The following is a 72,089-nucleotide window of genomic DNA, read 5'->3' on the forward strand; positions in this document are numbered from 1 at the left end:
TTGTAAATGATTAAAATACAAAAACAAAGGTTAAAATAATAAAAGCGCTGGCAGATTTTTAACCCATTTTGGGAAAAAACAAAACAAAACTGGTGAGCTGTTTTCAGACTGAATCATTCTCTGAGTCCAGAAAATGAAACGTCTTCAGTGTCTTTGCATCCATGTGGTTTTATGAACGGGAACTGCCCATTGGTCCGACATCCCATTGTTCCGACCATATTAAACCCATTGTTCCGAAGTCCCGTTGTTCCAAAATCATCATGATGCCCTGTGGTTAAGGTCTGGTTAGGTTTAGGCACAAAAACCACTTGGTTAGGGTCAGGAAAAGATCATGGTGTGGGTTAAAATGAAAAAGACAGTGACAAACACATAAGCTGTGAGCCTGCTTCGCCTCAAGCCTTTCCCAGCTGACCCAGAGCCGGTCGCGGCACACCATCAAGGCAGAAATACGCCCGCCGGGAGCTGTTCAGCACCGCGGGCAGTCGGACTAATGGGATGTCGGACCAATGGGCTGTTGGACCAATGACATGGACCCTTTATGAACTTGCTTTCTTTCAGGAACACTACATTTTTAGGTGGCTAAGTTTCGCCGTTTGGCTTTGAAACAACTGTAATTTAGATAAATTAAATGAGAATGACAATTGAATGTCACCATACAAGTTTGGGGGAGAATACATGTAGCTTTTGATGTTCCTGTATTATCAGTTTTTATGATGTCTTTTTTTATTCACTGCCTGATAACAAACATACACTGTAAAAATGAAGGACGTCTAGTTTGGTTTGTGGACTCATATTCTGCATTTCGGGCGAGAGATTGGAGCAGTGGAAGAGCAATTGGTGGATCTGACTGAGAAGCTGAGGACACTACCGACAGACAGCCTGTCACCTAAAGCAGCCCACTCTTAATTATGCATAACTTTAAGCCATGATCAAATGTGAACAGGTAAATTATATAAAAATGTATGTATGTATGTACAAGGACTACAATAAAAACAGCCTTTTGCATGACTCTGGTACATTTATAACAATGTTTATTAATGTTTGTTGCCCTTGTTAGACAGACCAATAAAGAAAGAAAGAAAGCTAGTGTCCTGTTCCCAGATAAGGCGGTACAGGGGTTTAAAAGGGCCAGGTAACAAAATGAAAAATGTACAAGATTTGTAACCCTAGCTCTGTCCCTCTGTGTTGCCAAGCAAGCCCAGAGCTGCTCTTTCCTGGCGGCTAATAAACAAAACAATTCGCAAATTATGTAAAAATGGGCATGTTGCCTAAATGGCACGGCTCATATTCAGATATTGTTAGGGTGCCCAAAAGGCCAGCGACAACTCTGGGCCCTCCAAGCAAAGCAGAGAGCAGCTCTGTGCTCTGTGTTTATATTGACCACAGTTACAACCCTGCTGCTGCTGCCAGCCTGCTGCTCCATATCTTAGCTTGTCAGGGGGCTCATGAAAAGTTTTGAGAAGCAGACTTTGCACCAAAAGCTCTCTTCTTCTTTCCTGGAAGACCTTTTGAATATTTCAAAACTTTCTTCTGTGGAACTCATCTGCATATTGTATCCAAAACAGGAATGACAAACTAATTGAAATGCAGTGTTCTATTATGTTCGAGTGAAGGCAGACATCTCTACAGCCAATACCTCCAACACTCTGGTGAACTGTCCCTTTAAAACGTGCGTGAGCAAAGATTTGATCTCATTAAAATTTAGGTGATAGTCAACATTTGGTCAAATAATATATTAAATATAGCCTTCCTAAAAGTACTTGCAGATTGAAGTTAATAATTGAAATAGATCAAAATTTATTAGAATTGTCTTTACTGTATTAAACGCTTTTGAGACCTGACAATATTTAAATGAGCTGGTCATTCCTTTGAGGTCATCCATCATAGTCTCAATAGTAGTATTGTTCCTCGTCTGGTCTGAACTGACTTGAGGGATGTGTGTGAACCTGGCCGGGCTCTGAAGATGAAAACATCACTCAGAGAGACATCAATACAGCTGTTTTCATCCAGTGCTGTGAAGCCAGACTTTAATCAACGCTGTTGTCACTCTGATACCAACCATCACAGCATGTCCCAGAGCACTGTCTTTAATAAAGCTTCAGAGAAACTGTCAACACCTGCACGCTTGGAGAGATTGATACAAATAGCAAACAAATATGTTGGGAAAAATCACCAAAAAATGTCAATAATTTTCAGTGTGTGGGGCATGCTGGATACAAAAAGTGACATCACACCATGATGAATCATGTGGGATGTTAGCTGGCTGACAGCCTGGTTTCACAGATTCCAATAATCATTGTAATCACTCGAATAAGTCTTTAAATAGATGCTCAGTGCTGGAACGTGAGAGAATTGTATTTCCTTGCCATGAGATAATTAATGCATGCAAGAAAGATAATGAGACGCAGTGATTTAATGCTACAGAGGGACATGGAGTGTTAGGAAGCCTGGCAGATAAACATGTACAATATCTAAGTCTCACAGAGATCGTCTTCACAGCTACTAGTCCATAACCACTGAGTGCACAGTTGCCCACATACAGTTTCACATGGTGTGTGTTTGGGATACAGGTCATAGGAAATTGCAGATTAAATGTGAACTGAACCCATTAAGAAGAGCAATGTATTCAGACAGAGTTTTTGTGAATTTGATAGTACGATTGCTTTATTGAAAGTACAGTAGTACCATTGCCAATAGTGGGATAGTTAGTGGGCTAAAACTGTACATTAGTAGTTGAGGTAGCACGTTGAAAGGCAGATAGTTAAAGTGTTTATATGTTGTATTGACTTAAAAGTGGGGCACATTGGTAGTTCACATGGGAAAGGTGCGGCTAGCTCTTGTTGCAGCAGCATACCATACCATGACTTAGTCATACCAAAAATTAGAAAAAAACAACAACATTGGTCCACAGGGGGAGCCACAGCGATCGGTCGCATTTTAGCCATTTTTCTCCAGTCACCCTGAGGCGTCCTGTTCTACATATCTACCAAGTTTAGTAAAAATCCATATGGCGGTTAGGCCTAGATAAGAAATTAGCTCTCTAGCGCCCCCATTTTGTTTGATGGGGTCAATAATGGAGGGGTCCCCTGAGGGGAGGGGTGGAGGGGTGATGAGCCACACCCTCCACAATATTCATTGCCTTATAGAAGCTCAGTTTTAGTAAGTTTTCCAACTTTTGCCAAGAGGGAGCTTTAGATATTGGTCCCTAGATTATGTTCACCGAGTTCCATGCAGATCGCTCAAACTTCCTAGGAAGAGATCGATTTTAAGTGTTTTTCAAAAAATTCAAAATGGCGGAAAATCTGTATAACCAGAAGTTATGGGTTCTGAGGCAAATTTGTTCCTCATGAGGAGAGGCATCTCTGTGCAAAGTTTCATGTCTCTACGACATACGGGGCATGAGATATGCCCATTCAAAGTTTGCAATTTCAATCGGTTGCTATAGCGCCCCCCTTTGGCCAGCTGATGTAATATTGCTTCATTCGCATCCTCCCATGACCCTCTACCACTGTGCCAAATTTCACATGGATTGACCAAGTCAGTGAGGAGAAAAACGTGGAACAGACACACCCACACACACACATGTTCTTATGCTCTCTATCTGCGATTGGTGACCTTAAACATAAATAATGTCACTATGTAGGATAACAAACTGAAGACTTCTTTGTCTGTGAATTACTTTGGAAAAAAGTAATAAAAATTTGGTAATGCATTGTCTATATAAAACATTTAAAACATAAAATATATCCTTATTTGATGGAAAACCAATGTTATATGTGCACTTCCTGTCACAGTCCAGTTCTCTGCACTCAGAGACTTTTTGTTAACTATTTGCCATCATCTTTTAGTTGCTTATATTAGTTTATCTCAGCCGGATCTGGAAAAACTTGTTCATGCATTTACCTTCAGTAGACTTGACTATATGGGATCTTTACAGGTCTCCTTAAACAATCGATCAGACAGCTGCAGCAGATTGAGAATGCTGCTGTTGAGTCCTCACTAAGACCAAGAAAGTGGATCACATCACTCCAGTTCTGATCTTTTGATCAGGTCTTTACACTGGCTTCCTGTCTGTCAGAGAATTGACTTCAAAATACTGCTGTTGGTTTACAAAACACTGAATTGTTTGGGGCCCATATACATTTCTGACCTTCTGCCACACTGTGAACCATCAAGACTAAACATGGAGAAGCAGCGTTTAGTTTTTATGCACCACATAAGACGTGTCTGTTTGCCCCTGCTATTTGTTAAATCAATAATTTATTAATTTCTTGCACTGTACTGTTATTTATTTAATTATGCAAATATTTGTATTGCTTTTAACCACACTGCAACTTTATTAAACTCAATTTTAAATCATTTTAAATAATATTTTTGTCTTTGCACTTCTTGTCTGCACCTTGGCTATTTTTAATAATTTTTTTGGGTCAATCATTTAGAATTAATTTGACCTTTTATATCTTTTTTCTCTTTATTCTTTTATTGTAAATCTGTATCCTTTATTATGTTGTATGTTTGCTCTGTGAAGCACCATCAGTTTCACCTATCCCTCTTCCAAGTTTCACCTGTCCCTCATTATCCTTCCCTCCCTAAGGGTTCCAGCCTGTTTACCTGTGTTTTCCTCACATTTGGCATTTCTATTTTTTGGGATTTTATCTGTTATCTGACCACGTTTTTGTCATCTCCCTATTGAATTAGTTTGCTTTGTCTTTGCTTGACCTCCAGTGTGCTGAACCCCTTCTGGCAAGTAAAGACTGTGACTTTTATCTAGTTTTAGTGTCTGTTTTGTGCATTTGAGTCCAGTTTCTACATTTTGGTTGTTTCTAACCCTGCCTTCCAAAATTTGTCACCTGCATTAAATGTGCATGTCAAGATTTTTCTATGTACTGGGGCTTTAATAAGATCAGAAGACAAGAAAAAAAAATAGGAAATTGCTTTTGCATGTATTCTTATTCTTATTCTTATCTACACATAAAGCAGTGGGGCATGTGCAGCCTTGTCTCTTATTATTTCTATATAAACATAATTTTGGGAGCCTGAATATATCATTGCATACAGTGACTGACAACAGAACACATGACTGCCTTAGATCAGACACAGGAAGCGCCTGACATAGTCACCTCTCTTGTTCATAATAATTGCTCCCTTTCTAGCTGGCTGTCTTGGGTGAACTCACTTGGCAACTTTACCTCCGCTGATTTCATGCACCAGCTCATTTTCCATCATGCAAGTTCCATCAAAGTGGGACATCGAGCTCGCGGCTGAGATAAGATGGGAGTTACAAACAATACAGTGAGAGATTCCAACAATGGACCCTGAAGCATCTGCTCAATACATCCATATTTCTCCTCAAAGAAACCACGTCTGCAGCTGTTGGAATTCAGAACAATATAAAAGGAAAGCTATAGGCAGTGTCAGCTCAGCTGTCATTCTGTTTCATGCTAGACGAGATGTTTTACAAAGTAAAAAATCAGTCTAAAAATACCTGAATTGCTCAACGCACGCTCGGTGCAGGGTTTATCCTCAGGGCTCACAAGTTTTGATCAAGCCTTTAAAATGGCTTCAATCTGCACACAGCTGACACTATAATGAAATTGATATAATGTACAAAGATGATTGCTTAACTCACATTTCAAGTCCATTTTCACAATGCACTGAAATGAAAGGAGGCCAGCTGCTGCCTGAAAGATGGGGAGGTCTTTAAAAATATATTACAACTGTAAGATGCTTTGTAGAAAATGGCACTTATGTGGAATGTTTTACAAAACTGAAATTAGTGATTAAAGGGATAACAACTGTGCTGACGCTGTAAAGTGTCACGTAACTTAAAATCTCCGTCAGAGCAGATTCATTTAAATCAGATTTACTTGTCTGCTGTCTCCCTCTTTTCCCCTCTTCCTCCCTCCCTCCTTTTCTTTGTTGCGTTGGTCCGGATGCTCAATGTTGTGCCATCGATGCTGTGCATCTCCTGACACCACTCTGCCTCAGCAGAGGGAGGCTAATTTATCTCCCATTACCAGGTCCGGCACATGTTCCCCCCTCTCTCATCAGCTTTGTGTCTGCTTCATCCGCTCTGCTGTAGTCTCTCTGCATGAGTATTTGATGCCACAAAAGCTGAGAGAGCAGTGTGTGTGTGCGTTTGCCTGTGTGTCTCCCTCTGTTGTTCCCCTTGTTTTTCTTACTCAACAAGTAATGTTTATATTACCATAACTGTGCTGACCTTTATCTTTTGGGCAGTTTTCCATGCATGCATACTGAAGGGGAAATCTGGCAGAGATGTAATTCAGTCAGATGCAGTGTGCCTCCAAAACCCCCTACAAAAGGCCTTTCTCGTGGAGGACATGTTAACTCAGGTGTGACTAACAACATTAATAATGGCTGCATTCCATTTGGCTGTACCACTTCCAGGCCTTACTCACAGAGGACATGGTTTTTGTTATAGGAGGAAAAACACAGGTGTAAATATTGAAATTAACGATGCCTGAGTTCTATGTCACTGTTGCAATTTCAGGTTGCTCGTAATGTCATGCTGGCTCACTGTCATGCTGTCAAGTCTAACTGGGACACTTACAACAGAGGCATCGTTAATGTTATTAGTAACACCTGTGCTTTTGTGCATGCTGGACACTTCCTTGGACACTCCCATGAAACAGGACCTTCATTAATGTCATTAATTACACCTGTGGAGCAACAGGACACATATACACATTCTACTTTTGTGTAAGTGAGCTGGGGCCATCATTCAATATCATTTTATTCCCCTCTACCCAGCAGCCACTTGTGTCACCTCCACCTTTTCTGTTATTAGAAGAGAAGTGGAGGAAGGTCTCTGTGACCCTCCTGCTCTCGTGGTACTTTGGCTCTCTGTTGTGACTGTTGCCCTTCTTTGTCTACACAGCATTTGATCAGTCTAGTTTACAGGTAGCTAGCAGACTGATCATGTACACTCAAGTTAAAGTTGTCCACTGAGCGGTGTAGAGTCCCTCTCATTCAAGATTCTTCATCAGCAGAGGTGATGAAGAATCTTGGATGAGAGGTAAAGTGTCTTCAGTTCGACAGAGCTACTGCCCAGTGCCTTCAGTTAAACAATGTACCCAGAAGCATGTTTAGCCCACCATTTAATATCAAGTAGCCCATATTTAGTGAGGTTTAAGAGGTCAGGTCTGGGCTGGTTGCTGGAGTCACTTTTGTGTGTTTCGTGTTGTTTTTGCGAGCAGTTAGTCTGACTCTGGCTCAGTTAATGTGACAAGTTGGACTCCACACAGAATATTTAGTTAAAACAAGCATCATTTATTTACCTAAGATTACTTTTGTCACCAATGGGGTGTGTAGGTCAGCATAGTCAATAATGAAAGCCATGCATGGATGTGTGTTGTGGAGGTGTTGAAGGTGCGAAACCAAAAGGCAATGATGCAGAGTGGACGTCTGCTGTAGTAAGGGAGAGAACAAGTGATAACATGAGGCAGCTTTAAGGCCCAGGTGAGCTTAATCAAGGCATCGACCCTCCCCTGGTGGCCAGCTGCCTGATGAGGTTGGCTGGAACATCTTCCAAGACAGTGTAACTGTCTGTCAGATAAATATCTCTCACAGTCTGACACTTCAGGGTAATTAAATCAAAACAAATAAATGTTAGTTTCAAATTTCCATAATTTTGTTGTTTAGAAACATAACAATCGTAACATTTTTTTCAGTCTCCCAGTACTAATTGAACACAGTGCTGTCAGCATGAGCTGTCAGCTAATAAACAACCCACCAGATGAAATTTCACAAGATAATTGGTGGTGTGTATTGATGACCTTGACGTCAGAACCAGATCTAACAATGCATTTAGCTGTGCTCATGATATATGAAAAAACTTTGGATGATTAATATTGTTCTAGTTGTTGTATTTAGAGGCATTGCTGCTGAATATAGCCAAGTCCTGTGCTTAAGTAGGTATCATTTTGTAAACAGGTGTAGGTTTGACAAATTACCTTAGTCTGAAAGGTCATTAACATTAAAGGAATAGTTTAACATTCTGGGAAATACACTTATTTGCTGTCTTTCCTGAGAGTTAGACAAGAAGATTGACACCACTCTCATGTCTGTATTCTAAATACGAAGCTAGCCAGTTAGCTTAGCTTAGTTTAGCTTAGCATAAATACCAGGATCATGGGGACACAGCTACCCTGGCTATCCAAGATAAATTAGTGAGCTTTAGAGTTGCTGATACAAAGTTTTTTTTTTTTGTTTTTTTTTTTTAACCTTTTGACAGAACCAGGTGAGCTGTTTCCTTATGTTTTATGTCTTTGTGCTAAGCTAAGCTAAGCTAACTGTCTCCTGACTCAAGGTTTAAGTATTTCCATGTGGTATGAAGCTTCTCATCTAACTTTTGAAAACAAAGCAAGAAAGCGTATGTCCTAAAAAGCTTAAACTTATAAATCAAATTAGTGTCACAGCTGGCAAGGGCCCACACAGTAGAAATTGGACTGCTGGCTTGTATCCAACAAATAGCTAATGTTATGACATTGGAATAACATTTAAGAGTTGCTGCGTGTTAAATAAACAACAGTGACAGTAAAGCCAACAGCTTTGGCACCATGAGGCCATATTCAAACTTACAGTGTGACCACAGAATGGCTTATAGACAGACTCTTTCACAGAAATGTCACAAGCACAGCTGCAGCCAATACGAATTAATGTGATTCAGGTGTGCCAATACAAATAGTCAATTTTATTGTCAAGCAAATATTGTTAATTGCCTCAATTAAATCAAGCGTACCCATTATTAATTTTATTGGTTACAGCTGCCCATTATACAATTTTTGTGGATTTTAGGTTACGTTGTTATTAATGTTATGCAGCCGACCGTAATTGAATTCACTGACCTCATTACTGCCACTGAAAACCACGACCTGTGTATTCATTATTTCCCTCCACCTCTTTTCCCATTTCACCTGCTTATATCCACCAATTCTTTGTCTCCCCGCCTTCTCATAATCGCCTGGTTCAAAATCAATAGCAGCCACTTCTCTCCCACCTGATTAGAAAGTCACAGGGAGTGAAAACACACCCAAGGGCATAGAAGCAATAATGCTACTCTCTGATAGGCAGTTGCTTAGTGAGCCACACATTTAAGGCAGGGAGATATTAAGAGAGGGATAAATAAAATACGGGGATAATAACACAGGCTATCGGACACTCCTTCCTCAAAAAGTATCCATAGTGCATGACTTGTTTGTGCATATTGAAAGTGACAGAAATGTGTGAAGAATAAAAACAGAGTTTAATCGATATACCTACTTTCTCATCCTGCCACACCTGCCATTTGCGGCTCGGGACAGTCTAGAGGCATCCCGTCTTCATCTTACGTAATATTTAATACTGTCATCAGTCATGTCCTTGGCTGCCTTTTTGACCCAAACTGAGTGAATAAATGTGTAGCCAAGCATGAAGACAAAGAGCAGTCTTTATGAAGAGCGCACTGAAAGTGGCTTAAAAAACTGCCTTGTATAAGCCAAGGGAGTATTTCTGTTCATATGAGCTGATGGGAGTAAAGAGAGGTCAAAAGAAGTGTGCGAAGGAGGGAAAGATGCAACAGAAATTTGTATTGGAGTGTCTTTTTTTGTGTAATTGTTAGATAAATTCATTTCATCCCTTCAATATTATGAGGTGCCACTAATAAAAAATGCAGGACATAATTTTATTATTAGCACTCTTGTATATCCATTCATCCATCCATTTTCATCCGCTTATCTGGGGCTGGTTTGCAGGGGCAGCAGCCAAGCAAAGCACCCCAGACATGCCTCTCCCCAGCAACGCTTTCCAGCTCCTCCTGGGGGACCCCAAGGTGTTCCCAGGCCAGATGAGATATGTAATCCCTCCAGCATGTTCTGGGTCTGCCCCAGGGCCTCCTACCAGTGGGATGTGCCCAGGACACCTCCAGCAGGAGGCGCCCAAGAGGCATCCTAATCAGATGCCCGAACCACCTCAACTGACTACTTTCGACGCAAAGGATGTAGCAGCTCTGCTCCGAGCTCCCTTCAGATGTCGGAGCTCCTTACCCTATGTCTAAGGCTGAGCCCAGCCACCCCACAGAGGAAACTCATTTCGTCCGCTTGTATCTGCAATCTCATTCTATCGGTCACTACCCAGAGCTAATGACCATAGGTGAGGGTTGGGATGTACAGTAAATGGACCAGTAAATCGAAAAGCTTTGCCTTCCGGCTCAACTCCCTCTTCACCATGACAGGCCGGCGCAGCGCCCACATCACTGCAGATGTTCTAACGTTCTATTCTACCCTCACGCGTGAACAAGACCCCAATATATTTGAGCTCCCTCGCTTGAGGCAGTAACCCTCTCCCAGTCCTTAGTGGGCAGTCCACCGGTTTCCGGCAGAGAACCATATATAGCCTCAGATTTGGAGGTGCTGACTCTCATCCCGACCACTTCATACTGCAAACTGCCCCAGTGCATGCTGGAGGTCACGGTGTGATGAAGCCAACACAACCACATTATCTGCAAAAAGCAGAGATGCATTTCTGAGGTCCCCAAATCGGACACCTTCCTCCCCCTGACTGTGCCTTGTCAAATTGCTTTTAGTTTTTCTTGCTACGTACGAGTATATGTAGCAAGAAAAGTTAAAGGCATTTTCTTCCTGTTCTATTTGTATTACTTCTCCTCCTAAACTGAAAGCTATCAAGCTCTTCTTGAAGGAGACAGCCTCCTCCCCTCAAAGTTTAACTCATTTTGACAAATCCCGACTGTGTGAGAGGTGCTGTGCAAGATATGCACGAGCAGCAGGACTTCAAAATCAAAAAGGAAAAGGGAAATAGACATTTAAGACGTTTCAGTGATTATACTGTAAAGCCCTGGGCATAAATGTGAACTCAGACAGATGAAAATGTCCCTCTGACAGTGTAAAATCACAGTCACACCATAAAAAATAACTTCTCATGACAGCACTGTGTACTGTAGATATCTTGCTGGGAGATGACTCACACAGATGTAGGCCTACGCATATATATTCCACAGGAATTGCACTAGTGAGATTCAATGGAAATGCCACAATTCCTCCCTCTCTTTTTCTTCTTGGTTTTTGTTGAAGGGATTTCAGCTTTGTTGTCCCACAACACAGGAAATGGATGTAAAAAGAAACTGCAGCGGAAGCAAGGCTGGGGGTGGCAAGAAGAGGACAAGTCACTATTCATTGGATACTGGGTAGATGAGGGCAAAACGCTGCTTTTCAGAACTCAGCCCGTCTCTATTTTCGGCTTGGAACCATCTTACGGCCACTGGCTGAAATGGGCCCTACTCAGAGCTCTCAGTGGGGTAGAAACTACTTCCAGGAAACTGCTGATTGTTGAAGAAAGAAAAAAAGAATCACTTTCAAGGATTATTTGCTGTGACATGTATAATTTGCCACGTAATGTACAATTTCAATCCATCACACAGCAGTCAAACCCAGGACGCACCTTGTAATGCACCATCACTGATCATTTTCCTCATCTTTTATATCATCTCTCTCTTTCTCTGTCTAGAGACGTTTTCCAGAGATGGGCTGCATGAGCCCAGCTTGCCATCAAAACAGTCCCTCGGGATTTAATAAAATATTGAATATAATATTGCTGCTATGTTTGTGAAAGGAGTTTATAAAATGTCAAAAAACAGACAGTTCAGTGAAAGGTAAAACTGTCTGTTCTGTTTCTGGGTCTGCCACTGATGAGTGCTGTTAGCTGTCAGTCCACAACATCTCATTTATTTATTTAGAAGAGAAATATAGCTTTGTTGCATTGTTTCCCTTCTAACTTCTTCCCTTTGCTCCTTTGAGCCCCCTCAGTTTTTTCTCTCTCCTCTATCCTTAAGTGCTCTCCCACCATGTGTTGATGATAAGCGGCGGAGAACCAGCTGGTTCCCGATTCGTCTGTGTGATTATCAAAAACGCCAAGTAAACCAATTCCATTAGCCATTTAGACAGGGAGGGTGACCGCAGGCATGTGGGATTAGGCTTTCACACTCAAACACATAAACATAATAACACACACATACACATATACCTCGAGTGGTCCAACACAACACACAAGGTCATGACATTTTCATGTTGGGACAGGATGAAAATAGAAATAGGGCCATGAGCTGGACAGACTGAGGCACAATGAGTCAGTGGGCTGATAACACAGACAGACTGAATCAGTGGGCTGAAAGCAGAAGGCGGTTTGTGGGAGCGTGTGTATGTGTGTGTGTGTGTGTGTGTTTGTGTGTGTGCGTGTGTGTTCTTTCAAGGGGGAGAGAACAGAGAGGAAGTCGGAGAGATGATGTTCTCAGGTTTTTAGGGGGTTAGCTGCAGGTCGTGAACACCAGTCCTGCAGGTCCCTGTGGACATCCGCAAACTGTTCTTCATACCCTAAACACAGGCCCAAAATAACTCACGTCCCTTTATACCAATTAGATTTCGTCTCTCCCCTCCTTTCTCACATGCACATACACGCACAGTCTCAGCTGGTTTGCAAGTTTTACGTTCGTACCATCTGTTTTTTATTCTGTTTTTTTGCTCAGGCACTGTGATGTGGGAAAAAAAACGCAGGACAATTTGTTTAAAAACAGAGATGATTCCTTCTCTTTGTGAATTTTAAAGTTTAAAGAAAATTAACACCACTTTGCAATGTACAATTTCTACATTTGGGGCTTGCTATTTATTGGAATTTACAATATAATTTTTTGAAATATACAGAAATAAACAGATCTCTTCTGCATGTGAATGGTCTCTTATAACTGACATACTGCAATGGCCAACAGCATTACTAGCATCGTCACAGCACTCCCCTTTTATTGCTGGTAGTGCCTAGCAAAATAAGAAGAGGAGAGGAGAGGAGAGAAAGACTATCTGTGGGATTTGGCAGCAATGGCTTTTCCACAGGGAAACACTGTCCTCTTGTGGTAAATGTTCTGATGAGAGATTGTTGGGAACATAAACAGAGGTCTACCTGAATGAGAACATGCACAGGTTGGAGTTGGTTAAAATCAGTTCTGGATTATGAACATGCATGCTGCATGTATATGCCAGCTATAAAGTACATAAACAGACCACTATCAGTTTACTATGTTGCATTAAAAACTATAAATACAATGATGGTGATTCACAAACAGTGTAGGTTGTAAGACAGGGCAAAAGTGTTTTGTAGGATAATCCTTTTTTTAAAAATCAAACCAAAGGCACGCACATCTCACCGTGGGAGGGCAGGTGCTGAGTCGATAGTCGTAGATGAAATAATTGATTGCACCATAACGGTGCAATATATTATATTTTTTTTCTGCAAAGAGTCCTGCAGTGTTGCAAGTCATTCACCCTTCTTTAATCCTTTTTAACACAGTGATGTCTTGTTTCATCATAACGTACATGGGCACTACAGTTTATTTTGAATTTATCCCATATACCACACCCTGAAAATACTCATTAGAGCTTCAACTGTATATTAATCCTCTGCTAAAAATAGTCCCCGACAAAATGCACTCCTGTTTCAGTACCATCTGCTAAAACTATATGTTTGATAGGGGTGTAAATCACCAGCTTCATCACGATACAATATTATATCGATTTGTTTGTATGCTGATATCACAAAGTCTGTCACAACACGATTTTGATTCGATTCGATTCAGGAGCCTTTGATCGATATGACGTGATATCATATGCCCATCCAACACTATCATTTACATCAACTCACAAAAACAACTAGAACGTGATTTGACCATTTTATTTCTGAGCTCTATTTGTTGTTTGAGCGGAGGCGCGCTTGCCCAGAAATGGTGACACAGACATGCTATGTGAATTTCAAAATAAATGTGTATCTTTAAGATGATGATATGGATTGATGTTTTCATTTTGCATCGATATAATCGGATCGTTAATCAATGAATCGATGTATCGATGTGGATCGATGTATCGTTACACCCCTAATGTTTGAGACTATTTTAAAAAAAAAAAATTACATTTGCATCATTAAAAGGACCCAGCAGGATTGACAGTGAGTGCCACAGCGTATGGAAGTCATAAAGAATTGAGAGCTGGACTAATGCATTGTGGCTTTTGTTCTTTTATAGGATTTGCTGACAACAAAGACCAATATATATTTAAAAAATAAATAAATAAAAAATGATAATAATAATAATAATAATAATAACAATTAAAGCTGAAAATATATTTGAAATGTCAATTTGAGGATGAAAAACGGGATATGATCAGGATATGATAGACTTTTAGGGACAGCATACAAGTCTTACAAGGATATGGGGCAGAAAATGGTCCAAAAAGGCTTCAAATATAGGTAATATTATTACATATCTGAGTATGTATAGATTTGTAACAAAAAACAAGAAGAGTGAAAGAGACAGTAACATTCGTCTTCTATACTTCTAAATTACTAGATAAGTCTCATCAATTCATTAGAAATAACTCACTAGATGGAGTTTGCCAGTCAACACAGAAGAGAACTGAGCTGACCCCTGGTCATAGAAATAGAATGAATAGATAAAGCTCTTGTAGCTGTATATCGGCAATTCAGTCCTTTAGTGTAGTTAAAATTACTCTTTATGCTTATGAGTTAATCGTGTAAATCAACATGTATTTCATTTAACGACAATGCAAAGACACGGTGACATAAAGCAGCATATTAGAGTGTGAATTACCGCTCTATATGTTTGTATTCTATATCACGCTCCCACTCCCGGAAGTCAGAAGTCGGCGCTTTTTACGTCACATTCCCCACAGCGCGAAAACTGTACTTTCACGTCTGGACCATAACAAAACTCAAAGGTGGGTTTTATTCAGAGCATTCACGCGACTAGAGAGTACTGCAAGTAGCGGGAAGCAGCCTTGTTTTATCGCACTCTGTTTGACGCTGACGCTCACTGTCAAACTGCACAACTGACGTTGCTAGCTAACGTTAGCCTGCTGAGTTGGTAGCCATGTGTAATGTTAGCTTCCCAGGCATCCCAGCTACACGGATGTTGTCACCAAACTCCTTGAAAAGACCAAAACCAACAGTGAATGCATCATAAACAAGCACTGCCTGTGTATCCAGAGCCTGGTAAAGCTCATTGCTCTGTGCTATACCCCTAAATGGTGTCCAAAACTATTAAAACCACTTACAAAGCCACACTGTTGCAGTTATCATGATTTATGTGTATGTATGTATCAATTCAGGATGAGTTTAAGTTAACTGTTGACTGTATGTGTTTACATTGTGGAGCTCTTGCGCAAATGCAATGTTTTTGCATAGTTTGACTAAGTAATCTAATTTGAGGCAAAAAAAAGTACCAAATTGTTTGATAATCAGTTGGTGTCCCCCTATTGAATATTCTATGATTGTAAATGCACCACAGCTGGAGGTTTTGATCACTTTTCTTTGTCAGTACATTAATATATTGTGTGATTTACTCTCATGCCCATTTTTGCAACAATATTCAGGCTATTTAATTGATCCCACAGTCAAATGCTTTGTGGCTTGGTCTAGCTTGTTGGTTTATGTCATGTGTTCTCTTTCTCCTTATTTTTCAGAAAGTAAAAATGTCAAAGATAGACAAGATGAGCATCCTCGGGGTGAGGAGTTTTGGGATTGAGGATAAAGACAAACAAGTCATCTCTTTCTTCACTCCACTGACTGTACTGGTTGGACCCAACGGAGCAGGGAAAACGGTATGAGAACATGTCTGGAGGAGAGTAAAGGTTGACTATAAAGCATGACCTGTTGAGAATGAACAAAGAAGTTGACAGTGTACGCAGGGGTTATGCTCTGGTCTGGTGATTTGTGCCTTTTTTTTTTCATATTTTTCAAGTAGCAAATATTTACAAATGATAACTGCAACTCTTGTGTATTCATATGACCCTCTTCTTTTCTGTTTCCAGACTATTATTGAGTGCCTTAGGTATGCAACATCAGGAGAACTTCCCCCTGGATCTAAAGGAGGTGCATTTGTTCACGATCCAAGGGTGAGCTTTCTCTCTTGTACTTTATTGCACTTACTTACTACAGTGTACACCAGTCCACAGTGGTCTGTTTGCAAATTCCTCACATGATTGTGTTGTCTCGTGAGTTAAAGGGTGCTTACACACCTGCCCTGTTTAGTTCAGTTCAATCTAAGTTAATTTTTCGTGTGAACACAGCAACCGCACTTAGTGTGCACCAAAACAACCGGACCGAGGCCTTCTTGAAGAGTTGGTCTCGGTCCAGTTACAAATTAACACTGGTGCGGTTCGTTTGTGGTGAGAACGTGTTCCGACCTTGATCCGAACCAACTGCAGTCACATGACACATTGTTTGGGTTAAACATGAGCATGTTACAGTCCTGGAGGATTATTAATGTGCGCCTCCTCCTGTACTGCCTTAATATGCACATTCAGCACATCCAATGCATCAAAACATTGTTTTCTAGTTGGAGCCGCGCCTCGTTTTCAAACTGTATGGTTTGACTAAAATGAACAATGACAGCAATATAGTCCACGATGAGCAGCGCTAAAATCAACCTGCGTAGTTGTCCCTCCATTGTGACATTAGAAAGTGTCAAATTTATCTTGCAAGTGTACTCCTCTTCAACATTTGCTTTACTTCCTGGATTTTTCCCAAATGGAAATTCTGACCAATCAAGAGCAGCTTTCTCACACAAGGCATTTGATCTGGTCCGCTTGAAGGTGCTGTGGTGAGAATAACCAGCCAAGCAGTTATGCGATTTTGTAACAAAATATTTTAGCTGATTAGTTGTGATTATTTCAGTGATCAGCCGCATACCAGAGACAGAATACTCACTTAAAATGAAGCAGTGAATGACTTCTTAGATTTTTATGACTTACTGGATGGTTCGGGCCAATTTGTGATGGTTTTATTATTACAGCAAGCTAATTTATTTGGGTTTATCTTGTCCCTACTATTTTAATCCTAACCTCATAACAGTCCCTGTTTCTAGTCCCTGTCAGAGATTGATTACTGCGGCTATCTTTGTTAATGTCAATTCATGCTGTGTGAATTCCAGGATGCCCATGAGACAGATGTGAGAGCACAGATTCGACTCTTATTCAGTGACGTCAATGGAGAGAAAGTGACTATCCATCGCTCCATGTCCTGCACTCAGAAGGCAAAGAACTACTCCTTCAAAAGCTTGGAGCAGGTCATCACTAGAATGAAGTAAGCCACAGTCACAAGTTTCTTAACTCATTTTTTGTTGACTATTGAGAGGATTTATTTATTCTTTTTTTTTTTAAGTGATGTTAATGTTACGTGACCCCTTTCTTTACATGTGACCTCCATCATCATTCATCCAGAGACGGTGAGAAGGTGAGCTTGTCATCGAAATGCGGCGAACTGGATCGGGAGATGATTTCTTCACTGGGTGTGTCGAAGCCTGTGCTGAACCATGTCATCTTTTGTCACCAAGAAGAGTCTAACTGGCCCCTCAGTGAGGGCAAAGCACTCAAAGATAAATTTGACTCCATCTTCGCTGCGACTAAGTAAAGACCACTCATTCTTACATTCTTATTCATTTCTTTTAACGTAAAGCATCACATTACGTAAAATGATTCAGACGCAAACATACTGACCCGCATATTATAAGAGAAATTCTGTATCCCTATGCTTTGTGTTTCTCCAGGTATATCAAAGCTTTAGAGACGATGCGTCAGTTGCGTCTCAAACAGAGTCATACAGTCAAAGAGTGTCAGGTGGAGCTGCGCTACCTGAAGCAGAACAAAGAGAAAGCCCAGCAGATCAGAGAGACCGTGGCCACCAAGGAGGCTCAGCTGACGGCCTCTAGGGACAACATCCAGCAAATAGAGAGCCAGATTGATCCACTGGAGGTTTGTTGAGGATGGATGTTTGTGTGTGTGTGTGTGTGTGTGTGTGTTTATACACACGTTTCAAGGCAAAGCCAACAGATGATGTTATCGGACAGAGATTATTTTTTTTACATAGTTCTAGTTCTCAAATGTAAAACTGATGAAGTGTTCTAACACTGTTAGTTTGCTCAGATATTTTTATCAGTGTAAGATGACAGATACTCTTTCATTATCTGTATTGTTTTGTAAGCTATTTTTCTTTGTATGAAGCACATTTAGGGGTGCATTGATAAATAGACCACTTGTGTTGATCTAGTTATTTCACCGCTAACACAGTGTTTCATAGTTAATTGTCAGTCATGTTACGTGCTTAAATAACTGGATCTGTGGCCATGTCTGACATGAGAGCAAGTTGTTTTACACATTTGTTTTTGGGGAGATTCTCAGCTGTAATCAGCAAATATATAGTATTTGACCTAACAAGCATTTAAAGGGATAGTGCACCCAAAAATGAAAATTCAGCCATTATCTACTCACCCATATGCCGATGGAGACTCAGGTGAAGTTTTAGAGTCCTCACATCCCTTGCAGAGATCGGCGGGGGGAGTGCTAGCACACATAATGGCTGATGGCGCCCCAGACTAATGTCCAAGAACACAAAATTGAAACCACAAAATATCTCCAACATGCCCATCCGTAGTGATCCAAGTGTCCTGAAGCTCTGACATAAAACGTTGTTTTGAAAAACGTCATATGAACTCTGTTTTTAGCCTCACTGTAGCCTGTAGCTCTGACTGCTTCTCTGTGCTCCGCGTTCACGTGTGCGCGTTTGCGCGAGACCAACGAAAGCATGAGCTTTGCTCACCCGTGTTTACATCACATGACACGTGCACCGCAGGGGGAGACAACAGTAACCACAGTAGCTAAAAGATCATTTGCATTACGGTCTTTTAGCAAAGGACAGTCCAACATGTCTGAAGACTTTGAAATTGAGGAGGAACAGCATTTCTTTGTTGAGCCGTATTTGTTTGAGCCCGAGTATACGGACAGAACTCAGGCTACTGGACGAAGCAGCTGCTGCAGCTCATGAGCCTAACCCTCAGCCAGCCGCAGAATACCAGAGTCGAGCACTGGAAACCTGGTGGTGTAGTTGTTTCAAATGCAAAGCAATGCCAATGGATGAGGAAAGTCTTTGCTGCTCAGACTGGGAATTGGCGATGCCTGCACTTGAGAATCTGGACATCAGTACTGACGAGACTGCTGCTCTTCAGAGACCGTGCATCACTGATCACCCTGAGCGCACACGTGAGCGCAGAGCACAGAGAAGCAGTCAGAGCTACAGGCTACAGTGAGGCTAAAAACAGAGTTCATATGACATTTTTCAAAACAACTTTTTATGCTGGAGCTTCAGGACACTTGGATCACTACGGATGGGCATGTTGGAAATATTTTGTGGTTTCAATTTTGTGTTCTTGGACGTTAGTCTGGGGCGCCGTCTGCCATTAGGTGTGCTAGCCGCTCCCCCCACCGATCTCCGCAAGGGATGTGAGGACTCTAAAACTTCACCAGGGCCTCCATCGGCATATGGGTGAGTAGATGATGGCTGAATTTTCATTTTTGGGTGCACTATCCCTTTAAGATATTTGAATATAGTATTTCATTAATAATTGTAATCAAAGTCATTCAACAAATAGATTAATCAAATACGAGTTGGAGCACTAGATATTGGTATCACTCTGGGAAAAAAAATCTACATGTACTGTATGTTAGGTACTTATTTTAGCTCTGTATGTCCTAAAAAGAGAGGTGAAGGTATTTGGTCAACTACTGTACAGAGCCCAGCAGCTGCATGTAAGCTAAACATAGAGTACGTTTACAGTTGTAGGCATGTCTGATGTCTACCAGTAGCTCATTAACTTTTATTAACATTTTTCAGAATCGACTGACAGATATCGACATGAAACTGGGGAAAGTGATGAAGCTGGACAACGACATCAAGGCTTTAGACAGCAGGAAGAAACAGATGGAGGAGGACAACAAGGAGTTGGAGGAAACAATGGAACAGGTACCATAAAATATGTCATATACACATGTAAACATTGACATACACATGTTACTGTTATGATGTAAAAATGGATAAGCTCGTTTAGGAATGAGAAACAGAAATGACTAATTAAGAATGAGAGGAAACTGGTTCCAGCACTAAAATCAATGCTCACATACCACTAATTGCAGAGGCAGCACATTGGCTAAAATGTTTTGGGAAACCTGACAAGATGCTTGGAAGGTAATAGAGGATGGATTAAAAGGAACGAGATAGAAAATGAAATGCATGAACGGGGATGACGAGTTTAAAAAGAGGAAAACACAGCAAGTCTTCCTATTTGTCTCTCTGACATGAGGGTTTATTCAGCTAAACACCCGCTTAATGATTCTCCAGACACCGCTCTATAAGTACCATTAACCTAAATGGGAAGCTAACTGAAAGACTGCAGATGGCCAATGAGGTTGTTGTAATTCTGTAATGACAAGGAGGTTCATCACTGGTCTGTATTGATATGAATGTCTTTTACAGCTGATGGATGTTTCTGCTCGTCTGCCTTACAGGATCCAGAAATCTTTTTGTTCCATCTGTTTGATGCCTCTCAGTTGTGTTTGTGTCTGCATCTGAAGAGTGTTTGTTTTTGTTTGAGAGTGGGAAAGTGCCAGCAACTGAGCACCCTATTTTCTATGTGTTGGCATGTCTTTGTAGGGAATTTAAGGTACTTTGTATGATTGATATACATTTTGTGTATGTCAGAATTATGACCACAGTTACCATTTGCTTTTGGTCGCAAAGAGGCTGATAATTTTTTGGCATTTCCGCCTTTTAATAATGTAATAATAATGTAATGCTGTGTCTGTGTGACATTGTTACTCCTGAAGTGTCAATATGCTGTGTCTTTCATCCAGCTCATTTTCAAAAATCCATTGCCCAGGGCTCAAACCTCTGACCCTGTCACTTTGCTAAGTTGTAGTCATTGAGCTTCTGAGCCGCTCTAACCCAGTGAACTGTGTATGCGGCAGGTGTTCCAGGGTTCAGATGAGCAGCTGCAGGAGATTTACCAGAACCACCAGAGGACGGTGAGGGAGAAGGAGCGGAGGCTGACAGACTGCCAGAAGGAGCTGGAGAGAGCTGGTCGGGAGTGTCAGAGACTCAACAGAGTCAAGGCCGATCTCCTGGTAGAACAAGGTACACACACCTGCACACATGTACCACTCTTATAAAGGTCTGAAAAAATAGCATTTTGTCTGAATTTCTAAGCAGACCTTATACCCATATGTATAAGTGAATGTATCTTATTCTTGATCGTTCGTGAGTGCAATGGAATACTCTGTTATTCTCTTAAGGAATAAAGCACTAAAGAAATGTTGGTGATAGATACAAGGATGGATGGATAGACAGTAGGAATGAAGAGGGATGTTTCCTTCAGACTAACATAGCTGCTGAATTCCTGTCTCTGTTCCCAGGTCGTCTGCAGCTGGAGGCTGATCGCCACACTCAACATATCAAGAACCGCGATACTCAGGTGCCTCTATGCACTTACATTTTTGATGACGTCTAGCTGTTATTCCCGTAGAGGTCGAATGCAATTGCTGTAAACAGTGTTGGGCAGTAATGCATCCAGTGATGAGTAGTGTATCTAATTACTAATATGACAGTTACCCCAAAACCAAACAACTCGTTACAACGCTGCATTTAATATCACATCACTACTTGCAGTACCTGAAATACAACATCACATCCGCAAACTCATTTCTTTAAACGTGTCAAAGCAGCGAGCTAGTTGGAAACACTTATCTTCGCAGCTGGAAATGTTTTCATCACTTTGATTTTGTCAGGAGGAAAGATGACGAAAAAACTCTTTCCACTGCAAAAAACACGTCCTCAAACCTCCTGTCTGAAACACCTCGGCTACTACAACAGCACAACCCCTTGTAGCTCCAGGAAATACACCCCAGATTTTACTCAAGGACAGCTGCAGGCTACGAAGAAGTACTGAAGCCTGTGGCTGGGTATGTGGTAGATGAAATGTTGCTCAACAAGTGACCCTCAGTCTTTCGGGCAGAGTCTTGGGAAAATACCGGTCACAGGCAGCACAAAACCCCCAGGTCAAAAAAAAAAATAGCTATTTGGCCTTAGCTACTCTTAACAGCAGTTACCCTGACATTCCCACAGAGGCACACATCTGAATTTTGGGGAGATGCGCAATAGCCAATGTTATGGGGTGTAAAAAAGTAATACAACGAGTAGTGAATTACTGTTGGCGGGGAGTAAAGAGTAAAGTAATGTCATTGTTGAAAAGTGTACTGAGTAATACATTACATTTTTAGAGTAATGAGTCCAACACTGGTTGTCTGTTTGTTTGGACAAAAGTAACTGGCAAATGAATGTAATGCAATGTAAGGAGCAAGTCAAGCCCATCACACACAGCCTGCCTGTCAGCTTAACAAAGGGTCCCTTCATTTCTGTAACCATGTACAGTAACAACTTAATATTTTTCCACGTACAAAGACACAAAAACTTTTGCAGTATGTTGAAAATGACACTTGATACCTGAAAATGACTGCACCTAAAGATTTTGAACCATGTTTGATTCAAGTACTTACATATTTCTTTCTTAGGTTCGCTCTTTGTCGTCCTATCTGGACATGGAGGGTTACGACCGCCCACCCTTCTCCACTCTTCAGCTTGAGAGCTTCAATCGTCACGTCACACAAAGACTGGAGCAGGAAAAACAGACAGTCTCTCAGGTTATGGTAAGAAAAGCTTTAGTTTAATTTCTGAAAACAACAACAAGAAAAAAAAAGTCACAGCACTTCTCTTCTCAATGCTGTTTATAATATTTTATACCACAGACATGGAGTAAATAAATGAGCTGTTCAGTAGTGCCTGATGCCTCCTCTTATTATTCTGTCCACTCAGGCGGACCTGCAGGAAAAGGAGCAGCAGAAGCAGCAGTCCATTGATGAAATGAGGGATAAGAAGACCGGCCTGGAGAGAACCGTGGAGTTGAAGAGAGACCTGCAGGGAAAGAAGCAGCAAGAACTGAGGAACATCAGGGCAGAGCTGCAGAGGCTCGAGGGTTCGTCTAGCCGACTGCAGGAGCTAGAGAATGAACTGGCCAAAGCAGTGAGTATACACACAGTGTAGAGTGTGTGTAAAAGTGTGTCTGTTGTTTTGTTTGAGTTTATTGTTTTCTTGTTTGTTGAAGCAGATTTGGTGGTTTGATAGCATCTCTTTCTGTTTGTGTGTGTTTCCTCTTCAGGAGCGTGAGCTGCAGAGCGCAGTTCAGAGCTCTAACGTGGACGAGCTGAAGGCCGAGGTCGTGGAGCTACAGAGAGAAAAGGCTGAGCTTGACCGCACACAGAGGCAGCTCGACCAAGAGATGGGAATGCTCAACACACACACCACCGCCCGCACGCAGATGGACATGCTGAATAAGGACAAGGTAGTGTGTAACCACTGGAAGGCAACTGGTGTGAAACATTCTCCCCCTTTCTAGTCTCAGACTTGAGCCTCTTGCACTGTGAATATGTCCACCTTCTTCCTCACCTGCTCCTGTTGTTTCCTATTCTCATCTTTCCTCTTTTGTTTGTCCAGACAGAGAAGGAAGAGCAGGTTCGTAAGATCAAGTCTCGTCACAGCGAGGATTTGGTGTCATTGCTGGGTCACTTCCCCAAGAAGAGAGAGCTGGAGGACTGGATCTATTCCAAGTCTAAGGAAATTAACAGCACCAGGGATAGACTCGCCAAACTCAAGTCAGTAAGCCTTATTTACATTCAAGCTCAGACACAATAAAAAGAAATGAGAAAAAGATCACTTCCTGTGACACTGACCTGAACAATGTCGTGATTTTAAAAACTTTCAGCAAGGACCTGGCATCAAGCGAGCAGAATAAAAGCCACATCGCTGCTGAGTTACGGAAGAAAGAGCAGCAGGTAACCGGCGACGAAGAGAAGTTCTTCAATGTGTGTGGCAGTCAGGATCTGGAGCAGGACCTGAGCAAACTGGGAGACGATCTGGAGAAGATCTCCAAGCAAAGAGGTGAATTATCCAAAAGAGAAATAAGAAGGAACTTCCTGACATAGATGCAAACAATAGTAGACCTGGAGAAGCCCTTCATACAGAGAAGTGAAAGAAAAACCAGCAAACAAACAAATGAATGAATGATGAACAAGCCAAGTATGTGCACCACTTTTTACTCAACATACCACAATGCAATGCTTGTCATTTGATGTGAGGTACATTAATGTGACACTGTACCTGTCAGTGATAAAGGTACAGACACTACCAGTTTTACTATTGGTCTCTATGCTTGGAGTAAAACAACCAAAGAGCAGATAACTGTACTGTGTATCAGACACAGTGGCAGTTGAACTCATGTATGTGCTCATTTTAACCCCATAGTCCAAGTGATAGAAGTAGCATAGATTAGGATATTATGAATTTATTCTCTCTCCCTCCACCTGTGTTTTTATAGCCATGCTAGCTGGAGCCACAGCAGTTTACACCCAGTTTATCAGCCAGCTGACAGAGGAGAGAGAACCCTGCTGCCCCGTGTGTCAGCGGACATTCCCCTCAGAGTCTGATCTGCAGGAAGTTATCAGTGACATGCAGTCCAAGCTGCGCCTGGTGCCAGACAAGCTGAAAAACACAGAGCAGGACCTGAAGAGGAAGGAGAGGAAGAGAGATGAGATGTTGGCGCTCAGACCTGTCAGGTATGGAGAAAGCTGGCTTTTTGGAGATTGTGTAATGGTGCAACAGGTGTACTGGACTATCAATCATTCTGTTACTTCTCACACTTAAAAAAGGAATACAGACATTGTAGTGGCACTACAACAAGGATTCACTGACTTTATATGCACTCTAATGAAGGCTCAGACATGTCAGGTGTGTTCAGGGTTGCCTTTCTTCTGTTGTGTCCATAAGCAAAAACCAAATCAGCTCAAGCATCATCTTCATTAGTGGATACGGTTCCTCATTTGAATGTCTTGCACTAGACTACATGAATTACTCATGATCAAGACCATTTAAAGCAGGCTACTAAAATTGTCAAAAAAATCCCTGATGTATTCATCCAGTCACCCAGTCGCACACACACACAACAGACTGTAGACTTGCTTGTCACACTAAAAATAGATATTCAGCTGTGTTCATTCAAGCAGTCTGGCATGTAGAGAAAGGAGGATGAGTTCTCAGCAGCCCACTGGGGCTGTGTAGCACAAGATTGTTATACTGAATATGAATCATGAAATAAATAAATGACCATCAAAAAAACATGAAGGACAAATATAGAATTTTAAGAATAAAGTTGTGTTTGGTATCAGAATAAGTCTGCTACTGTCACTTGGGTAACTCAGAATTTATTTTCATAGTTTTCCTTGTTTCATAGCCTACTCTCTTGCAAATTGAGTATCTGTGTTTTCACTCAGTTATTCATATTCTCCTTGATTTGATTTCATATATTTACACCATGAAGAACAAAAAGTCCTTGTCCTGTTTCTACTCACGTTTGTTAAAGAGTGAAGTGCATGTTTTAGTCCACTAGATGGAGCCCGATTGTCATGTGATTGAGATTTTATCTGTAGTTCTCTCCGCTGTCTTTTACTGACCTGAGCAGAACCCTACCTTTGAGAGAGAAAAGACGCACCAGCCTCTTTTTTTTGTTTTTAAAAATAACATTTATATCTAACGTTTCAACAAGTAAGATGATAGAAGAAAATATATTCAGAACAAATAAAAAAAGCACAAAGCGTGACTGTCAGGTAAATAGATAGACATCTGTCTTAATGCCTGCAACCAAATCATATTTTCTGAGTATGTGTACTTGGGTAAACAGCGCTCTTGTGGTTCAGGGGGTTATGAAACTCGAGTTAAATATATAATGTAATTTTCCACCAAAAAATCTTATCACAAGATCCACTTGTATTCACTCAAGCTTTCTTTTGTGGCTGTCATCAGCAGATTAGGATTTCTTGGTTGTCGTGGAGATGATTTTGTTAACTGATTGACTGTGTATCCGAAAACCAAGAAAGACAACAATCATCATCTACTAATTTAGTGACTTATCGAAACAAACATCACCAAAGTTTTAGCACCCATCGCAATGGATTCTTCACTGTTTGTCTTAGTGTGTCTTAGTTACCAGGTTACGATGAAACCTTTTCTTAGCGTTTTAGGTTCAGCGTACCCTCAGGACATGAAATCCTAGACAATTCTCAAATGATCTGGTTGTGCTGAAACTTCTGCCATAACTTGTGGGCATCCTTTTATAAATCCACAGGAAGTTTCAGAGAAAACAGTTCCCTGAGTACCAACAGGAAGTCAAATAAGAGTGAATATTGGATGATAGTATTTAAAGAAATGTAACACACATCTTTATTCTCCGCTCTATTTAAAACAGTATCGCTAATTGTCTTTCTGTTCTCGTTCATGCCTTCCAGGCAGTCCATTGTACAGCTTCAGGAAAAGGAGTTGCCTGAGTTGAGAAACCGCCTGCAGACTGTGAACAGAGACATAGAGAGGCTGAAGGGCGACGTGGAGGAGCAGGAGACGCTACTTGGCACCCTGATGTCAGAGGAGGACACAGCCAAGGCCTGCCTGCAGGACATATCTCTAATGGACAGATACCTGGTACCGTCCTCCATCCTTCTGTCTTTCTGCCCGAGTCCATCTGCATATTCCCCAGATAGAAACTATGAGACTCTTTCTTTTCTTGTCAGTTTTAATTATATCAAACTCACAAACAGCAGCAAAAAAACAAAGAAACATCACAAGACTTTACATATCCCTAGAAATTTATATACATCTCCTTTCTCCATGTTCATTACCTTACTGTATTTTTCTTTCCAGATGGACCTTAAAGAGTTGGAGAGGAAAATAGCTCAGCAGGCAGCCAAACTCCAGGGAGTAGACCTGACCAGAACCATCCAGCAAGTCAGTCAAGAGAAACAAGAAACTCAGCACAGGCTGGACACCAGTAAGATGACATCATACAGTTGTACCCACTTAGAGGGAAATGCTGTGTGTCTACAGTTTGGGTGTCATGTTGTAGTTTTGCCACCACTGGTATTTTACTCGTCTTTGCTTTAATTGCTGAAATTCAGGGAATAAGGTTAAAATGCTGTACACGGGTCAACAATATTAAACAAGTCCCCTTTAACTTAATCATATCACACATAAAATATCTGTTATAATATGATATAACATCAATTTTTTCATTTGCTCTCAAAGTCTGAAAGACGTTCACAACGGGCAATTTGGGTTATAATTTTAACATCAATCTTAAAGGGATAGTGCACCCGAAAATGAAAATTCAGCCATTATCTACTCACCCATATGCCAGTGGAGGCCCTGGTGAAGTTTTAGAGTCCTCACATCCCTTGCGGAGATCAGCGGGTGGAGTGGCTAGCACACCTAATGGCAGACGGCGCCCCAGACTAATGTCCAAGAACACAAAATTGAATCCACAAAGTATCTCCATACTGCTCATCCGTAGTGATCCAAGTGTGCTGCAGCCCCGACATAAAAAGTTGTTTTGAAAAATGTCATATGAACTCTGTTTTTAGCCTCACTGTAGCCTGTAGCTCTGACTGCTTCTCTGTGCTCCGCGCTCACGTGTGTGCACTCAAGGTGATCAGTGATGCACGGTCTCTGAAGAGCAGCAGTCTCGTCAGTACTGATGTCCAGATTCTCAAGTGCAGGCATCGCCAATTCCCAGTCTGAGCAGCAAAGACTTTCCTCATCCATTGGCATTGTTTTACATTTGAAACAACTACACCACCTGGTTTCCAGTGCTCGACTCCGGTATTCTGCGGCTGGCTGAGGGTTAGGCTCATGAGCTGCGGCGGCTGCTTCGTCCAGTAGCCTGAGTTCCGTCCGTATACTCAGGCTCAAACAAATACAGCTCAACAAAGAAATGCTGTTCCTCCTCAGTTTCAAAGTCTTCAGACATGTTGGACTGTCCTTTGCTAAAAGACCGTAATGCAAATTATCTTTTAGTGACTGTGGTTACTGTTGTCTCCCCCTGCGGTGCATGTGTCACGTGATGTAAACACGGGTGAGCAAAGCTCATGCTTTCGCTGGTCTCGCGCAAGCGCGCACACGTGAACGCGGAGCACAGAGAAGCAGTCAGAGCTACAGGCTACAGTGAGGCTAAAAACAGAGTTCATATGACGTTTTTTGAAACAACTTTTTATGTCGGGGCTGCAGCACACTTGGATCACTACGGATGAGCAGTATGGAGATACTTTGTGGACTCAATTTTGTGTTCTTGGATGTTAGTCTGGGGCGCCGTATGCCATTAGGTGTGCTAGCTGCCCCCCCGCCGATCTCCGCAAGGGATGTGAGGACTCTAAAACTTCACCAGGGCCTCCATCGGCATATGGGTGAGTGGATAATGGCTGAATTTTCATTTTTGCGTGCACTATCCCTTTAAAGCAACACAATGGAGGATTGTGCTTTTTACCTCATGAGGTCCCCCTACAGACGAAAAACAGCATTGTCTGTTAGAACTGTCGCAAAAATCTTTCTGTGCGTGCATTTGTTGACGAGCTAACGATACCGGTGAACTTCCTGCAGCTGGCCATGTAATGCGTGATCATCATGTCTTCATAGTGGGGCAGATAACTGCAAATTACAGAAGAATCGTTCACTTGTGGAAACAAGCACCAAAATTGGCACACATACTCCTTGGGGATTGCTCTTTTGATAAAACCCGTTAGCCACCTAAAAATTCATGATGGCGGCCATTTTTCAAGATGGCCGCCATTGAATATACAGTAATACTGCATTTCGCAATAAAATCGCATAGACTTATCCTATTTGAATGATATTGGTGTCAAATCATACATTTTTCACTATGTAGAATCTGAATTTGGACCCTTGGACTCACTCACTGGCTTCCTTGTACCATATATCAGTCCCAGAATCCTAATATTCTGCTAATTTAGAGGTTCAGTTTAGTATGTATAGCATCTTCCTGTGCAAGGCTTCCAAGCTAGACATGACACAATGTATTGTCTGTGTGTGTGTGTGTGTGTGTGTGTGTGAGTGAGTGTGTGTGTGTGGTGGTGGTGGTGGTGGGGGTCAACAGAGCGGATGTCAAAGCACAGCCAGGGCACACTGGTGGCACTGCTGCTGTGAAACTCAGCATGGGGTTCAGTATCAGCTAAATAATTAGTTTGCTGTAGCTAAATAATGACTTTAGTGTCCCAAATACTGTCTAACAAGCCCTGCATCAGTTAGCTAGTGTTGATTACATGAAGTTCAACATAGATGTTTAGTTAGCCAGCCGTGCCTGAATTGACAGGGTGTGCCAGCGCAGGAGAGCCGAGCCAAGGGTAAGGGGGCTAACATGACTTGTTCATGGACTTACCCGGATGGTGTACAGATCGCACGGGACTTAAATGATACTGGATGAACGAATTCTTCCGTCATGAGAACCAGTCACATCCTGCTGCCCTCAGTGATGGTGGAAAGCTCCACACCTGTCAGAAATCCCACCTCACTACCATTCTTGAGAACCAAGTTACAACCCCGGAGGCAGAGCCGTACGCCGACACCATCATCATTGATGGTGCAGCGATGGTGAACAGTCTGCCCCCACGGAGTTCAAAGACATTTGAAGAGTATGCAATTCTCGATGTCCTTCCTGCAATACAAGCATACTCTACCAAGTACAAGAGAACAGACATTGTATTTGATGTTTACAGACCATCTAGTCTGAAAACTGAAACTAGATCAAAGCGAGGAAGCGGGGTGAGACGCAGAGTGACAGGTTTGGGCAAAATTCCCCCAAAATGGCAAAACTTCCTGAGAGAAAATGACAACAAAGCCGAGCTGTTTAACTTTCTGGCTGATAAGATAGCATGTATGGCCACACCAAATGTGGTCATTGTGACCAAGGAAGAGGATGCTGTCAGCAACCACACTATCAATCTGGCTGGGGTGGCACCATGCAGTCATGAAGAAGCTGACACAAGGATCTTTGTGCATGCCAGGCATGCAACAGAAGCAGGCAGCAAGGTCATCATGATCAAAGCCAACGATACAGATGTTGTCGTCATCGCAGTCAGTGTTCTGCAGACACTTCAAGAGCTTAGTCTGCAGCAGTTGTGGATTGCCTTTGGGCAACGACAGAACCTGAAGTGGGTTCCTGTACATGACTTGTGTTGCACTCTTGCAGAAAAGAGCAAAGGGATGCTTTTCTTCCATGCCTTCACTGGCTGCGATGTTGTTTCAGCATTCCGTGGCAAAGGGAAAAAGTCTGCTTGGCAAACCTGGGCTGTTTGTGATGAGGCTTCCGGTGTCTTCAGCAAACTCAGCCAGTATCCACCGGTAGTGGATGATGAAGACCTGAAGACCTTGGAGAAGTTCGTGGTCATGATGTACGACAGATCCAGCACAGCTGAAGGTGTCGATGATGCGAGGTTGGACATGTTTGCTCGGAAGCAGAGGCCGTATGAAGCCATTCCTCCGACCCAATCAGCGCTGAAGCAGCATGTGAAGCGTGCTGCCTACCAGGCGGGCTGCATCTGGAGTCAGTCAACAAAACGTCAACCAGAAACACAGACTCCTGCCAACTGGGGCTGGACCAAGAAAGGAGATCTATGGCAGATTGTTTGGACAGAGCTCCCCCCCATTGCAGAGAGTTGCCAGCAGCTGACCAAGTGTGGATGCAAGTCGGAATGCTGCGTTCGATGCAAATGTTACTGCTTTGGTCTGACCTGCACGGCACTGTGCAGCTGCAGATGCGAGGTTTAGAAGCATTGTAGTGTAAGGCCTATTAATCCAGGCAGCAAGACAATGAGTGAAAAACAAGTATAGGCCTCCTGCCTACATGTGAAAAAAAATTATAAAAGGAAAAGACAAAATAATAATAATAATAATAATAATAAAAAGAAAAAGACAAAAAAAATTTAAAAAAGGAAAAGACAAAAAAAAAAACCTGCCTCAAAGGCAGTTTGAGTGTCTCCATGACCCCTAGAGCTTTGTCGGCGGGAGTCTTGTACTCCTGGCAGGGTTTCCCAAGTCGAGCAGGTCAAAGGGTAGAGACTAGACAAAGAGTGGCCCCACAGCGCTATTACTACATGTAATCTACACTAGCTAACTGATGCGGGGCTTATTAGACAGCACTGATATATGGTACAAGGAAGCCAGTGAGTGAGTCCAAGGGTCCAAATTTGGATTCTACATAGTGAAAAATGTATGATTTGACACCAATATCATTCAAATAGGATAAGTCTATGCGATTTTATTGCGAAATGCAGTATTACTGTATAGTCAATGGCGGCCATCTTGAAAAATGGCCGCCATCATGAATTTTTAGGTGGCTAACGGGTTTTATCAAAAGAGCAATCCCCAAGGAGTATGTGTGCCAATTTTGGTGCTTGTTTCCACAAATGAACGATTATTACAGTTATCTGCCCCACTATCAGAACAGGTAAAGCAGCCTTATAGCATTTTGTACATACAGGATTAGGCCGATTGCTTTATTTATTTATTCATTTTCGAAACTCAGAAATGAGTTGCTCTCTGCATGTCAGGGCTGACCTCCTCCTCACAGCGCGTGCGCGCACTCACACACACACAAACACAACAGAGTGAAGTCAGACAACAGCAGAGAGGCCTCGATGCAGATGAAGGGAATATAACTTCAAGATCACTCTAGTTGACGACAACTACGCTTGTTACTAAGTATGATAAAACCTTTGCCAGCCAAGCCAATACTTTGTCACTACTGTCATGTGATCAGCATGTAGAAAGCCATATATCAACCTGCTCTGTCCACAGTCTTTATCATGAGACCACTATCATGATTTACGATCGCGGTTGACACAAGCACATCGCGCTCGCAGTGCTGACAGCAGACTTTTAAAGACAAACTAAAATGAAAGCTGTCTGTATGTAGGCTAACGCTTTATCTTAAAATGTACTTGAGGCAGCTGACCTGCAGACAGTGAGTGTCCTCAGTAGAGGGTAACAGCAGTAACAGCGCCAGGTCACCATTGGTCGGGCATCCCTCCTCCTCTTTCAGCTCTCGCCAGCGTGTGAAAGCCGGGCCAATAATAATCCTTGTTTGCTCTCCCGTTTTCTTTTCTTTGCCTCCTCAGACAACACCTTCACCTTCTTCCTTTTCTTTGTCGCTTCAGCCATGACAGCCACATCTAACTTCGTTCACCTCGGTTCGGCTGTGCTACTCTAAAGAGAGGAGGTGGATATGACTTATGCCGTAAAGCAGCCAAATTTTGTAGTCCTTTTTGTGTCCGGGTTCCTACCCGAACCCCGAAACCGCATAGTGCCAGTGCAAGCGAAACGGACGCTCTCGAACAATGACGGAGGTGTCATCCAACCTATTGTGAGTTGATGTACCATCACAAGGATCTTGGATATATATTTTGAGGGCTCAGAAACTCCAGTGTGTTGCTTTAATTTTCTCTGAAGTTAAAGTTGATCACATAATACTGATAGGTATTTTTCACTTTATTTATATCAGTGAGGCAGAGTCCTGCAGGGCTCTGGTTTGGCAAATCTGTTCTCACCACCCATACAGATCATTACTGGAATCAATCAGATACCCACTATTTTTTCAAAGACAAATCTGGGCCTGACCCAACCCATTTATGCTTTATTTGTAATATTTTTGTGCAATTGGAGCATCTAACATGAATTCAAATCGTAATTAACCATCTATGTTGCTGAGATTGCTGTGCAGAAAAAGAACATCATCAACAGTCCCTGATATAAGCTGCGTCCTGTGTTCTTGAATCACAAATCCAGCCAAGGACAGCTCTCTTTAATGTCTGCATTCAATGCTGGGTTGGTGAGAACATAGCTTTCATAATAAAAAAAAGTCCTGACAGCTGATTAGGCTTGACAATATTAGCTTAGCCTAGAATAAGATGTTAAAAAATACCCAACTTTTTTATTCTTACCTGCTGCCTGCCCGCATTAAGTTCATTTTTATCCATGCCCATACCTGTGAATTTATATTATTATATTTTTTACCCCTTACACAATGGGTTACCCGCCGGGTACTGACCCAGTGCAGGACTCTGCAATAAAGGTATGCTAAAAAGCAGAAGCATTTCTCTGTGTAATGCAGTACAGTTCACCTGCACCACATATTATATCCTCCAAAATGGTCATACAGTTGAATCAACACCTCTGAAACAGTTACAACTAAAAGAACATTTGAACCTTCGTGAAGGAAGGATTTATTGCACGACTGCTGTGTTAGACTGCATTAGATTGAGCTAGGTGTACCTAATAAACTGGCAGCTGAGTCAAAAATTGCTAAGTATCTCAATGATGTAGATTCACAGTACTGTATGCATCTTAAAGTCAGACCACAGTGACCATTTTGTAGAAACTTGGGTCAGAATTTTGGGAATTGTGTTGTTTGCACCTTCTATGCCACAATATTTTTTGGTTTTTGCCATATAAGTAAAGGAAATAAAATTAACTTTCAGAGACTCGAAGCATGCTTAAATGGATGAAAGACAGAATCAATTTGAGGCAATTGTAAGACTTTTTGGCTCTGCCTGTTTGTAACTTTTTGTGTCTTTGCAGCCTCCAGCAAGATGGAGCTGAAACGTAAGCTGATCCAGGACCAGCAGGATCAGATTCAGATGCTGAAAAGTGCTGTGAATGAGACGAGAGCAGAGAAACTGCAGCTGAGCAGTGATTTGCAGAAACAGCAGCAACTTGAAGAGCAGTGTGTCGAGTTCACCACTGAAATACAGGCCTTTACCAGGGACATCAGGGTACATGTTACTGCTTTTGTATGTGTAAGATGCTGATATAGAGGCAGCTGTGAATTACAGTAGATAAAGATTTTTGTAGTGCTTACACCTTCACGTTTTTAAGTTCAAGTTCACCCTCTGAATAAAGACTGCAATGCACATTTTTTACATCGGAATTTTTATTATTACGTTGTGTCCGGCCAGGAAGCGAAGGAACAGCTGTCCCCTTTGACTGTAGCTCTGGAGAAGCTGCAACAGGAGAAGAAGGAGCTGGTGGAGCGCAAGAGGCAAAAGCAGGAGGAGGGGCAGGAGAAGGTGGGCACATTCTCAGTTTTGTCTCTCTATCACTATACTCTTTCTCTGTACTGATATCAGCAAATAATTCTGAAACAAACTGTTGTTTCACTCACATTTAATCACTGGATATATGTGATGACAAAACATTAGTTATTTTAGAAAGCACAGCCAGTTATTGAAGTTAGCGTTTAAGAGTGCACTCTGAAAGTATTTCTAAAGCAAATTAGGCAACACAAAAAACTGTAAGGATCCTCTGCTGATTACTCATATTCGAATCACAATTCTGACCCTTTGCCTCTGACAGATCAACGCCATTAAAGACAAAGTGAAGGCAATCACCTCTTTGGAAAGAGACATCACCAAATATGTTGATGACGGCAAAGATGAATACAAAGAGGTAACATGTTTGCCACTGACATACTTGATGCATCTGCGTTTCTGCTACCTCCATGGCTTATTTTGTGGCAGACATTACATACACATGGTTATCATGAAAGGTAAATATATGCTGTCTTCATTCACTCTGAAACACCAGCTTTCCTTTTTCTTTGCCATTAGCCCTTTTTAAATAGGAATTGTGCAAATTTGCAGGAAAGCCCAATCAGTCTTCTTTCAGCATTGGCAGTATAAAAACAAAATCGGGAAGTGCAGCAAAATGCCGCCTACCTACTTTTTTTTTTTTTTTTAAGATATTTTTTGGCCATTTTTAAGCCTTTAGTTGATAGGACAGACAAGTGTGAAAGGGGGAGAGAGAGAGGGAGTGACATGCAGCAAAGGGCTCCAGGCTGGATTCGAACCCGGGCCGCTGCGGCAACAGCCTTGTACATGGGGCGCCTGCTCTATCACCAAGCCACCGACGCCCCGCGCCTACCTACTTTTGTTTATACAGAATGCGCCTTTTTCGGGGCAATGGGGGGTGTGAGCAAGTAACAAAACGTGTAGCTCAGCGTGTGACGTAAACAATGACGTGGGAGGGAAGCCGCAGCTAGTCAGTCCTTTGGCCATTCTCTCATAAGTCGGCCCGTCCTTCACCGTCCCCGTCATCTGACGGTTAATGGTCTCTTCATTTGCAAGGGCAAGGAGGGCCCGCAATTCCTTGTCTCCCCAGTTGCTCATCTTTACAGTGTCTGTCAGGTTTGCGTTTCCTTCTTGCTACTAGCTGCTCGCTAATTCCTGCTATCAGCTGTTTCCTGTTTATCCACCGCCAGTGGCTAGCACAAGCGGCATCATTAACAGCTCCTCCCACAAGTCGTCAACAGCTCCTCCCATTGTGGAAGGCCGCCTCGGTCTTTTTAAACTAAAAGGGTTCCGCCAATATGTCAACCCTACGAGGTCGAAAACTGGGCACCTCAGATCAACTCGCCAATTCGGCTTTGTGTGTCTAAACGCCCGCAGCTTGCCGGCAAAACGGCCCAACATTCGCCGAAAATCTGGCAGTGTAAAAGGGGCTATTGTTTACTTTGATATTGGCTGCAGAAGCTTGGCTTTGATTGTGTCAGATTATTCACTTTTGAAAGTACTGAACAACTTTGTTGACTTTGTCTGTTGTTGCTGCAGCAAAAAGAGTCTGAGCTTCAAGAAACCAACACTCAGCTGCATGAAGCTGAGAAGCATAAAGACAAGATAACCAAGGAGATGGGAAACATCCGTCAGGACATAGACACTCAGAAGGTACAGTCCAATGAGTCATTATTGTCTTCATTCTCATCTTTCTGTCTCTTTTCTTTTCAAAGAAAGTTGTAAATTCAGTCCGCCATCTTTGTTGATGCAAGTTAGGCCCTCATAGAGTCTGAGTTTCTGGAAATTCATCCACTTAAAAGATGCAAAGAGAAGATAGGCAGCATAAAAGTATAACTTTTTGTATGGCTCTTAGGTCCAGGAGCGCTGGTTGCAGGACAACCTGACCTTAAGGAAACGTGTTGAAGAGTTAAAGGAGGTTGTGTCCAAACGTGAGGCTCTTCTGAAAGAAATGGGCAACATGCAAGTCTTGCAGCTGCGCCAGTAAGAGCACAACACTCTTGTTAATTATCTGTAATGTCAATTAATTTGATCAAAGGGAGCCAAACTGCACAGAGGCTACCTTTTCAAGACATCCTCAATCTCTATCTCCTTGGCAGTGTCACTCTTGTGAAGGTTACTCATGGTCACGCTGGGAGTAATATTAGAAGTTTGCGACAGTGTTTTCACCTCTTTGCTTCATGTGATTGTCCAGAGAACGGCGTGAAGCGGAGCGCAAGTTGGAAGAGTTGAAGAAGAACCGCAGTATTGCGCTGGGTCGTCAAAAAGGCTTCGAGGAGGCGATACTGGAATGCAGGTGAGATAGGCAGAGCTGTTGTTGGGTTTATGCAGTACAGAACTAAACCAGATTCAGCTGAGATGTTCTTTATTATACCATATACCATACGTTGGATCTAAAATGAGTGATTTCCTGTTAACATCTTCATCACTTACCGAACAATAGAATCACATGTAGTTGTTGGTTATGTCCAGGCCTTTTGCTACAATGGTATTTGTTTTATCAATACCATGATTTCTTTCTCATGAATTGAACTTCCTCTATGAATCGATTGTTTGCAGAAAAGAGCTGCGAGAAGATCAGTATGACAAAGCTGATGAGCGCTACAAAAACAAGATGATCACAATGAGGACGACAGAGCTGGTCATTAAAGACCTGGATCTCTACTACAAGGCCCTTGATCAGTAAGTGTTGCCCAAACATGTACGCACACACACACACACACACACACACACACACACACACACTTAAAGTAGGTGTTAACCACAAAGTATTAACTAATCAGAGATTGCAATGGAGCGTGAGGTATTAGTGTTAGTGGTGTTTTTCTATCGCCTGATATTGAAAACACAAATCAATTACCAAAGCAGATTTCTTTTTTTTTTTTTTAAGATATTTTTTGGGCATTTTTAGCCTTTATGTGACAGGACAGACAAGCGTGAAGGGGGGAGAGAGAGAGAGGGAGTGACATGCAGCAAAGGGCCACAGGCTGGATTTTAACCCGGGCCGCTCCGGCAACAGCCTTGCACATGGGGCGCCTGCTCTACCACTAAGCCACCGACGCCCCAGATTTCTCCCAGAATTTTCATAATTGAGGTTGTGAGCTGGAAATGACGGATGCAGTTTATGTAACTTGTATTATTATCGCGAAAATATCGTCTGTTTGTTATGATGTTTTTTCCCACAAACATCGGAGGGCGGTGCTTGTAGAAGCAAATGTCAGAGATGTTGACTCAGCTTGGGAAAGTGTATATCTACGTATAGAATGACACAGACTGAAACAGATCTTAAAGAGTGATTTCACTGTAAAACCGCAGTGAAAAATGCAACCACGTGTGATTATGATGGAGAATTAACAAAGAGTGTAACACGCAGTGGTGCTGACTGCAATGTAGTTATCTGGAATCTAGTTTATCATGGGGTTCTTACAGGTGGATCACAATATCATTTTTGGGTAATGAGCGTATGTAACGATTCTCTACACAGATCTTTGTAGTGTCAGTTTCTTGGATTCAACCAGTCAGTCTATGCAATTTTATTTTGTTGTCACATATGCTATCTACTGGCTAGGTAAGGTGTAACATGATGGGCTCTTTGTCGACAAAGCGAAAGACAGGCTGAATTTGAGCCATGCTGTGCTGCTAGCTAAGCCGTAAAGCAAGACGTGGACTAACCTGTGGTGTTAGCATGTTTGTAGCAAAACAAATAATGGAACAGATAACAATTGGAAGACATATCATTTTTACATGTAATGGAAAGGATTATCCAAAGTTTGTATCACGCTAGCAAAGAAGGGCAACCTAGAACGGCATTTTAAAACCATACACAAAACCTACTAGAGAGATTTCCCAGCCAAAGGTGAGCTCCCAAAAACTCCCAAAAAAAACTCAAGACTCAAGAACTGGAATCTTAACTAGCAGTACAGCAGCCCATTTTCACAAAGCCAAGCACCATGGGAAAAGCAGCCACCTAGGGCTGGGCGAGTTAGAAAAAACTCTTATGTCGGTATTTTCAGGCTGAATGGCGATACACGATATATCTCTCATTATTTTCTACAAAATGGGCTCCATATTTTAAGTTGCAAGTCAAAGCCGCATTTGAGATGTTACAAGCACTTTTATAAAAAGAGACTGTGATCAAAATAAAATGCAAAGACAGGGATTTTTTCCCTGTTTGAAAATATATACAGCTGCACAACATGTAAATGAAAACTGATATAAAAGAAATAGCAGGGCTGTACATGAACATTTGGCACACAGCACTCGAGCTACAGAAGTTTGAAGGTTTGCAGCACTGGACACAAAACTTTAACATGAGTATAAAAGTATCAAGTTGGCCGAAATCTACTGTAGCTTGGAACAGTTAAAATCTTTGTGGGAGGAGTTAAAGTCACTTTCCATGGCCTTTCAAATGAATGTAGTGCTGGAAAATGATTTTTGATTTTTATTTATTTAAACTATTAATCTTATTTATGCGCATAGCATCAACAGAGAGGACGAGGGAGGGAAGGGGTGAGAGACAATGTCTGCGTTATATACTTCTTATATATTAAACGCCTGTGTTGTCGCTGCATTATTTAAACGTCTGTTGCCTGCATCCAGGCGCTGTCTCAGTGTCCTAAAATAGACTACCAACGACGCGTTTACAATCACCACACAATCTAGCAGTGCTGGATTGCACGTGTGCTGCTGCAGTCATTTCATTCATCTCAAAGTTTGATTAAGTGTAGCACGTGCAAGATACACACCAATGTCGCACAATAGACTAATTAACAGATTAAACAGAGTAGCAGCTCAGTGTCTCTCTTAGTGTTACTGGAGACTATGTGAGTGAATTAGTGGGGTGGAGCTGTGCGGAGATTGTGAGAGAGGAAAGATGAACACTGGAATGCATTATGTAACCCAACTTGACACTATATCAATATAAACGGTGTTGTCCAGATTTATATCTTGCTCAAAAATATATAGATATATTGTACATAGTCGTCATATTGCCCATCTCTGCAGCCACCACAGCATCGTATCGAGTGAGTCAGATTCTCATGAAACATAAAAGCCGTTCAAAGATGGAGAGATGGTGAACGAGGCCGTTTTTGGGCTTGTGGACTGGCTGTTTGGAGATTTTAAAAATAAAAACTCTAATCATGGCAGCTGTCAAAGATATTCGCTTATTCCGAAATACCGTAGCATGGCAATGTGTGGAAATAGCAGAAAACATTGAGGATAAACTTAAAAAAAGACTTCTGAGAGTTGTGAGTGTGTTTCCCTTCAATTTGATGAGTCCAGACATCACACATGTGGCACTGTTGTGTATTTACATGTTCAACAACATGAGTGCCCTAAGAGAAGACACTGGACATTTTCCCTCTGAAAGGATGTACTTGAGAAGAGGATATTTTCCTGCCTATTTCTAAACTAGTCTCTGTTACCACTGATGCAGCATCTGTAATGGCGGATGTTGAACATGAGAGATGTGATGGAAGTTATCACGAAGACTGTGAATATCATTTGTAAGAGGAGCCTTTCAAGGAGGCTATCCAGGCTCAGGTGGAAGATAATGAAGCCCAACGTGTGATGGCTGAAGAATGGCAAATTTCTGGTGAGATTTTGCAAGCTGTTGCCTTAAGTGAGAGAGTTTCTCAGGCAGTCTAAAGGTGCAGTGTATGCAGAGCTTGATGACAAGCAGTTGCTCATGGACTTGATGTTTCTCACTGACTGAACTAGCATTTTGAACACTTATAAGCTCAAACTACAGTTGCAGCACCAGGACCTGCACTACTTTCAAAACATGCAGTCAGAACTTGAACGTCAGGGCAATGATGCAGCTCAACTCGAAAGTGCTCATTACATTGAACAAGTTCAGAGCATTGCATCTGAGTTTGAAAGCCGTTTCACAGACTTTGCATCACACGGGATGTGGGTGATATTGCCTCCAAGGTGGGAACACCATTCCTCCTGGACACCAAATTCTCACCCTTCAGGATGACGTTAAGGTGAAATCCAGGGCAGCTACTGGTGACATAAAGGGTGAATTTTGGCACCTGCTCTCAGAGGAGAAGTATCCTAACGTAAGAAGATATGCTTTTTTTGGCCTGTCAGCCCTATTTGGATCCACCCACTTTTGTGAATCTGCCTTCTCCCACATAAAAACCCACAAAGGCCAAGTTCCGATCCACCGTGACAGGTGACCACCTATCTGCCTGCGTGAGACTTGCCACCAGCTGCTACACCCCTGATTATGAGAATCTAACATCCTTCTCCCAATGCCCATTAAAGATGTTTAATCCCTTTTCCAAAATATAAAACATGTCTGCTGTATATAAGTAGCTTTGTTCAACTCAGAGTTCCCAAAGTCATGGAAAACCTGGAAAATTAATGGAATTTCACAGTTGCAATTTCCAGGTCTGGGAATGTCATGGAATTAGTAGAATCATTGAAAGTTTTGGAAAAGTCTTAGAAGTTTGTTTTGTATGATGAAAATGATATGTAATCTTCCGTGGATAACCTTACATGTAATGTATAACGTCGTATTTATTTCCTGTAGATGTCGACGTTATGTAGCTATAATATAAGTCGATGGGTGACATTTTGTTTACCATCATATACGTTTCTCCATTTTCTCTGCATGTTCTGTCTCTCCCTTCAGGTATGCCAGCTAACTGAAATTATAGTCAAATAGAGTATGAATCTAAAATGTTTGAGATGTGCTGGGCAAGTGGAGCAAAAAAAAAACCCCAACAATTATTATGGGTCCTTAGAAAGTCATGGAAATTTTGTCCATGAAAATGTGTAGCAACCCTGAACTCATCATGGGACTGAGGCTAATTTGGGACTGATAGATCTTGTGATGCTGAAAAAATGTAAAAGTAGAGAAGTGTAAAAAAGCTGGGTGCCCCTCATTTAGAAGAGCCAAGAACAACACAGCAAAAACATCTTCAAATATTCATATACCAACAATCAAAAACAGCTCTGAAGTCACTTCTTTGATTTGCAGAGATTTGTATAAAGAAGACGAACACTGAGGAAAAATAGTTATAGAAAAGAATGAAAAGAAAACATTATGATTACATCTTGTTTATGAAAGGCGATTAATGCTTACAAGTAGGTAGCAGTGTAAGATTTAGTCTCAGCTTCGCAGCACATCCTTTGTCAAACCATCCTTAGTAATTTTCCCGTTATGAGACATCTGTCTGCTGTCCTCCTTATCAGGCCCTTTGAAGTTAGTCTTTAAAGCCCACCACAAAGTTTGTGGGTTGTTAGCTAAAAGTCAGTTGCTTTTGGGTTGGAAACTTGAACAGTAATATCAGTTACTTATTACTAATAAGGACAGCACAGTGACACAGTGTCACTGCACATCCTGCCAACCGGCTAGGGCCATCCTGTGAAGAGTTTTCTTTGTATTGTCTTTTGCATGCAATCATTGTTTTGAGCTCATCACTATAGCACTCTGAATCCAGTGAAGCAGCTTGTCCTGGCAGTGTGAAGCTAATGTTGCATCACGCAGCTGTAGTGCAGATTATCAGCAGTAGCATTAACCCATCTCAATGTCATCAGTTGGATATCAATAGAGTGACATATGATTCACCAGGTCATTATTGCAATAACTGGCCAACTATGCAGCTGTTATCAACAAAGATAATGCCACTTTTGAATGTCATGACACAGTAGAACATTATTGCTTAACGTCCAGTTTACCATCTAGTGACCTAGCTTGTACTGAATTATTCAAAAGCAGTGTTGCCAACTCGGCAACCATCTTGCTAGATTTACCGACTTTTCAGACTGTCTTTATTTTATTTCTAAAAAATGACCAGCAACAAATTAAGCGACTTATTCAAACCATAGAGGAAAAAGAGAAATATAGTTAAATATATTCTAATTTTATTTATTCCCATGCAGTAGGTGTAGGAGAGGCATGAGGACAGAAGACACCAAATGTTTTGAGCATTTTTCTGTTGAATCTAATTCAGCAACGTTGTAAAATGCTTCCAGTAACTCACAGTGCGCATCAATGCACAGTGACATCACCAATATGCATAGAAACGCATGACATCATCTCTTCATAGTGACTGGAGCTAGCTTTAATTGGAAAACAGTTGGCAGTGCTGATCAAAAGCACACTCATTCACCACAAAAGCAAAGCAGTGACGACATTTGTTGTAGCACTGTGTGTAGGTGTAAGTTTCTGCAGTAAGACACGTCAGTCATTGTGAATAAGAATTGTTATCTTTTGTCACCATTATGGACTGGAAACCGATGTGGTGAACACATGAAGGTTTTGCAAAATGTGTGGCTTCACTGTAGGGTTGGACTTAACATTTTCTTTCTGTGTATGAAATAATTAGGCGATTAATCAATTAATGAATTAGTCAATCAAAGAAAACTATTATGAAAATAGTTTTAGTTGTTGTTTTTTGTTGTTGTTGTTTTTTTTTTTAGCAAAGAATGCCAAATATTTGCTGTTTCTAGCTTCTTCAGTGTGCTGTTGCTTTTCATCGTCACATATTGTACACTGATTTTGGACTGTGTGTCAGATAGAACACAGCATTTTAATTCATTTCAATTCACTTTAATTTACAGAGAAATTATGATCTTATAATTGAAATTATAATTTTCACTGCTTATTTCACTAAATTAATTGATTCACTGAAAAAAGAAAAATCATTGAGTTGGAGCCCTAACACATTTAGTTTTTTATTCTGGATATCAAAAGTAAATGTTCATTATTACAACATTGGAAATAACGATTATTTTCAACAATCACGTTAGGTATACAATTAGAGATAAGATTAAGGGGATAAGGGAATCAGCAAGATAATCTATGGATGAAATACAATTGATGCATAAAATGAATTAAGTGTGAAATATTTGCCTGTAGAAATGCTCCAACAAAATACCCAAATGACTCTGCAAGTCTGACAAGCATGAAACAAATCACAAGTTTGTTTCCTAGAAATATGACCACGTTACTATCATGGTCATCATTGTAATGTGGCATCAGGTTTGCATTTGCTGTAATGATTGCTGCGATAAAAATGTGCAAAGAATTGGAAAATAATCAGCAGAGGTTAGAGGTTTTAAATTTAGAACAAAATTGCTACAGCTTGAATGCAAATAAAGCCACATTGGGTAGCTGTTTTGTAAGGCCATCAATCAGGCCGTTTATTCTTTTTCAGTGGCTTTCTTTCCCAAAAAACTTTCTTTCATTCCATCTTCAAATCCTATTGAAATCAATATGCGCAGACACGGCGACAGACCATTTTTGTATGTTCTGGGACATAAGAAACAGTCTGATAGAGAAACAAACTGAGGATAAAAGTTGTAAGTGAACCTCAGAAATGAAGTGTGAACTCAGTGTCAGATACCATCTGAGACGAGAGCTGAAACATCATTTACTCATATGTGTGGGTTAAGCCATCAGTGTCTGAAATGATGCAGTGTTTGTTATCAAGATTGAAAGCAAGCTTTAGCAGCCTTCCAACAGCAGACGCTACATCCAGGTCACAGTTTCTGTTTGAATACACAGAAAATGATTCAGAGATGTTTGATTTGGGAGTGTAACAAAGGCAATATGAAACTCACACTATCACTTGTTTTGTGATTATCAAATATCCATAATCTCTTTTGCATTGTTATAAAATTCAAAACTCATTGTGTAACTGTGTGACTGTTTGTTTATTTCTAGTTGAAAATGCACATTATTTGTCCACTGGCATTTCAAAAACATCACTATAAGTGGCCCAGGTTAACTCAATGACTAATTTGTACCTGTGGTCTCAAGTAGTGCATGTATAAGTCAGATAAATGGCAGGTAAATCACGTTCAACCAAAACTATAAAGGAATCATTTGAATATATTCTTATATACACATATATAATACATTATAATTTTAGCTTACATAATATGCAATAGCTGTCCTTATGACTCCCTAAAAACCCATTCTAACAAAACAGTTTATGTTAAAACTAACTTTACTACAGCTAGGCCACAACGAGCAAGGGACAGTAACCTTTAGGTTTGGGGGGGTATCTGTTTTTCCATGCCTGTAAGCGGGATTTATACTTGTGCGTCAGCTCTATGCAGAGCCTACACCACTGTGAGGTTGTGTACGTATCACTCTGCAGTTACACCTCCAAAACACTTGTCGGTGTCGGGGTTTCTGTGAAGTGCTGTCAAGTTTAGTTGATTCAAAAAACACTCAAAACACACTTAAAACATGGCTTAATAGAGACAATTTTAAACACAAGTGCACAAGTCAGCTTCACTATAACTTACAGCATTCACAGACAAAGCATTTGTCCTTTGCTGGACATGTTTTCCACACAAATAAAACATGCTAATGTTTTTAGCACAAGCCTTTGGCATTTTACATTGTATAAATTAGCTGAGCCACTAGCAGACTTTTCCTCTATTTACACACAGGTAACATTACAAAATTCGGTTCTATTACAGCTCACATGGTTCACTGACAAAACAACTGTCTTATACTAAGTGTGTTTTCCAAACACTTACAACATGCTAATTTTATTAGCACAAGGCATTTTACATTGTATAAATTTGTGGAAGTGGAAATTTCCTCTACCTATATGAAGCCAGGATAAATCATACACAAGACTTAAAATGCTATTTTGTGAAGGCTTTATTGTTTTTACAATGTATTGTTTCTTATTTGTGAAATTAAAGTAAGTAACAGCTTCCTTTCCACTGAGTGAAATGGTTTCAGCTTACAGAAATGGACAGGGGGTCTGCGTCATGTGACGTGTAGTTACATTTCTCTACATCGACGCAGAGCCTACGCCCTTAGTATGGCGTCAATTTGACACAGAAGTGTAAATCCTGCTTAAAGGGATAGTGCACCCAAAAATGAAAATTCAGCCATTATCTACTCACCCGTATGCGGAGGGAGGCTCAGGTGAAGTTTTAGAGTCTTCACATCACTTGCAGAGATCCCAGGGGAGAGGGGGTAGCAACACAACTCCACCTAATGGAGGCTTATGGCGCCCCAGATTCAGACGTCCAAAAACACATAATTGAAACCACAAAATATCTCCATACTGCTTGTTCATAGTGATCCAATATTTTGTGGTTTCAATTATGTGTTTTTGGACGTTTGAATCTGGGGCGCCGTAAGCCTCCATTAGGTGGAGTTGTGTTGGTTGTAATGGCTGGATTTTAATTTTTGGGTGCACTATCCCTTTAATACCTTCCTGAAATTTCACCAGGTCCTCCAGGGTGTTCCAGAGGATCCCCAGAAATAAAGGGAAATAGTTTATTTTGCCCTATTGAATTCACTGACAAAGTAAGCCAATTGTGAGTGATTGTCGTAAGAGTGACTATTCTGATCATAGGTTTCACTTCCTCCAGTTGTCTTCTTAATTGTAATTGCCAACTATAGAATTCTGTTCTTAATCATATCTAACAACCAAAAACTGTTCAGCTGTAGATCCCTAAAGCGAGATCTCATAAAAATGGGGGTCTGTGGCCTAATGGGTATCAATTCATGGGTTCTTGGCACAAAAAAATTGAACTACTGGTCTAATTAGTTCACTGCTCTAACAATCACCGGCTCTTCTTTGGTCAGGAAAAATAAACTTAATTGACCGAGTTAGATTTGAAAATTTGCTGTTCTTCCCAGTCTCTCTGGGAAGAACTCTCTGCTGTCGCTGGCCGCCTTTTTAAAGTCTTGTAACACTGTCACCGCCACTAGTGCGCACTACATACAATATACCCTCAATACAGCATCTCTGTATTAGTTTAATACAAAGATGAGCATCTGTGTTTTTGATGTTATTGGAAATCATACCATCAGGATATCTATATACCCTGGTGCATTGTGATACCTTCATACTGCCTAAGCCTAGTAGCCTCCAGCATTCTGTTTATTTCATTTAAAACTAAAAGAAATGTTTTACTGGACTCATTTCAGTGGGATAAGTTAAGGTTTGCTACATCAAATGTACAGGTCTTCATGTATTTCTCATGAAACAAAATAGATTTTAAAATTGATGCTCAAGTACGTTTAGGGAGTTGTAAGTATGTCGAAGCAGGCTGCCAGGTTATTGGGTCACAAATAGAGAGCAGTCACTGTTCTTGTGTGTGCACGTGTGTGTCTGCTGATTCTGGTTTTCTGTACTACTTGCAACCCTGACATGACCTACATGACTTCCGCCTTGTTGTATACATTATATATTTGGGAGTAAAAAAAGGAAGCTTCACCCAGCTCCACTTACAAAGTTATGAATTTTCACACCTGGACACTTGCTAGTACAACCACAGTCTGATCTGCTGGACACTGAGCAGCAACTATCTTGTCATTCATTGCAGTTATGGCAAATTAATGGTAGAAATACAGCGTTTACCTACCCAATGTGAACTTAAATGTATTTAATCGGCCACTGCAGTGTCTTGCCAAATGACATTGTGTTGCTGCAATAGTGAGTATCATCCAATGTCAGTCTTTTTAGAACAAAATTCCCTCTTTGTGTTACAACCTCTCTACCGCAGCTCAGCAAGGAAACACTGTCCAAGGAAAAACAAGTAGAAAATTCTGTACTAAACAGGCTGATACTTCGGAAGACATTTAATCTCTAAAAGACGTTGGACTATATTTTCACACAGGTCAGGAACTGTGAATTTTGTCGGTCATGTCTCACATCAGGGAACGTATTTTTTAATAGCCATCATGAACAGAAGGATGCTGTTTCACCCTAATTCAATATTCTAAACAATATAACAGGACAATCCTAGAGAGGGCAATACTCTAAAAAGGCCTAATCAGCAATCTTCTGATCATGACTTAATCAGGTTACATTTTTGTTTCCTTGAATTTGAATTCCCTTGCAAAAGGAAGTCATAAACCATGACTTCCTTTTGTTGCATAAAGAGTGTAAATACATGCAAGGTACACAAGGTCAGATGAATTGATAAGGACGGCTCTACTCCCTCTGTCTTTTCTTCCTTTCTTCATGGTTTGTCGATATATCCACCGTATATGGGCTTCAAGAAGAAGCTTTGTGTTATCACTGTGGTGTTTTCAAACCACACAGTCAATTTTCTAGATTATAGACAGAATGCTTCTTGGTATGCCGGAAAGCAGCATCTAGTTGGCTGCCTTCATATCTTTTATATCAGTATGTATCTTTGCCATGTATCAATATGAGATGGCTTTAGGAAAAAAAAAATGCTGTCGCTGTCATTTTGTAACCAGATGATCAGAAAGTGTCTTATAGTTAGCCAGGCCACGTGTGCATTGGCACACTTGTCTAAACTGCATGAAGGTTCATGGTAATTATCGGTTTGTGTCGGTTTCAGCTCACATAACTGCCCTTTATGTGTACAAGCATGTGTGCACATTGTGGTGTGGCCTGGATATCTTCATCTCTGAACCAACCAAGAGTTTAATCCACCGTATGCTGTAATCCTGCAACGTGTTCCCTTCTTCATCTAAAATACATTTAGTTCTATCCTTTTGTGTTGTTGCACACTTTTTACTCTGTCACGCCAGGACCTGTAAACATATAAACGTTTTTTTATATTATTAAAACTATTTGCTTTACAGTTTGGTATGTATAAATTACAATTACATTAAATTACATCCCTTTACTAGGGTAAAGTAAGATGTCAAACAAAATAATGTGTAGTAGATTGGATTTCGGTAAGGTGGACATGTCTATCTATCTAGTACATCGTAGCCAACGTAACTTCATGTCACCCATTGGTTTGTGGACTCTCCTTTTTAAGCCTCGAGTTTGGTGCTTAGGCCATTGCCATCTTGGCTTTTCGGAGCCAAAAGTGACTATTTTTTTGGCAAGAGGCTGGCACTGTGGAGGAGTGAGGGGTAGATCTGACTAAGAAGCTGAGGACACTATCAGTTGACATCCTGTCACTCAAGGCATCCCACCCTTAATTCTGTGTAACTTTAAGCCTTAATAAAATGTTAATAGATGAATATTATATAAACAAAATCACCCCCTGTACAGTTTTCATGAAAGGGGAAATTAGCTATAGAGACCAAAACTGTTTTGCACCAGGCTGTAAAAATGTTTCGACTGTAAAGTTGAGCATTGGCTGTCTATGGGGATTCACTCGCTTTTGGAGACAGCCTCTTGTGGCCATTAAAAGAACTGCACTCTGGCACTTCCATGTTGGCTTCATATTTCAGCCCAGTAGGTTGCAGCTTGGTTTATACCTCTGTTTTCTTTTTTGCTTTCCTCAGAACCATCATGAAATTCCACAGCATGAAGATGGATGAGATCAACAAGATAATCAGAGACCTATGGCGCAGCACCTACAGGGGTCAAGGTGTGTTTCACTTTAAAAAAAAAAAAAAAAAGCTGAATCTGTTGTGTTCATTGTATGCACAGTTCTCCTCCTTCACTCATTGTGTAATCATTCTCCCTTTTCCGCTCGCCAGATATTGAGTACGTGGAGATCAGGTCTGACGTGGACGAAAACTCGTCTGCTGGAGTGAGGCGGAGGGTTTACAACTACAGAGTAGTGATGGTGAAAGGAGACACAGCTTTGGATATGAGAGGACGCTGCAGTGCTGGACAGAAGGTACCAGATAATTAGGGTACCAGTTATTTCTATATTAGCACATACTGTATATCACAGAAAACCCAGTCATGTATGTGATAAAAAAAAAAGTACCGTTTTCTCCAGTGAATCATTTTGGAAGCAAGTGGAGTACAAACGTCTAGCTCATACAAAGCAACTTCGCAACACCGGTTTGGATTTTTTTGTTTGATTAATTTGTGTGTGTCTTTCAAATCTGGCGTTGTGTGTCTAGGTGTTGGCATCCCTGATCATCCGTCTAGCTCTGGCAGAGACCTTCTGTCTGAACTGCGGCATCCTGGCCCTGGATGAGCCCACTACCAACCTGGACCGAGAAAACATTGAGTCCCTGGCACACGCCCTCGTAGAGTCAGTACACACACACATGTTTTTGACTTTAAACTTGTGAGGACCCTTATTGACACAATGCATCACTCAATCTCTTATATTGACTGACAGTCATGTCTGTATGCCATAACCCCAACTCTTACCTGAAACCTGTAACTATTGCTAGCCTTAAATCCATGTCTTAATCATGAAACAGAAACATGAGACATTTGAAGAAGTGAGGATTGACCCAAATGTTCTCACTCTCAAGGTATTGAAAATAGGTCTCAAACACTCTTATGGTTCTCACAAGGGTAGAGGTACAAAACACACCCACACACACACTGACTTTGCAGCATGCAGACTCTGGTTCAAAAGCCTCTTCAACTCATCTTCAGCCTTGCTTTAAGGCCATTATTACCGATATACTGATAAACTGATAAACAGCTGCTTTCTTACAGTAGAGTTGGGCAATAATACGATAATAAGATATCCCACGGTATCTTAAAAATAGCATCAGTATCAGTTTCATTACGTCATTAAACAAAATCTGCCGCCCATATAGGCCTATGGGGGCCTGATATAATATTAAATATAATTTATTTAATGCCTAAATAATGAGTGCTTGTCCAGCACCTATGTATGTGTGGTTGAGTTTTCAATTTAATACTAATTACAATTTAAAACTAATAGTAGGCTATAATGTTTCTCTTATAACTGCCCTTCACTGTTGTTGGGAGATGACATTTGATAAAGTTTTTGGATGTGACGTCGTCACGTGACAGCTCGGACGTGAGAAAGAAGAAAAGATGGCAAGCCGCGCATCAAGCCAGTTGGTTGCAAAAAAATCCCACAACTTCTGCAAGCAGCAGCAGCAGCAGCAGCAGCAGCAGGTCCAGTGGCCATCAGAGTGGAGGAGGGAGAGGCGCAACCCGAACCACTGAAAAACAGATGACTCTGGGCAGTCTCCTTCAAAGAAGAGCCGATGCGTTGGCAGGTCCGGTCGGCACCATACAGGAGCAAGCAGGAGCAGAGATAACTGCCTGTTGTCGCGAGCCTGTTATTCAGGGAGACAAAGACGCCCTTCTCTGGTGGAAAAGTGATGGAGCCAGGCGTTTTCCTCTGACGTCGGGGGTTGCCCGAAAGTACCTGTGCATTTGTGCCACAAGCTCTCCATCAGAGCCGATGTTCAGCACCGCGGCTGAAGTTGTCAATTCACTATGTGCCCTGCTCCAGCCGGAAAAAGTAAACATGCTGTTTTTTCTGGCGAAAAACCTTGAATAGTTTTGAAGCATAGGATGCTGCTATAGTTATCATTATAGTTTGTTGAAATGTCATTTTCAATGAGGAGTAGCCTGTTCTGACGGACAGAAAAGTTCAGACTTGGAGAGGGTGAACTTTTCAAACTAAAGGTAGGCTCTAAAAATAAACCAGCAAACAGTATTTCCCGTTGCTTTCTCAGGATAGGATTATATATGCCCATTTTCGGTTATGCCTTGTTAGTTATTGTTCTGTTTTTCTTATTTGGTAAGCCCTAGTACTGGATGCTGTAGAGCTGTGATTTTAATTTATTTGATTTATGTTGATAGGTTCTTAAAATAAACCATCAGACAGTACCCGTTGCGGTCTGAGGATACGCTGTATAGCATACATATATTATGTATATTATCGTTACTGCCTTTGTTATTGTTACTTTTTTGGAAGTGGACTGTAGCCCACAGACAGTTTGTTGTTATTTCATTCGGTTTTGGTGACTGCTGCATTTGCACTTTTTTAAATATTTATTAATAAAAGTTGTTCACGTTGTATATGTTTTGTTGTTATTTTTCAGTATTCTTAGGCCTATGTAATGTTTGCCATTCTGTTCATCTAATTCATGTTCTTTTTTTATCTCCTCTTGCTCACTCTCCCCAGAATCATTAAGAGTCGCTCACGCCAGCGTAACTTCCAGCTGCTGGTCATCACCCACGATGAGGACTTTGTGGAGCTGCTGGGGCGGTCCAGCTACATCGAGCACTTCTACCGCATCCGTAAAAACCAGGACCAGAACTCTGAGATCACAAAATGCAGCATCACGTCCCTCTCATCTTATCTCCACTGAACAGTCGAGAGACTCTTTACACTCCTTTGCAAATGCACAGTGTCTCTTGATCTTCTTGTTTTGGGCAAAATGAATGTTCAGTTGATTTAGTCAAACAACAGTAATGATGATAATGTATGTCTGTGTGTTTGAAGCAAAAATCCAATTTCAAGTCACTCGTTCCATTTGGAGGTTGGAGAGTTAACTGATCTGCAAATACTTAACCTACCCAAACCAAAGAGATTCATATACAAGTAGGCTCTCTTTAAATATTACATCAACACAAAGGGCAATCTCTGTCCTGTCTTATTCTCCATCCAGCTGGAAAGACATTTCCAAAAACTCTTTCAGAGTTTAGTAGGTTGATAATGTTCCTTTTTAATGTCACCGTTCAATAGCCTAAACTTCAGCTGTGCTTTACACTGTGTTACAGCTTAAATTCAACCAAAAAAGTATAAGGCAAAGTACCTACAGAGTTCATAAATGATCTGGTGCTTTTCAGATGTCTTGTTTAAACATTCTTGGATGATATCACAAATCAAAAACATTTAAAAACAAACTGACAGTGTCCATGGTATTGACCACAACTTGTTGATAAAGTCTTGCATTGGTGTTTTTACAAAGTGTTCAGTAGGCACCTGCTGGCCAGCAGTGGCGACAGAAGGATGTGTTCTGCTAAAAAATGTTGGTTAATATTGCAGTTAACAGTTGTAATTCCATGTTTACCACTTTATAAGATCAACATTCTCATTAAATCTCTTGTGAAGGACATGGGCTGTTAATTATAACTGTCTCTTTTCACTGGTGTAAGAGAATCATAGCTCAGTTGAGGTGATGTTGCTCATCAACCACACTTTAATCAAACCATCTGATCTCACACATACTGCAGACTCACTACTTTTTTTTTTTTTTTTGTAATGAGGGGAAAAACGTGTCAAAATGCGTGGGCGAAGCAAATATAAATCTTGTGTTCTCAGCCAAGACCTCAGAGCAAGCTCCAAGCTGATAGTTGAGTGATCAGTTCAAACAGTTGTTGAAATAGCTTCCTTCAGAGGTTGACCATCAACGAGCAAGTATCATGGACATGATGATGCTTCTGCTGGTATCTGCTGCGGCACTGCTGGTCAATCTGGCTGCTGCCAATCCTACTCATTGCAAGCTTGAAGATAATCTGAACAGTATAATCGACCTGGCAGAAAAATACAATGAAACTCTTGTAAAGGTAAGAATTCATCTGAACTGTTTTCTTGCTAGTTAACTTGTTATTTTTGCAACACTTTCTATTGTGTTAAACCTTTATATGTTGGAAAAAAAGGCTGCCTGAAGTAGGAAGTTACCTAATTTTTTTCTTATGTGCTGCAGGAGTTCTTTGTTGAGGATGTGTCGCACTTGGTTGAAGCTGGATGTCAGGTGAGAAGAGTGTTATGTCCTTGAAATATTGTTGCTTGCAGTTCAAGTGCTGTGAAGTTTGGCAAAACGAATCTAACTGTTGCAATTAGACAGTAGCACAAGTACTTTTTCAATATATATTTGTGTTGGTCTAGTGTCTAAAGCTAATATATTCTTGCTTATATTCCATCTAGGACAAGTTCTTCTGCAAAGTGCATGATGTCCTGCACAAACACGAACACTTCGGTAAAAAGAAGGAAGAGAAAGAGCTTGTGAGAAACTTGAAGATATTTCTTGATGGCAGCAATGTAAGAATTCCCTCTGACATCACAATTGCAAAGTGAGAAAGTCAAATCTGTGTTACGCAGGTCTAGAACACCACAAACACTCTGTACTTTTAGATAGTAAAAGCAAATGCAGCTGAAGTGTAGAGTGACATATGACAAACTGTCATGAGGGTAGTGCACTGAACCAACTTTATTTCTTGTCTTTCAGTCAAACTGTACAGAGCTCCTAAAGGAGGTGACATCTAAAGGCGAGAGCAGACCAATACCTACACTTGTGGAGAACCTCACGGCCTGTATCCGGCAAAGAAACCTCACTAGGGCCAAAAAAATCCCAACCCCTGCGCCCTGAATGCCTCCCAAGTCTGCGACCCAACTGTCAGTGGAGCACTTGAGCCTTAAGTGTTTTCTTTTCCCATGTCAGTATTTAATTCAAAAATGAGATGTTAACATTTTCAAAAAGTTGATACTGATAATGGCAAAGAGCAAAGTATTTCGGGATATGATTAGAAATATGGAATGATCTATGTTTATTTTATTTTATGGTTTGTTTTTTGTTTAACAGGTTTCTTTGTTAGCAGTTGTTTTTGTTTAGGAGCGACTGCACAGTATAATTCTAAAGATTGATCGAGTCATCTTCAAACAAATTCATATCTACATTTCCTCGGCATGACTCACAGCCAGCACAGTTCCAGACAAGACAACAGTAAACCGTAACATATTCAAATAGTAATTAACTGTCTGGTTAGCTGTTTTTAATCAGCACAGCAGTGACCGTAGTGACTTGATGCTTTTCAAGTAGAAAATTAAAAGTGAAAGTTGTTATTACGCAGATCTGAGCACTATCAAATACACCTGCATATTTATTTTTTTTTCCATTGTATTTAAAATAAGTTAATGGATTTAAGTTCTTTTATATATTTGAATCACATATTTATTGTAATCATATCACACAGCATTGAAATAAGTGTTTAAAGAAAAATAAATCATATTACCCATGAGTGGAGTGTGTATGAAAATGATTTGTGCTACATGGCCTGTTAATTAACATTTAAAGAAAGATTCTTTTACTGCGCTTATTTTTACCTGTAGCGTTAATTTTGATGATGCTGTGCTTTTGACAAGTCATCTTCTCTCTTTCAGTCGTTCAAACAGCATCACATGCCTTTGACCTTTTACTATATAAAACAAATAGTCTTAAAATGTGTGAATCACATTAAACTGCTGAACTGAACTATAGCTTAACCTATATTTATAGTCCCAAATTCAGTTCTGTTTCACTTTTTGTGCATTATGAGAACTGATTTATTTTTGTATTTGTTTACTTTTCATTTCTTTGAATGCATTTTTGTGGCATTGACCTTAGATACCAAGTGGCAAATTTAACTAGATATTTGTTGATTTCAAGATAAATCAATATGTTTGTAATCAGTTTATGAAAACCACTGCCGAATTAGAAAAAATATCATTTAAAAAAGGCCAAATGACTCTTGGGGTTTGTTTAGCGCTGGCTGCTAATCCAGCTGATTGTTTGATCAGTGAAATTTTTTATCTGTGTGTAACTGTTGTACTAGAGAACTACTTTTACCACTTGCCTTGGACAGCAATACAAAATGAACACAAGGCAGAGAATGTGATTTAATGATGTTACCTCTATCATCCAAGATTGTTGTCTCAATGACTAGTGGTCAGTTTCAGACATTTCAAACCAATGACTTGTGTTTGTAGCTTGCCTTGTAACAACAATAAATTACTTTATTGCCAATATTTGTAGGCTTGATGTTGCTGTATTTCTTCCCTTTTCCCTAGCGACATACAGAAGGTTGTAACACAGTATCTAAAAAATAATCACTTTATTCAATGTTTGATCATCATGAGTTATAGTTGTATATCAGCAAACATACTTTTTTATTTTTATTTTTTGCTCATTGACAAATATAGTATTAAATAGTTTTACTTGTCGTGCTGTTTTCCTTGAAGTTAAATACCCTTTGTGTCGGAGTTCAACACAAAGGGTATTGTTGCACAGGAAATTATGTAAATAAGATAAAGGAGGTTTGATGGATTGATAAGTCTTGTTCTGCTTCCTCTGTCTTCTGTCTGACATGTGGCATACCCGTGGCCAGGTAGTGTTTCAGACTGTGTTTGGTAACCAGGGATCCAGGCAAAATAATACGAGGCTGCTTGGTAGCGAGTTTAAAGTGACTGGGTACACACACAAAGCACAGAGAGTGGGAGGCCCATTGGTGGGTGGCATAAAATGAAGTCTGTATTTTCTTGTGTATATGGAATAACCAGCATGAAGTAAAGGTTACACTGTTAAATCTTGTTTCATTTCAGTTTTCAACCAGAAATCTGATTTTGAAACCATAAATGGAAGCAGTCTTACGCACAGTATTTTTTAGCTATATTTTATAATTCTAGTTCTCCTTTTAAACTTAAATTGTCAGCTGTAAATATAAGGATCTTGCTTAATTCCCACAACATGTAAAGTCATCATAGAGTGATGTAAAGTACTAACATTTTGCAAACATAGATCACACTGCAATTATAGACATTTTTACATTAGACATTTACCGTACCCCATAATGATATTGAAAAACAGAACATGTTTCTAACATTTTCTTCCCCCGATTTAGAATTTGTGTGAGGTGGAGTTCTCATGTTTCATAAATGCTGCTCGGTGTCCTGAGTTTCATTTTATTTTGGTGTGTTTTTCACAATGATGCTAAAATTGGATCAACTCAGATTCACCCCAGTCCAGTTTGTATCCAGAGCTTATCAAAACTCATCTGATAGGAAGAATGTGGTGTTTGAAGAGTAAAATCCTCAAAACATATTGATATTTTAATGATTCTACATCTGATAAGTAAAGAAAAAAATCATCAGCATATAAAGATACTGTAATGATTATACATCTGATAGGTAAAAAGTAAAAATCATCAGCATATAACAGTTCAGTGATTCTACATCTGATAAGTAAAGAGTAAAATCATCAGCATATAAAGATATTTCAATGAATCTACATCTGATAAGTAAAGTGAAATTGTCTGCATATAAGGATATTTTAATGATTCCACATCTGACAGGTAAAGAGTAAAATCATCAGCACATAAATATAAACAACATTTTTTATGATGCTATGCATGATAAGTAAGGAGTAAAATTGTCAGCATATGATATTTTATAATTTCATATGCTATATTTTGGTTGTTCTTCCTCTTATATCACTGACTGGTGTTATTTTTTAGCATTTAGTTACATCAAACACTATAGCTGATTTTTTGGCAGCTATGTATTATATCTTGTAACCAGAAATTAAGCATGTTTACCTATTGTATAAGATCCAGTTGTACCCCACAGCAGACTTAGGAATAAATGACAATTCAGCTGCAGTGACAAACAGCAAAAAAAATAAAACACCCATCCATTTATACAACACTCATTCAAGAAGAAATGAGAAGAATAAATCCATTAACTTATCAAGTAATAAAAAATAAAATAAATAAACAATGCTAGTTATAAGCTATATTATAAAGATATGTTTTGAGTCGTTCTTTAAAACTGTCCATTGAGCCTGCAAGTCTAATATTTAAAGGCAGGGTGTTCCATATTTTGAGGGCGTATTAGCTAAAAGAAGCATCCCCAAAGGTTTTTGTTATGACATTAGGAACAGTTAAAAGAGCAGCTGTGGAGGATCTCAGGGTTCATGGAGGGACATAAGGTGATAGGGATTCTATCATATAGGATGAGGCGATACCATTATGAGCCTTAAAAAACAGAAGTTTTAAAATAAATTTTAAACAGTGTTGCCAAGACCACTTATTATAAGCGACTTCGGGCTTGTTTTTCTGTAAAGTTGCTTACAAACATTGATAGTCGCAGGTCGCGTTTTTTTGGGGGGCTTGTTTCTAAAGCGTAGTTGCTTATTTAGGCTTGTTCCCAGCTCCATAATAAGTTGTCAAGCAGATATTTTCGATATGTTATTTAAACGTAGGATAGTTTGTCTTGCCTGTTCCCTCTGTCCCTCCCCTTTCTCCATACACACAGGAGACAGCAGAGTTTTTTTCCCACCCGCATCCTGCTTCTAATTGGCTCTGACCCTGATGGCAACGAGTACTAGCCAATCAGAGGCAGAGCAGGGCAATGTGGTTTTTTTTCTGGTTAGGAAAACGTCAGTCCTGTAACTAAAAGAAAAAAGTTAGATGAGTGCATAAAAAGCAATAATAAATAAAGAATTTGTGAATTCAGGATGATATTTATTTGTGTGTGCAAATTTTAATTATCAGAGGTTTACTGTGTATATACTGTACTTGGTACATCAGTCTATATTTGATATCCCATCTGTTTTCTAATGTTAAATAATGTTAAAAGGTGGTTTAACTCCCTCTTGTGGTCATTGTCCTAAAGCTCAGGGGGGAGAAAAATAAATAAACTGTGTACCGTGGGTACAGTTTTGCAAAACTGCACACAGTTTACCAATCTGTCCACATGGATGTATATTGAAAATCTGTATCCACAGTTTAAAATCTGTCCCCATGGATTGTAAAACCGTGCACACAGTGTATTTATTTTTCTCTCCCCGGAACCTAGGGGGGCTTCGTAGAAAAAGTCGCTTGTTTTGGGCTTGTTTTCACAGGTCTGGTTGTTTATTTGTCTGCGAGATCTGGCAACACTGATTTTAAAAAACTTTGAGATAGTGTAGGTTATGTAAAACGGGAGTTATATGATCGCTCTTTGTAGTTTTTGTTGAAATCCTGTCAGCAGTATTCTGAATGGTCTGTAATTTTGTAGTGGCAGTTTTAGGTAAGTCAGTGTGTAGGGCGTTACCATAGTTCAGATGACTCGAAACAAAGGCATGAACAAGCTTCTCAGCATCTTGCTGGCTCAGTAGAGGTTGTACCTTAACTCTATTGTGTAAATGATAAAATGCAGTTTTGGTTAATGAATAAAAATGAGCTTTTACGTTGCGATCAGAATCTTAAGTTACACCGAGGTTGTGTCTGTGTGGCCAGATGACTCAGTTTAATGAGAACAAGATCCCTCTCATTTTTCATTTAGTTTGAGGAAGTCCTTCCTCATCCATTCATTGATGGCTGACACACAGTCAGATTATTTGGGCCATCTGGCTTCACAGACATATACAGTTGTATGTCATCAGCATATGCTGAATCAGCTTATGACTTCATTTATACATTTATTTATTTCAGATAATATTGTGCTTATTTCTTATAGCCTTCAGCAGAGTTAATGTCAGCATGTAATGATTATTGTTAAGGTTTAAAAGATAAATACGAGCAAAATAAAATCAGCCAACATCAATGGAAAATTTGACATGACTGGACTTTCAATATCTTGACAAACTCAAATTTAAATCCCACTGTCTACCTTTGGCCGCAGATGTAAGGTCCATGTAGTCAAGTCTCGCCACAGTATATAATTTAGGTAAATTTTTTTTGAAGAAGCTGTCTCTACTATTGATTCATGGGTTGTTGGTTTTTTTTTAATAATTGATGATTGATAATCATTACTGCCTATACTTTATGGCCATTTCCTGTCCCTTTTGCACATAAACATACAAAAATAATGTGCGTTTGGAGGCAGCTAGTCCATATGTATTAGACCTACTGTATAGTGCTTTGTGGTAGTCATTGCATTTCTGCAGTTTAAAAAGATCTTTAAAAAGGTCTTAATCCTTGTAATATTCAGTGTTTTGAGAACTGCTTGTTGTCACAAACTTCCATGCATGAGATAACTTCCTCATAAACCTTTCTGCTTTAGGGCCAACAGTTGAAATAGCAAGATATTTCATGCTGAAAGGAAGGAAATAATACAATGGTTTGTCATTTTGGTTATTTTCTCTTTGTGAGGTCTTAACATTATGTCGCTGAAATACTGGTGTGAACAAAGTAAATCATTTCTAATATAATTTCAACTAATTTTCTGAATCTCTTGGGACTTTTCAGTGGTGATTGCTCCACAGTTGAGCAATCACCACTGAAAAGTCCCAAGAGATTTTTTTTCTGGTATAGAACCTTATAGATTGAATTCAGATAAACATACCTTGGTTTTGGTTAAGTTTCTCATCAATCAGACCATAATCAGTCACATCTTATCTCCTACCATAGACCAACGTCACTGGCTCTGTAATGGAGGGGGAAAGCGTGGTAACAATGAGGGCAAAGCAGTTATAAATTGTGTGTTCTCAACTAAGACCTCAGAACAGGCTGAGTAATCAGTTTAAAGGCCTTTTGAAATAACGTCTTCTGGAGGTCAACAGCCAACAAACTAGTATCATGAAGCTGCTTCTGCTGGTATCTGCCGTGGCTCTGCTGATCAAGCTAGCTGCTGCCAGTCCTCTCCATACTACAGAGTCTGAAGTTATTCAAGAAACCCCGAACAGGATGTATGATCTGGCTAAAAAGTGCAGTGCATCTCTCTCTAACGTAAGACTTTATCTATAAACTTTTTTTCTTGCTTTGTAATCTTTAGCATTTATTGATGCAATATCTTCACATCTTTATGTCTACATATTATATAAAATTATGCCATTTAAGTAATTCTTATATGTGCTGCAGGAATTCTTTGCAGAAGATGTGTCACATCTGGCAGAAGGCAGCAATAAATGTGGGGTGAGTAGAGTTATGTTTTTTAAACATAAATAGAGTGTGTTTACATGGTGATGAATAAGTGGTTTATGAAGCTTGTCCAGGTTATGTTCATATTTGGGATTTAGTGTTCACATGAGCACAGAAAAATCGAGTTACTGATATTCCCTGTTAACATGATAAATACTTGTAACCTGGTTACTGATTACTCTCAGAAATTGCTTTAAAAAAGGTAATATAACTATCTGTCTTAAGTTGTGTTTACTTACCTTTTCCAAGACAATCAGTTTCCCACATTTTTTTAATTAAGATATCAGATTTTGCATTGCATTTACATCCACTTGGCAGCATATCTGCTAATCTCTTCTGCTCTGAATGCCAACAGCGGTATGCTCTGAGCACATCCACTGTCTCTTTTTTTCCTTGTCTCTCTTAACCATAGACTCCATACATAACATTATTCCTGAAAGGCAGCATGCTACTCTGATAACACTGTCCTTCACTTCACCAGTGCCAGCCTGTCACTGTCACACTTAGGACAGGTGAGCAGCGGATGAGGATACACAGCCTTTCATTACCAAAATCCAAATCTCTTGGTGTTTCTCAAAGTCAAGGATCCTTCCTTGGTAGGGCAGGTCCTTCCAAGGAAGAATCCTACAGAGGCAAGGCAAGACTCCTTCCTGGCATTCGGTGAACATACATTGGAACAGGCTCGCGAGTGCCTCCAGGCATGCGTCATTAACCCTCTGGGGACTGAGGGGGTTTCATGGTACTGCGATAGTTTTGGCACTCTCTAATGTTCTACCATTTGAACAAATATAAGCAGTATTACGTGTCTTTTAGGAGCTCCGCTGGCACAGATTTCATTGAAGAGGCCTTGTCTTTAATTCCAGCAGAATTGTGATCACTTTATACCCATTGAGGATACATACATGCATCCTTGAAAATTCTCTGAAGGAAGGGCAGTCCATTGTAGAATTTCAAGAATCCTTGACATTGGAACAGTTCTTAAGCAGGATTTGATGACATAGCATCCTTGAAATTCAGCCATTTAAGGATCCATTAAGGATCCTCTTTTTCTTAAAAGCTCCAGTAGCACCATTGTTTGTGTTTTTGGTACTTCACTTAGCTGAAGCCACACCTGGGCAGATAGGCGTTGATGCAACCGTATACTACTTTCTTTTGGACTATTTTAGGTACAGTAGTATACTCGGGTTTCTCATAAACAGGGGAAGATCTTATGTGGTTTTCTGAAAATGGGGTAAGGTGTTTACATGCTCAAACTAATAAAAGGGACACACTCATAGTTGTATTTCATATGATGCATATTTTTTTTAGAGCTACTCAAAAAAGAAAACAAGTATTTCCCTTTCTTCTGTTCTAAATGTGGTTTTAAGGCCTTTACACTGCCTCTATTTTTGATGAAGTTTACTAAATCCTTTATATTGTAATTTATGTAGTTTGTGGGCTTAAGAAGATCTGATTTTAAGCTATGATTTAAAATAATTTATAGAATTATTACAGAGAACAGGGAGTGAAACCAGCCCACATAAGGTATAGGAAAAAAAATCAATGGCCATTTCACACAATTATATATTTGTGTGGCTGGTTTGTTTTTATAATTAACTAGACATTGTTTTATGACATCAGATCTAATATATTTTGGTCTCCTGTATAACTTGGCCATAACAATGATGTATCTGCCCCAACATACAGTTGTGCTCATAATATTCTTGCTTATGTTCCATACAGGATAAGTTCTTCTGCAAAGTGCACCACATCCTGCACAACTACGGCCAAGACTTCTGTAACGGAAGACACACGGAGGAAGTTGTGAGAACCCTGAAGGTGTATAACAGCGACAGAAACGTAAGAACTGGGAGCCAGTTGTGTTCGACTGACATATGTAACAGTAGAGAAACATTTATGAAGTGCTGACCGTATTTCTTTGTCTTTCAGGTAACTTGTGAAAAGACACCAGAGGGGATGACAAATAGAGTTGGATTGTCCAAACTGTTTGAACATCTCATGTACTGTGTCCAGCATCGAAACACCAATGGGGGCAAATAATAGCAGCCCGTGAATACAAGACCCAACAACAACCAAACAAAGATGGGATATTTGCAAACAAAACTGTCGACCAAAAATGAGCAACAGCAATTAGAGAAATTCAACATGGAAGTTCTTGTAGTCTCACCTGAATGCTATCAAATACACCTGTTTATTACTTTTTATTGTGTTTAACATAAATTATTAAGTCACAGCTCTTAACTATATTGAAAGGCATATTTATTGTATTCAACATAAATTATGAAGCTATGGATGTTAAATGTACTTGAAAACATATTTATTGTATTTATATCACTGCACTGACATACAATTGTAAGGTGTTAAATGAAAAATAAATTGTATTCTTCTTTAATGAAGTGTGTATGGAAATGCTTTGTGCTGTTAATGTTAATCAAATTGTACAGAAAAGCACTGACTAAATATTTATTTTAATTTTAGTACTGTTTTTTAATAAGAATCTATTTTTGGCAGACCCCACTGACTTATTGTTTTATTCAGGGCCTTTAAGCTGCTGACACACTTCAGTGTTTTTGAAAATGTGTCTTTCACAAAATCATAAGCATGACTAAAGTTCACCATGTAGATAATGACAGATACTTTTTTTTAAATTTCTTTAATACATTTTTATTACATTCAGAATGGATTGTGCCAAGATGGTTATAAATCATCGAAGCAGGATACAAAAATAAAAACATAACCCTGGTTCTAAGGTGATCAGTTGATCATTTACTTTTCAATAGGACCAGGGGGAACCACTCAACAAAATAATTCATATGTGTACAGAAATAGCAATGCAGAAACGTTTAGAAGTTCAAATGATTGCTCAAATATTCATGATTCTGTAAATCATTCAGTCCCCGAAGAACTTCTGAAGAACCCTGTTTTCGTGGAGTGCACTCAACCAATTGGTGCGCCCCAGAAATACATTTGTGTAGATGGTCTCTGCCTGGCTGTGGTGAGCTGGTTGCCTGACTGACTGAGGAGCTCTCTGAGAGAAACATTTTTCACCACTCTTTTCCCCCTTGCCTTGGACAATGTACCCGTCACTCAGTGACTTGATGCAATGTGAGAGCTATGGGGAGGCTTGCTCTTGGTGGTGGTTGGGTCTCTGTGTGGCGCTCAGCTGTGTGTATGTGCGCTACTGAACCGTGGCTCCTTCATTACTAAATAAAGAGAATCACTCCCCTTTTCAACAGCACTTTTTATAGAACTGTTGGAATATTCTCAATACTTTGTATACCCATCCCTCCCTTGCTCGTCTTGAAGGACTTCAAAGGACAAATGAACTCTCAGATCTGTTTAACACTGTGTAATGAGAGGATTAACCTCCACGTGCCATGTGCCCACCACACTGCATTTTCTTGTAGTCCATAGACTGATAAACTCATTGGTGAAGTATTCAGAGACTTTACTCGCCTGGAAATCCAGATCCAAATCTAGAAAGATTTAGGGTCTGGCCATGAGTAATGAAAATGGCCCAACTTGAGGGGCGGCACCAAGCATGCATTTGTAAATATCACTCCACGCAATTGGATAACACTATGACCAATCAGAACAATAAACAGGGTGGCGTATACGCTTAGCTACCAGCGGAGCTAACTGGTAGATTAGACTCTTGCCTTATGCGGTCGGCAAAACAGCAAAAACGTCCTTCTTGCAAAGGAAAGACTCGAGCGCCGTCTTCTGTTCCTCTTTTAGAGAAAAAGCCAAGTCTAACTCGTTCATTGTAGTGGCGAAAGCCGTTTCAAACAGCTGGTGTTCATCCGTAGCCATCTTGCAATGTTTACTGACTGATTCCGGACTTCGTTGTCGCAGCGCTGTCGTCATCTGTTTAGCTCGCCTCTGGCCCGCCTATATCAGATACACTGATGTGATTGGTGCAGCTCGGTTTCATGGGCATAGGTAATGAGCATGATTACTGATTGCCAGAGTGACTCACTGAGCAAATTCAAATTGTGCTCTTGCGAGAACTCTGGATTTCCAGGGTAAGACTTTACTGCAAGTGCAATGATATAGAAATACATCATTACAGTAAGTGAAAGTAATGCACTTACAATTGTATTATCAAAAAAAAAGTTTATCAAAGGTGGAACTTCTCAGTATGTAGCACAATGGCCTCTGTCAGTGTTATGTATGTATGTGTGTGTATGTGTGTATATATATATATATATATATATATATATATATACAGTACAGGCCAAAAGTTTGGACACACCTTCTCATTCAATGCGTTTTCTTTATTTTCATGACTATTTACATTGTAGATTCTCACTGAAGGCATCAAAACTATGAATGAACACATGTAGAGTGTGCAAAGCAGTAATCAGAGCAAAGGGTGGCTATTTTGAAGAAACTAGAATATAAAACATGTTTTCAGTTATTTCACCTTTTTTGTTAAGTACATAACTCCACATGTGTTCATTCATAGTTTTGATGCCTTCAGTGAGAATCTACAATGTAAATAGTCATGAAAATAAAGAAAACGCATTGAATGAGAAGGTGTGTCCAAACTTTTGGCCTGTACTGTATATATATAATTCTATGAATAAAAAGAATCATATTTTATTAAACAGTCATACATTTGGGATAAAACAGTGCAAATAGCTCAAAATTGCACTTAAGTATGATACCTAAGTAAGATAAATTTACTTGGCTATTTCACCACTACTGATAAATGTTTGTTGAATGAATGTAGGCAGCCCTTGAAAGAACAAGATCAAGATTCAAATGCCTCTGAGAACATGCAGCTGCCTGCCTTGCTGAGGTGGCCTTGAGCAGAGACTAAAGTGAATTGCTTAATTTCTAGAGGACAGTTCACCCCAAAATCAAAAATCCACATTTTTCCTTTTACCTGTAGTGCTAATAATCAGTGTAGATTGTTTTAGTGTGAGTTGCCGAATGTTCTCTTTCTTCTCTCCAATATAATGGAACTAGATGGCACTCAAATAAATAAACTGAAAAACTCAACAGCAATGTCTCTTTCCAGAAATCATGACCCGGTTGCTCTAAATAATCCACAGACCTTGTTGTGAGCAGTTTAATGTAAGAACAGTTTTCTTTCTACTGAACTACACCCGCCAACCGTATCACTGCACAAATGGAAGCCTGCATATCCTCATGGATGAGAAGCTTGTGCTAGGGACAATGGCGTGCTCCTTGGCTGAGCTTTAATGTTAGCGAGCTCAGTGGTGCTAGGTGAGCTGGCAGTACATGCACACTTCCTTCTACACAGAGATATAGTTGGCAGGTGTTATCAGTAGAAAAAAAAAAGTTCCAACATGAAATGGCTCACAAAAAAGTCTGTGAATTATCTTGAGGAACCGGGTCATGATTTCTGGAAAGTGACAATGCATTTTATTTTATTTTTCAGGGCTTTCAGCACCACAAGCTGAGTCCCATCTAGTTCCATTATATTTGAGAGACAGCAGGCATCTCTATAGCCAATATCTTCAACACTCAGCAACTCACACCAAAACAATCTAGACTGATAAATAGCACTATAGGTAAGAGAAAAAATATTTACATTTGATTTTGGGTTAAACTACCCCTTTAAATTTTTTAAAAACAATACCACTAAAGCAGTGGTTCCCAATTGGTCCAGCCATGGGGTCCAGATTTCTCCTAGTTTCAAGGTCCACACAGCTTCAGGGCCGTTTCATAGTCGACGCACGCAACGTGAGCAAGCGAGGCAAGCGACATGAGCAACGCACTTCCTTTCATAGTCAACACATTTAACGCAAGGGACGCGGGCAACACTTGAAATGCAATACATCGCTCATGCAATAGGGGGTGGCAGAGTCACTGGTACATTCCGGCTAGCTAGTACTGCTGTAGCTAGCTAGTACTGCTATTTTATTAGAGTGCAGGGCACTAGAACTGTTATATAAATGGGGGTGTGCCCGTACGAATTTGCAATGTTTTTCCTCCTCGCCCGCCATATGTCATACCTGCTTCTTCTGTGAATAACGAAAAGTGATTAATTTCAAGTATGTCGCTTGCATTATCACCCCATATTACACGCGTCGCTGTGTTACGTATCAAAAAAATGGACAACACATTTTGAGACGCAAGCACGCATCATGGCGGCCAATGCGTCCCAATGCGTTAGAGTCTGCGTGCCTTTGCGTCGACTATGAAACTGCCCTAATACATTCAGTGTCATACTTGTGTTTGGCCATGTCTCAAGCTAGTTTGCTGTCTCTGTCAAGTAGCTGTTAGTTAGTTAGTCATTCACTTTATAGCAGGAAACGGCACTTCAAAATAAAAACTCTGTTGGGAATTCATCGTACTTCAAAATAAAGTGTGTCTTTTAACAAAGCTGACACGTTTCTAAGTCATTTGCGGCCCATTCACAATGGACCCACGACCTACTTTTGGACCAGTTGGGAACCAATGCTCTAAAGCTTTCCTTGCAATCATACCATTTGATTTTTTGGCAAACCCTGACCAATCTTCATTCTTAGTGTGATTGTTACTGATAAAATGTTAATCATCCATCTTTGTTAATTGAAGGTAAACACATTCAGATCACTCCTATTTTTGTTTCTTGTTAAATCAGAGGACCTCATGTTGTCACATGTACTTAGGTAATTTAAAGGAATCTGTGCTACCAGTAGTATCATGTGGCCTCATTAAAGGATAGATTAAGATTTGTTTAGAGCAGTTATCATGGCTACCAATCCAAACCCCATGTGGGAATGTTTGAAAGTATGCAAATGAGCTCGAATCACCCCAAGGCGATATAACCTGACCTGTTATTCAACCATATCACACCAGCTTTGTTCTCGTACCTGATCTGCTGTCAACTGAAAGATACTCACTGCGTCAAACGTCTGACAAGAGTTCAAATGACCGCCATCATGAAGACATGACTCTCTTTCTGTGTGTAAAAAGCCCAGCTGATCAGGATAGTTATTTGTATTTGGAGTGACTTGATAAATATCGTTATGTTACATTCTTCCTCTTGATCTCTACACGCACATAAGACATATGCGCTCAGCACCGGCTGCCTCTGCTGCCTCTTTATTGTGTTCCTGGTCGATTAGCCTCGGGGCTGTCTTCAGGGCCTGGGGCCACTGGGAGCAGGAGGGGGGGGGAGGGCGAGTGGCTGCATCTGCTTGGGGACCTCCTTCAGGGGCCCCACTGTGGCCTGGCTTGGTTTTCATGTCTGTCTTCAAAAGCACAGCCCCGTGGAGGCAGAGAGCGAGAGAGGGGAAGACAGTTCGTCAACAGTGGCGCTGCCATCATTATTTTCCCATGTGCCCTCGGTCTGTGCACGGGTCTGAGGTGGTGGAGCGTGTCAACAGAGAGCTGTTTTGCACTTTCTTGTTTACATGTTTTTCACCCTCACGGTGATGAGAAATACAGAATGTATACAGTACTATCAATATCAATATACCTGATTTTTTTTTTTTTTTTGACATATTTACTTTATTAGTGGCAATAAAGTGAGTCTTGGTCTAATGTTACCAAAGAGAATACACACTTGGGTACATTTTGAGCTTATCGTGTTGGTAAACAAGATACAGAATATACTGTTTGAATGATTTGGTGTAGTTTTGATATTCTGAGGAGGGCCTAGCAAGATTTTTTAACCAAAAAAAAAGCCTGTAATTCTTCTGTTACATATAGGTTCTTCCCACTTATAATCATATTTATTTTTTAGTTTAACAAAATAAAATGTTTCCTCTGCCACCATCTTTTAAAGAATTTTATATTTTTCTTCTGGTGCGGCAGACGTTTAACAGAGGGTGGCAGCAGCACACCAAGGTTGCACCTACTTTTTTTGTAAATGAAACAAAAGAAGAAGAAGAAGCATCTTTCAGCATGTTTATTTAACACAAATGAGATTCCATCGCTTTTATACATGATTGCAGCCAAGAGTAAAACTGCATTATCTGGTATTTATATTCAGTTTCTCTTGTGCATAAATTCAGAATGAACCTACAGGAAGAGTTAAGAGCTAATTAACAAGCTGTGGAAATGGATATGACTTTAGATTGGGTGATGTCCCTCCTGTGCAGGGGGGGCGTAGCCTCCTCATACCTCCTCTCCTCTTGGCTGCGGCTCCTCTGGGTGCTCCTGCTGTCACAGAAGTTTAGTGTCAGACCGTCCGGGCCGGCAGGGACGCACTCACCTTGACATGATCAAGTTGGAAATAAGGAGAACTAAATCCAGACAGTCAGGATGACAGACATGTCGACCGTTAGGGATTTAGTCTTTTTCTTTCTTTCTTGTCTTATCTCATTCACATGTCATTCCTCTCTTGCTTCTCTTTCTTTTACCCATCCTCATCTTTCCTTTCCTACTTCCATCCATGTTCTCTTACTTCCTTCCCGTTTTATTTCCTTTCTTCCTCCCTTCTGCCCTTCCTTTCTCCATTGCGTCCCTCTTTGTCTTTTATATTTTTATGCCATCTCCTTTCCCCTTCTGTTCTTCAACTCATGCCTCCCTCTAACAATCCTTCCCTTTTCCTCTCCTCTCTTCTTTCTTCCTCCGTCTCTCTACACTAGGATTATTATGTTCAGCAGACTGTGTGGTGATTATATGTTCAGATACTCCGACCAGCTAAGTGCTTTGTTGAAAAAAAATCACGCCACAGTGAGTTATTTCTGGCTGGGTTAATCTTATTTCTCTGGGCACTTTGATAATGGAGAGGACTTGAATAATGAATAAGGTGTATAATACTGTTCTTCAGGCCCGCTGAATGAATTAAGCAAGTGCCTATAAGTGAGTTTCTGTGAGTGTCTCTAATATAGAGTCCCTCCTTTTATCCTTTCAGTTCCACTCTCTGATTTTGTATTTTTGGAATAAGAACAAAAATACACACTTGAGCAGTGAAGAAAATAAAACGACAGAATTTTATTAATATAACTGAAATATATATCACACAGTTGTGTCTATCTCATTCCTTATCATGGCTAGAACAACATGTCTTCAGGTGTGTGTGCACATCTCAATAGTATCTGCATAATGCATGGTGTGTTCGTTAGCAGACAGCTTGACCTCACACACAGACCATGAGACTAAGTGTTCCTCCGTCACAGAAGTTCACCGCTCTCTCTCTCTCTCTTTCTGCAGAGCTGGTGCTCAGTGTAGTTTTAAATTAATGTAGAGTGAGTGTTGTTTTTCATTAATTAAATGTGTGTGTATTTTTTTTAACACATTAATCATTGATTTGGTTTATTTGATCAAATGTTAAGTAGAGGCGACATGGGCCGAGGCTTTGCATCAAATCCACTTAGCTCAGAAGGGGGTGAGGAAAAGTCCCCAAATTATTTTTATTATAGAAAATACTCAGTAAGCATTTTCACTTTAGTTGTGGCACTGGTTTCATTTCTCTTCCTTTTCTGTTGATTAAATATTCAATCAGTTGATTTAGGCTGTGCAATCAGACCAAAGTGATGTCCTAAAATTGTCCAAACTTCAAAATATTCCACTTACAATGATGTAACACAGAGAAAAGCATTACGTTATTACAGTGCAGATGCTTGGAATTTAAAAAATGACATTATAAACTGTTGATCAATTTATTTTATGTCAATTGTTGCTTTGATTAATCAACTAATTGTTTCACCACTATGTAGCACCACTGTGCCTTGGATCGTGTATCCATCAATGGGATAAGAAGAAGATGGTAGTAATGCCACTCTGTGAAAATACTCTATTACAAGTAAAAGTTCTGCATTCAAATTTGTAATAAAGCTTATAAAAAATAGTATTTATCAGCACAATTTACACTAAGGGTACAGACAGTTTTTCAAGATCTTAATTGGCAGAGGAACATGTAGAAATAGCAGTGTCCCCCTAAAATTTTGTACAGCAGATAAATAGAGAAGTATAGAATTAAGATACCTGTTTTTTCCACCACTTATATCTGTATCCACAATATTTGTCATTATCTTAATAGAAACACACACAAAAAAATGTGCATTGACACACCAAAGTGTAGAGAAGGAAACAGGAGCTGCAGCTGGACAAGATCTCCTGCTTTACCTCTTTAAAAGACACCCATCACCTTGGCCTCAAGTTTCCAGAGAGTAACACAATCTCACTGTGTGTGTGTGTGTGTGTGTGTGTGTGTGTGTGTGTGTGTGTGTGTGTGTGTGTGTGTGTGTGTACAGGTATGCGTGTAGACATCAGCAGGTTGGTCCCGAGCTGGCTGGGCTTCTGATGATAATAGAAGGTGACTAATAGAGAGCGCAGAGGTAGCTGTCTCCCTGCGCTCTGGCCACATTCTCATTTGTTGCTGCTGGCACTGGATGAATTATTGAGTTTGGGGTGTCTTGGCTCCCACCCCCCCCCCCCCCACCATACCTCCCCCCCTCGCATTCCCTCAAACTGTTCCCAAGGATGACAGCCAAACTGTATGGTGTGTGTTAAAGTGAGTGTATATGTATGCATTCTTCAGCAATTAAGCAGAGCTTTCATCCTCATTCTGTCAAAAGGGGTCTTTCCTGCATGAAAACATCTTAAGCAAACACGCTCTCTCTCTCTCTCTCTCTCTCTCTCTCTCTCTCTCTCACTCACTCACTCACTCACTCACTCACTCACACACACACACACACACACACACACACACACACACACACACACACACACACACACATCCCCTCTGTCTCTCAGGCTCTCCCTCTTATTCTTTTTGTTTGTTTATCTTTGTTTTAATTTCCACTCAGCCTCAAACACCAGCCTGAACTCTATTAAGTCAGCTTATTCACAGTTGTTTTAAATCCACCTTGATTCCAAACGAGTTTTCATATTAAACATTATCTCCAAATTGGCCCCAACACACCTCCATTATTGCATGAGAAAATGCAATATACCTTTCAGCTGCTGCTGAATAATTCAGGTGCCCTCAGTCGCCACATGCCGCTAACTCGCAAGCCTTCAGCTCAACTTACCACAAAGCGAGTGCGTTATGATATCAATACGGGTATTACAAAGATCAATTATTCACACGGCCGAAGCTCCCCCTTTTTAACCTGAACATTTACGTCAGAAAACACGCAGAGCTGTGGGGCGTTTACGGGTTTAATAGTTGTCATTGTTGGAGGGTTTGGTCATATTTTTTAATCACGACACACCGGCTGAAACATGCAATACATGTCCAAATAAATATGCGACAGGGCTGAGAAGGAGGCCCCCAAAAAATAAATGAATTTTAAAAAGTCATATTTAACACCGTGAATTACAGACTGTGATTAATCACCCTCAGCATCAAAGAGAATATTAATAAGAGCCACAAACGTTTCCGCGTAATTGCGAATTATTGATCCTCTGGCGGAAACAACCCGCCGACTGTCTCTCTGGGAAAATTACACAACCGCAGGTCATGTTGGCTTGGAGAGGATTCCGGTGGGAGCTTTTTATTAGGCCTTTTATTATTAATTTTATTATTGTTTCAGAAATATTTGGTTAATATGAGGAGAGAGTGACCGCAAAAGTGATTTGCGCAAAGTGCGCTGAGACTAAATTAGGAATTGTGCGTAAAAGTATTAACAATATTAAAGAAGTAAAGTGGACTTATTAAAATACGCGAAAAAATGCATTAAATGAAGACTTATTTTCAACGGTAATAATAATATTTATACTAATTATAACATTGTTGGCCTATATTAAAATAATAATAAAACAGACGTCCGTTTAAGTGCGCCCCTGTTCTTTAAAATTAAAATTTTAAAAAATGAAATTAAAAAACAAAAATAATAAACATAATAAACATAATAAAGGGGAAAATACTTACTTTGTCAATCGAGAGAGGGGGGAAAAAAATCATACTTTCTCTCCTCGGGTAACCTGTTGTGTGTCCACTTCGTCTCTCCCTAGAGTTCCCAGAGTTCCCAGTCAGACTTCTACTCCCAACTCCTCCACATTACTTCGTTTTATACCAATATATAATTAATATTGCATCGTCATTACTTAATCATTTCAAACCCCCATGCACGACATAACCCGGTGACATGAGGACATCCATAATTAAAAGCGCGCGCTAATCACAGGAGGACGAGGGGGCCATTAGCGGCGTGTGGCGGACGCACATTCTGCGCTCCGCGGTGTGAAAATTACTGTGAAAATGGAGGCCTTTTATTTTTCTGCGGCGCTTATATCATGTACGACAATACATATTTAATCCCAGTAGAGGGTTGGGGAGTCATAAATAAAACAGGCGGGAGAGTATCCATAAAACAAACAAAGATTTTATCGCCCATTGGTGCAGCTCAGGATTTAAAGACAGTTCATAACCTTTTTTTAAGTCTATATTTTACATTTTATTTGCCGCATTTAAAGGCCTCGAAATTAAAATAATACAACTAAAAAAAAGCACAAAAATAAGAGATTTTTTTTTTTTTTTTTAGAAAATAACCAATAATTTATTAAGTTTAAACTTCACACATTTTTCCAAGTGAAATCAAGAGTGAGGAAAAATAAATAAATACTTAAATTAGGTGATACTGTATATATATATATGGGCTACATAATAAATATATATAGCTCACCTGTAATGCTCCAAAACATGTTCACATCAAAATACTAAAATATAGCAGCAGCCAAAGCCACACGGATGTGCCTCATAATATGACGGTGTCATTTCCATTTCTAAATAACTGAATAAAAACAGACTCAGTGTGTCATACCTTGTGAAAGTCTTACTGGAATTATTCATATTTGTGCGTAAATGACTATCAAACAGTTCACGAAGAGAGCAGCAAAAAATAAAATAAAATAAATGGTGGTTTAAAAGGTGAATCATTGGACTCCTCATCATTGAACTCACATTAGTCTGGACTATTACAAAAGTAAGTGAGAACACAGATCAGGATATGATGGTGTACATCTGCACATGTGAGCCAGTGAAGTGGAGGATAAACTCAAC

The 72,089-nt window shown here is 40.3% G+C and overlaps 1 protein-coding gene across 1 annotated transcript; it reads left to right on the top strand.

The window, feature by feature from the left end:
• Positions 1 to 14,700: 14,700 nt before the first annotated feature.
• Positions 14,701 to 51,631, top strand: rad50 (RAD50 homolog, double strand break repair protein). Its single transcript, XM_049592368.1, has 28 exons — positions 14,701 to 14,789; positions 15,534 to 15,671; positions 15,882 to 15,965; positions 17,003 to 17,154; positions 17,292 to 17,477; positions 17,618 to 17,822; positions 19,738 to 19,866; positions 20,868 to 21,033; positions 21,312 to 21,370; positions 22,467 to 22,601; positions 22,768 to 22,974; positions 23,111 to 23,293; positions 23,446 to 23,603; positions 23,714 to 23,889; positions 24,326 to 24,563; positions 26,289 to 26,478; positions 26,698 to 26,824; positions 33,418 to 33,611; positions 33,795 to 33,905; positions 34,192 to 34,284; positions 35,445 to 35,558; positions 35,761 to 35,888; positions 36,100 to 36,201; positions 36,465 to 36,587; positions 48,118 to 48,203; positions 48,316 to 48,458; positions 48,691 to 48,824; positions 50,697 to 51,631. Exons 2-28 carry the CDS (start codon positions 15,543 to 15,545, stop codon positions 50,881 to 50,883), a joined length of 3,939 nt encoding a protein of 1,312 aa, XP_049448325.1. The 5' UTR covers positions 14,701 to 14,789; positions 15,534 to 15,542; the 3' UTR covers positions 50,884 to 51,631.
• Positions 51,632 to 72,089: the final 20,458 nt, after the last annotated feature.

Source organism: Epinephelus fuscoguttatus, linkage group LG12 (genome assembly GCF_011397635.1).
Source record: "Epinephelus fuscoguttatus linkage group LG12, E.fuscoguttatus.final_Chr_v1".
Taxonomy (NCBI): domain Eukaryota; kingdom Metazoa; phylum Chordata; class Actinopteri; order Perciformes; family Serranidae; genus Epinephelus; species Epinephelus fuscoguttatus.

Coding starts and splice junctions, on each gene's coding strand:
- rad50 (XM_049592368.1), top strand. CDS start 15,543: ATGTCAAAGATAGACAAGATGAGCATCCTCGGGGTGAGGAGTTTTGGG. Junction 15,966..17,002: donor CATTTGTTCACGATCCAAGG/GTGAGCTTTCTC, acceptor TGTGAATTCCAG/GATGCCCATGAGACAGATGT. Junction 24,564..26,288: donor TTGGCGCTCAGACCTGTCAG/GTATGGAGAAAG, acceptor CATGCCTTCCAG/GCAGTCCATTGTACAGCTTC.